The sequence below is a fragment of the Perognathus longimembris genome, chromosome 14, assembly GCF_023159225.1.
Source record: "Perognathus longimembris pacificus isolate PPM17 chromosome 14, ASM2315922v1, whole genome shotgun sequence".
Classification (NCBI taxonomy): Eukaryota; Metazoa; Chordata; class Mammalia; order Rodentia; family Heteromyidae; genus Perognathus; species Perognathus longimembris.
The window spans coordinates 16795954-16868042 of NC_063174.1; the positions used below are offsets into that span (position 1 = coordinate 16795954).

A 72089-nucleotide genomic window follows, 5' to 3' on the forward strand; every position below is an offset into this window, starting at 1 on the left:
AGAAACAACAACCCAATTAGTAAATGGCTAAAGACTTAAAGAGAGACTTCTCCAAAGAAGAAATAAGAATGGCCAATATACACATGAAGAGCTGTTCAACATCTCTGGCCATAAAAGAAATGCAAATTAAACCAACATTGAGATTGCACCTCATTCCAGTTAGAATGGCCATATTCAAGAAAACTAACAATACTAGATGTTAATTCACCTGCCCTAGAAAGCACCTTGGAGGCTCCTCAGAAGACTAAACATAGATTTTCTGCATGACCCAGCAATTCCATTCCTGGGCATCTATCCAAATGACAACAACTAGAATACACTAAAGCAACCCACACAACCACATTCATTGCAGTATTGCTTACCATAGCCAAGATATGTAATCAACCCAGATGCCTCTCAGTAGAAAAATTGATAAAGAAAATATCTTTCTTTAAGGTGGTACTCCTTTGGGTAAACACCCAGGGTAGTATAGGGGGGCAATAAGGTAATCATTTCCATAGTGGTTGCACTAGCTTACACTTCCAGCAGTGTGTGAAGGTCATTCCTTATCCCATTCTGCTCTATCCCTCCCCCATCCTTGCCTGCATTTTTTTTGTTTTCTTGTTTTGCTTTTTGCTTTTTTTTTTTTTTTTGCCAATACCTGGGCTTGAACTCTTGCCATTGTTTCACTCACACATGAAAGTTCATCACAGCTCCAGTCCAGCTATTTTTATGATTAATTGGAGATGTAGTCTCAAGTCCTTTTCTTCCAAGACTGACTTTGAACCTGGATCTTCAGATTTCAGCCTGTTAAGTACCTAGGATTACAAAAGTGAGCCATTCATACCCTATTTGTTTGCTTGATCATTGCCATTCTGTCTTAGGTGATATGGAATTTCTGCGTAGTTTTTATTTTAATTTCTTTAAGGCTAGGATTGTTGATCATTTCTTCATGTATTTATCAGTCATTTGTGCTTCTGAGTACTGTCAGGTTCATTTGCCCTTTATTAATTAGCTTGCCTGTTCTTAGATGGTTTCATTTTTCAGCTCTTTATTCTGAACACTAATGTTTTATCTGTTGAATGTGGCAAAGATTTTCTCTCATTCTGTGGTTGTTTCTTAATTCTGGTTGTTTCCTTTGATATGCAGATGCTTTTACTTGAGGCAATTTTATTTGTCAATTCTTGTTCTTGCTTCCTGGGCAACTGAAATCTTATTCAGAAAATCATTACCTATACCTATATCTGTCAGTGTTTTCACTGTTTTTCTATAAAAGGTTGAACATTTCATATCTTAATTTAAGGTAATTAATTTTTGTAACAGATGAGAAATAGGGCTCTAATTTCCACTTTCTTCATGTAGATAACAAGGTTTCCCAGCACCATTTGTTGAAGCGGCTTCTTTCATCTGATGGATGGAGAAAATGGTTGGATATCCTTTGCTGTGTCTAAATAGATTCTAAACTATTAAAGTAAGACATTTTAATTGAAAAGTAAAACACTTCATTTCAGTCAAATTTAAATATGCTTTCCAAAACATAATTTTCTATTATATTCAGAAATCTAAAGAAATTAAACTTGTCCCCAGTGTGAATTCCATAGAAACCACCTTTACAGTATTTACAAAACAATTAATTCAGCTATTATTTTTCCTCACTATTATCAAATAATAATAATGTAACACCTATGCAAAAAAACTTTAGCAAGAGAGTGTTTTAAACTGCCTTTTATAATGTAGAAAGTAACAAAAGCAAAGCTCATGTTTGAAAAAGAAAAGTTTTCTAGGACAAGGGTTTGACAGGGTGTTGAGACACCTATGGGGGCTAGAAAAATGAAAGGAAAGGAAAAGAATTCTTAAATTTTTATGAACATTTGAAGACTACCAGCTAAAAGAAGCTAAGAATTTGTCACTTTAGTTATTTTTATACCAGTAAGAAGAATGTGGAAAATATCTGCACATTTCACCTTAACTTATCGCTACCCTACTGAGAAAAATCCTTAGACACCCTTCTCCAATGCCATACATCTTCCTTTTCTGGTCTTAACACACACATCAATATTCTAGTAAGATTGCATATCTCAATTTATAATAATTATCACTTTTAAGTTTCTCAAATATCAAATTTTAAAACTATTATAATAATAGTTCTCAATATTAAAATACATAGAGCAATCTGAACTTATTGAATATAAAGTCTAGCACTAGGTCATTACCACAACCATCACCAAAGATTCTTCATCAAAAGGTAGTTTTTAAGAAATATATAACTTGCTCAACATTTGAATTACAGTTTAAAAAGAAACATTGATCTAATTTGAAGATCCACAGCAAGATATGAAAAAGCTGTTGACATGAAAAATCCTAAAGAAGTGGGAGATAATGAGGGATGGAGTAACAATGGTTAAAAACATACATACTTGTTACATTACTAATGTAACTGTAACCCCCCCCCCACTCATCACCTTTTCAATAAAAACAAAATTTAAAAAAAATCCTAAGGAAGCTGATTAAAGGGGCTAGGAATATAGCCTAGTTGTAGAGTGTTTGCCTCATATACTTGAAGCCCTGGGTTCAATTCCTTAGCACCACATATAAAGAAAAGGCCAGAAGTGGCTCTGTGGCTCACAGGGTAGAGTGCTAGCCTTGAGCAAAGAAGCCAGGGACAGTGGTCAGGCCCTGAGTTCAAGCCTCAGGATGGACAAAAAGAAAAAAAAAGTTGATTAAAATATCAAACAGAGAAATAGATGATAGAGATAGACAGACAGACAGACAGACAGACAGACAGACAGACAGACAGACAGACAGACAGACAGATAGATAGATAGATAGATAGATAGATAGATAGATAGATAGATAGATAGATAGATAGATAGATAGATCCAGTAGGAAAATGGAGTGAAGATGATGTGATGAAATGCATTTATTAAAAAACTGATAGGTAAGATTAAGTCTACATAATGTGAAACCACTTAATTTTTACACTAAAGTCACTAACTGTGCCATAATGGAAACACACTGCCTTTCCTTATTCAGCACCAGAGCAGTACTTTGGGCTCTGTCTCCTTTTCATTTTCTTCCCCCTGCATCAATCCTAATCTCTCTCCCCAGATTATTTATTTTCTTTTTTTATTTCTTTTTTGTTGTTGTCAAGATGATGTACAGAGGGGTTACAGTTAGTAATTATGGGAGTGTTTTGAACACACATTTTTATTACAAGAACAGAAAATTAAGCTGAAAATATTGAGAAGGAGATAAAAGATTATACACACATATGTGTACGTATCTATATAGAGAGATACATATACAACTATATCTACATAGATATATAGATATATAATGCTGTATTATGTGTAATGAAACACAAAATTCTACTTGAAAGGGAATGGATAGGGACTATGGTGAAGAGAGCAAATTTTTCAGAGTGCTTGGTATACATGTATAGAAATATCACAGATTCCCATTTATGTTACAAATTCATGTTAACTCAAGAATTTTTAAATGAAAATATTCAAGTATTTCCTAGATTTTAAATTCAAATAAATTGAAGAACAAAATGAAGGGAATAGCAATCCATTCTTGAACTTCTTTCCTACTTTATTTACAAAAACAAGGTTAAGGAGTGTCTCAATATTATAGTGTTAAATGATAGCACATACATATGCACAGAAAGAAAGACAGAGAGAGATGCTCAGTAAATTAGAAGTAACAAAACCTCCTCACTCTTCTGAAAATGTCCCATAACCTGCCTAAACAATCCTTTCTAACAGCCTATTAATTGTGTTTTTTTTAACAAATAAAGCCAAGATCACAGTTGGCAAAGCCTTACAAAAAAATCTTCATGAAGTACTTTAAAATTTTCTCTTTATTGTTCCCATAGTGCAGGTAAGCATTTAATCATAATTATTTACCACATGTCCACAGGCTGCATGTAAAGACCAAGGCTAACCCTCTGCTTGTTTAGCGATTGTTTACTCTTTGATCATTTAATGCAAACCTTCTGGCAGAGGTCCTGCTAAGATTTTTATTGCTTTCCCTTTCTTACTCACAACCATCATTATTAATTAAGTTCATTTTCACATAGTACTTACATTGTTCAGAGACTTCTTCATCATTTTAAAAATGGTTTTAATACTCAACAACAAGGAATAACTCTTTAGTATAACTGGAAAAGGAAAATGATTAAAGTTTGAATTAATTAGGCAATCCATGAATGCTTTATTGATTTAGCTAAAGTCTTGTGGGTTTTTCTATTTTATTTCTCATTATGATTTATTCCCCATTTTCATTTACTATGTAAAAACATTCTCATTTTCAAATAGATTCATTATAGTTAATTTTATCTTGTGGAATAATTCTTTATTCCCTACTGTTTCACAATATTTTATAAAATTTCAAACTAAAGTGTTCTAACCTCAAGCATCCTATCAGTATCTTCTTTAAAACATACATATTAAGTTCTTTTTCTTTAGTAGTAATTCTAAACACTTACCTGACATATAGAAAAATTATGAAGATTGATAAGGACATGAATAAAACACTTTAATGGCTTCCTTGTTGTCTAAAGAAGATAAAATACCACAAATAGAAGATAATACTATTGAATTTGTTTTACTTGACATTCAACAACTCCTTAAAGACTCTCTTTTCTCCATCTTTGTAAAAAGGAAAAAGAAAACTGGGAGAAAACATGAACTTGATAAAACACAGATCCCATTTAATAAGAACTCTATTTGAATTCTACTTGCTACAGAAAATAGGTTCGTCATTGTCCATCCAAATAACAGCTAAATGGGGCATGACAACACCAATTGATTTGAAATGAAGATACAGTAGTTTCATGGTATTTGTCAGCAGTTGTTTTTTTCATTTCTTTTCATAACTAGCCCATCAACCAATGGAAGCAATACTTTTTCCTTGAAATAAAAGACTGACACTCTCTTGATAGGAAATTAGAGGTTTTCAGATCAAATTTTTCTTCTTCCTGCTGATTATACTCTCATAATCAATGGGTTTGAACAGTTATTTATCTCTCATATGTCATGTGTGGCATAATAAGACTAAGCTTGAATCAGGAAGCAGGATTTTAGGACCTTTGCCATCATATTTCATATTAAATAACTTTGAGAAATTAATTCTAAGTCTAAATTGTTTGTATTATTAACTCATAAAATTTTTGAGATGATAGAATTAGAAAATATATATATAAACCAACCCAGGCTAAGAGAGTCCATGAGATTCTTTTATTTTTTTTTATTTATTGTCAAAGTGATGTATAGAGAGGTTACAGTTTCATACATAAGGCCTTGAGTACATTTCTTGTACTGTTTGTTACCTCCTCCCTTATTCCCCCCTCCCCCTTCCCTCTTTCCCCCTCCCCCTATGAGTTGTTAGGTTGGTTTACACCAAATGGTTTTGCAAGTATTGCTTTTAGAGTCGTTTGTCTTTATCCTTTGTCTCTTGATTTTGATATTCCCTTTCACTTCCCTAGTTCTAATACCAGTATATACAGTTTCCAGTGTACTCGGATGAGATACAGTGATAGTGCAGGTACAACCACAGGAAGGGGATACAAGAGGATCATCAACAATAGAAGCTACGGTTTCACATGCCATGTTGAAAGTAATTGTAACAATGATATAACAGTCCTTTCCATAATATGGAGTTCATTTCACTTAGCAACATCTTATGCATTCATAAGGGCATAGCTATTAGGCTCTTGTGATCCTCTGCTGTGACTAGCCTAAACCTGTGCTAATTATTCCCTAGGAGGGAGACCATAGAGTCCATGTTGCTTTGGGTCTGGCTCACTTCACTTAGTATAATTTTTTTTCAAGTCCTTCCATTTCCTTATGAATGGGGCAATGTCATTATTTCTGATAGAGGCATAAAATTCCATGAGATTCTTGTCTCCAATTAATCACCAAAAAACTAGGAACGATGCAGTTGCTCAAAGTAGTATAATACTATCCTTGAGCATAAAGGCTCTTGGACAGTGTCCAGGCCTTGAGTTCAAGCCCCAAACCAGCATGCGCAGGCACATGCACACACACAACAAACACACACAAACACACCATAAATTTAATAATGTTTTTCTTATACCACATGTTTTTGCATCAAATTATTCCTCCCTCAAGACTTCTACCAATGTCTCAAAGAAAGAAATGTTCTCTTACTCACTGCTGTCAATTAGTGGCCAATAGAGGAACTCAGACACAAAATTTACTGTACAAAGCTCTGTTATGTTTCCACTTATTTCATAGGACACTCCTGAGTTAGCATTGTCTTTTTTACCATTTGTAATAAGAAAAAAAACAATATGTAAGGATATAAACACCACTTATTAATCTAATTTGAATACTTTTGTTCTAAACTTAAGATTTTGCATCCACCCCCTCCATATATGACTTATTCCAGTATCTCTCCTTCTCAGCATTCCAAAAGTGTTTTAAATTTCCATCTCTAAGGTCCCATTTCTATTGCATCTTGTATCATATTATTATCAATCATTTCAAGATCTAGCATAAAAGTGAGCTCTTCCAAAAGACCTCGGCGAATTAAACATCTCATACAGTTCTTTTATAGACCCTCAGCTCTGAGAGATGAGGAGTGTATCTTTATGAAATGGAGAATACAGGAGTCCATACTAAAAATACATTATGATATACAGCCTAAAAGCAAAATTGCCCTAAGGCAATTTATCAGTACCCTTCAGGTTTTGTTTCTGTAGCATGAAACTAACAACTGTAGAAAGTAATTTTTAACAGTGTATATGTATGCAAATGTTTTCATCCTTACATTTTTGTGTATAAGAATAGAATTTCTTAAAAGCAGGACTATCTCATTATGTTCATTTTTAGAAAACTAGAACATGAGTGATTCATATTTATTTACCATAATATTGCTCAAAACACAGTTGATGAATTGGATTGACACACAGTGAGTCATAATTGCTCGTTGAAAGACTAGGTAGTGCTCCAGTACTGAACCCTGACAATCCAGCACCAAATAAATCACAGATATGCCAAAACCTTTTAAGACACAGTAAGAAATTTAAAGTTCTTTAATAAAACAATTGTTTCATACAACATAGTAACAAAAATGCAATGCTTGTTCTATACTTTCATTCCATTTTAGCTGACTTTAATGATAAATGTTTTAATTACAATGTCATGCTTAACAATATTTTATATTATAATGATCAAGGTGATTAGCATAGAATTGTTTCTCTGAGGTGATAACATTAGAAATCTCCTAAAGTAAAGAAGAGCTGAATATGATCAAATTACATTAGGTTCATGTATACAAGTGTCACAGCAAGCACAGAGAATTTTCTCTGGCTAATAGACACTAAAAAGATAAAAGAAAAAAATCTACTTATTTTTGTAAAATGCAATCTATTATTATTTGCAATTGTTGCCATACTGTGTAGTAGAACACTGGAAAGTCCTCTGAAATAACACCACTAAGAACTCTACATGATAGAAAACTGGACTCTGAAACAAAAGGAATAAAGGCCACTTTCCCATTAGAAGCAACAGCACTCAGAGAGTTAGCTGCAGAAGCTCAGGGGAAATGCGTACTCGAGTGTGTTTAGATATAGGAGCTATGTGTAGGAACACTAGAGGCAAAGGTAGGGTATGACTGGGACCTACCACTGACACTCTTCAGTGCAAATAGCTTCAGCCTCATAGCATCTCCTCTTTGTTCCTCAAGCCAGCTTCACAAAAGGTACCAGAATTGAGGAGCTACCATAATTGGCATTAACCCTACCCCAGGGGTGCATAAACCTGAAGCACCAGAGTAAATTAATGCAGGAGTGGGAAAAAGATTTGTATCCTGCTGTAGCTTTTACTAGTGATCAGGCAGTTGAAAGGTGTTAGAACAGCCTTGTTCAAAAACCACTCCTGATAGTTGCCTGGAAAGCAACACAAAGGAAAGAAGAGAGAGGAAAATAGTTTGAGGATTCAGCCTAAGATGGTATGGCAAGAAGATCTAAACAGAAGAAGCTGCAAATACACACTCTGTAGACAAGCAACTTCTTTAGTGGACAGAATAATCTGACTTTTTATATTAAGGTTTTTTTGAGGAAGACCGTGGTACTGACTTGTTTTGTATAGATGTATTTTTGTTGTTTTTCCTTTGTTCTTTGATTTTTATTTTTTTTACAAGGTGAGTCTTTTTTTTTGCTGTATTTCCTGAATTAATTTTTTAAATTGTTCTTATAAAGTTGATGTACAGAGAGGTTACAGTTACATCAGTCAAGCAATGAGTACATTTCTTTTTGGACAATGCTACTCCTGCCCTAACTCTCTCACTTTCTTCTCTTTTTGTAATATTTAAGTTTCTTAATTTTTACTTTTTTATGTACTGTACAGAGGGGTTACAGTAACATACAGAAGGCAATGAGTACATTTCTTATCAAATTTTTTACCTCCTCCTTCATTTTTCTCTGACCTTCACCCTCCCTGGGTCTCTCCCTCCCCTCCCCCACGTTGTCTTGTAGGTATTGTTGTTGCATTGGTTCACATTTTACCCTTTGTCTCTCCATTTTGGTGTCCCCCTTCCCTGGTTCTGATAAATGTATTTAGAACACCCAGAGTACCAAAGTTAGTTACAGTGACAACAGGGGTAAAAGCATGGGGAAGACAGACAAAAAAGGCATTGTTTCATAGGCTACATTAGAAATAACAATAACAAAGATAAACCACTTATTTCCAAATCTTGTAGTTCATTTCTCTTAGGATTATCTTATGTGCTCATACATACATAACTATTGAGCTATTATGCTCCTCTGCTAGGACTATCCTAAACAAGTACTAATTGTTTCCAATGAGTGAAACAGTAGAGTTTATGTTACTTTGCATTTGGCTCGTGTCTCTTAGTATGATTTTTTTCCAAGTCTTTCCACTTCATGAATGGGGCTAAGTTATTCCTTCTAACAGATGCATAGAATTCCATGTATATATATAGCACATTTTCTTGATCCACTCATCTACTGAGGGGCATCTGTGTTGGTTCCATATTTTAGCAATGGTAAATTGTGCTGCAATGAATATAGTTGTGCTGGTGGTTTTAATGTGGTCTTGCTTATAATCTTTTGGGTAAAGGCCCAAAAGTGGGGTTACTGGGTCATAGGCAAGCTCTATGTTTATCCACACTGCTTTTCAGAGTTGATGAACAAGTTTACACTCCCACCAACAGTGTAGTAAGGTTCCCTTGTCTGCTACATCCCCAGCAGCATCTGTTGTTGTTAGTTTTCTTGATAATGGACATTCTTACTAGGGTGAGGTGGAGTTAGTTTATTTCCTGCATTCCTTTTTTCAATCTTTACATTTCTCTAACTGTATTTCTGTCTTTTTACTTTCATTTTCATTTCCCCACATTTTTTAACCTGGATTATTTACTTTTTTCCTCTATTCCATAGTATTTTTACCCTTCTCTATTTTATTATTGCTGATGCAGTGGTTGCTATTACTTTGTTGTCTTACTATATCTAGTTGTATTTATGTTGTGTTTACTACTGCTGTTTCTTTTTCTTGCTTTTTTTCTTCATTGTTGTTTCAGATATGCCCCCAGAAACATTATATCTATGAATCACAACTTTACTAGCAAATAGATTACACACACACACACACACACACACACACACACACACACCCAGTGTAGTGGGCCAAACCTATTAACCTACCTGATAGGATAATGGTTAGAAGCCAACTAGGCAAAAAAGACTCTGTCTAAACCAATGGCTGAGTGCAATGGTACATACTTGTTATCCCAGCCACAGAGGAAGTATAATGTTTGGGTACAAGTGCTATGAGCCTCTCACCCACAAGGACACAGAGAAGCACAAGTAGGGAGATGAAAGCCAAGCTGACCAGGAAAGAAAGCAAGACCCTACTTAAGAAATAACCCATGGATGTGCTGGTGGCTTTGGTGTGGTCTTGATTATAATCTTTTGGGTAGATGACCAAAAGTGGGGCTGCTGGGTCATAGGAGAGCTCTATGTTCAGCCTTTTGAGGAACCTCCATATTGCTTTCCACAGTGCTTGAAGGAGCTTACAATTCCATCAACAGTGTAGTAAGGTTCCTTTTAGGCCACATCCCCTCCAGCATGTTATTATTACTTTTCTTGATAATGGACATTGGGGTGAGGTGGAATTTCAGTGTTGTTCTGATTTGCATTTCTTTTACGGCCAATGATGTAGAGCACATCTTCATGTGTCTCTTGGTCATTCTCATTTCCTCTTCAGAGAAGTTCTTTTTAAGTCTTTAGCCCATTTGTTGATGGGGTAATTGATTCTCTAAGTATTTGTTTTGGAGGAATTTAATTTTTTGAGTTCTACATATATTTTTGAGTTCTACATATATTTGTCTGTTATATGGCCAGAAAAGAGCTTCTCCCAATCCAAGGGTTTACTATCTATCTCTCAAGCTATGTCCTTTGCCATGCAGAAACTCTGCAATTTGATGTAATCCCATTTGCACAACCTTTCTTTGATTTGTTGTGTTTCTGGGCCTTTATTAAGAAAGTTCAGTGCAGAACAATTTGTCATTGACCCAGATGCCCCTCAGTAGATGAGTGGATCCAAAAATGTGGTACATATACACAATGGAATTCTATGCCTCTATTAGAAAGAATGGCACTTCCTCATTCATAAGGAAATGGAAGGACTTGGAAGAAATCATACTAAGTGAAGTGAGCCAGATCTAAAGAAACATAGACTCTATGGTTTCCCTCATTGGGAATAATTATTACATATCTAAGATAATCCTAGTAGAAGATCACATAGTTCAATAGCTATGTACACATGAACACATAAGATGATGTTAACAAAATGAACTCCAAGTTATGAAAACAAGTGGTTTCTCATTGTTGTTGTTATTTTCAACATACTAGGTAAAATTATGCCCTTTGTCTTTTGTCTTTCTTTCCCATGGTTTCACCTCTGATGTCACTGTAACTGATTTTGGTACCCTGGATATTGTATATACATATTGGAATTAGGGAAGGGAAGGGGAATATCAAAATCGAGAGACAGGGCTGGGGATATGGCCTAGTGGCAAGAGTGCCTGCCTCATATACATGAGGCCCTGGGTTCAATTCCCCAGCACCACATATACAGAAAATGGCCAGAAGTGGCACTGTGGCTCAAGTGGCAGAGTGCTAGCCTTGAGCAAAAAAGAAGCCAGGGACAGTGCTCAGGCCCCGAGTCCAAGCCCCAGGACTGGCCAAAAAAAAAAAAAATCGAGAGACAGAGGATAAAAAGACAAACCAATGCAACAGTAATACTTACAAAACTATATCTGTAAACCAACTGTACAACTCAGAGGGGGAGGATGGAAGGGCAAGGGGGGGGGTGATAAAGGGAAGGTAACAAGTTAGATAAGAAATGTACACACTGCCTTACATATAAAACTGTAACCCCTCTGTACATCACTTTAGCAATAAAGAAATAAATAAATTTTAAAAAATAACTGGTGGAAAATGGGGCTGCAGATTTGGCTAACATGGGAAATCACTTGCCAAGCAAACACAGGCCCTGAGTTCAATTCCCAGGGTCAAAAAGGAATCTGAGTACAATTATACAACACTTCAAATAGACCTGCTAGAAACTGACAGAATATTCCATCAACCAGCTGCACAATACACATTCCTTTATTTTATCAACTCATAGAATATTTTCCAAAAATAGATTATATTTTAGACCGTAAAGCAAAAGTTATCAAGGGAAAATATAATCTAATTTCTCTCCTCTTACTAGATCATAAAAGAAAGAAACTAGAATGTGGTTGCTGGTGGCTTATACCTGTAAAACTAGCTACTCAGGAGGCTGACATCTGAGGATAATGGTTCAAAGCCAACCTGGACAGGAAAGTCTGTGAGACTCGTCTCTAATTAACCACCAAAAAACTGAAAGTGGTACTGTGGATCAAAGTAGGAAAGAGCTAGACTTGAACAAAAAGAGCTCAGGACAGTACCCAGGCCCCAAATTTGAGCCCCATGATACAACAAAAGAGAAGAAAGAAACTAGAAATCAATATAAAGAAATACTATATAAATACATGGAAACTGAAAAACACACTTCTGAACAATGAATCTCTGAAGTCTTCAGGGGGATAATTTAAAAATTCTTAGACTCAAATAAATCAAATAAAAAATGGAAACACATCATGCTAGAATCTGTGGGGTACAGTGAAAACTGTACCGAAAGAAGTTTATAGCTATGACTGCTTCTATTAGAAATCATAGCAATATCAAATAAATAGCCTACAGGTTTTAGATAGACAAAAAGCAGCCAACCCTCAAATCAGTAAAATGAAAGAAATAATGCAGACCAAAGCATAAATAAACGAAATAGAGCTGGGCACAGTGGCTCAAGCCAGTCATTCTACTTGGCAGAGATTGGGTGATAGGTATGAGGCCAGGCCTGACTTAAAAATTGTGAGACTCAATTTCAACCAATGGCTGGTTCAGTGGCACACCTATCATCCACACTGATCTGAGGAAACACAGTAGAAGCTACAGGCATAATATGAAAGCCTATCTCAAAAGTAACTAACTCAAATACTACCTGAAAGCATATCAAAAGTGGTAGAATGTCTGCCGAGCAAGCACTAACCAATGTAACCCATCCTACTTCGCTCCTGTTCACATTTACAGTTTTCTAGTAAATATGCCTCATTCTGTCAACCTCAACAATCTGTTGAAAAGGGAATTACTGACTCCATCTTAATTTCAGCCCCCATCTCTGAAGGGAACACAGCAGTGGTCAGTTTCATGGTTTTGAACTTCAGTGACAGCAGTGGTGCTTGAGAGTCAGGCATTTGGATTTCATTGCAGTGTCATGTAGAAGGAATGCAGAAACCAAATAAGGCTGGTGCTGAGAAAAGTAGTTGGCCCTTGCAAGGTGTTTCTCGCAAGGCACTGGCAGTCCAATGTACAATACATAATGTGTGGGGCAAAGGCAGCTGTGCATTTAGCCATCAGTGGGAAGTCATTATAATCACACTGGTACAGGTCCAGCAGCAGGAAGTGTCCAGGTTGCATACATTACTGATTTAGGCAATCTGTTCACTCAAGGCTGAACTCCAGCAAGCTGCCTGATAAGAATGCTAACAACTTGATGGCAGTGATGGTACAAAGACACCTAAGGGTGTCTGAATGAAAAGAACCTGTCATTCATCCCTGATGTAATTTCCGATGGACATATTTGCTAAGAATTGACTTAGGAATTAGGATTAGATGTCCTGGACATCTAGAAGAGGTTTATTGGAAGCTATCCATGCATAAGTGGGAAACAGAAATTAATTATATGATGACAATATTTTCCTTTGTTACCAGTATATGCTATTTCCCCAATAGCTTAAAAAACAAATACTAATGATATTCCTCAAAATAATTTCACTGGGTTCTAAGGGGAAGCAAAATTATGTAAAAGATACATTACAAGGAAAATAATCAAGAATAATACAAGTTGGGCACAGGTATCTCATACCTGTAATTCTAACTACTTGGAAGGATTATAGTTGAAGACCAGTGTAAGCAAAGGGCAAAATCCCATCTGTTTTCATCTCAGCTATGGAAGAAAGAGAAAATAAGAAGAGTGTAGGTCAGGCCAGCCCTGACAGCAAGCAAAAGTAACTATATCTAAAAGGGTTGTAAGGGTACTTAATTGGTGGCACACTTGCTTAGCATAGTGTGAAGTCTCAGGTTCAAATCCAGGTACTGATAAATGAGGAATGAAAAGAAACACTAAGGGAAATAGCACTGAAAGAAGAGTAACTAGAGAGATATTATGAAATTCTCAGTGGCTAAAAGTGTAACACCAAATCAATTCTGAATTCCCTAGTGATCCCAAAGCAAAGAGAAAATTAGGGTAAGTTGTAAGATTCATATATTCCACACTAGATTGAGGAGAGGCCCTGGCTGTTTCCAATTTGCAGTTATGAAAATTTGAACTTAGAATTCACATAACTCACCTTCATTTATACACAACTAGGTAGAGTTATGTCACACTCTGTGCCTAGACTAATTTTTTATCAACAGAATATACTGGTACATACTCATGAAATGCAGTGTTTATTCTTGTATATATTGCATATGATCAATTCAGGCAATTAGCATACTTTCACCTTTTATTTCTTATAGTAAACCCATTTAAAATAATCTCTTGTAACTCCTTTGGAAGAGAAAAATCACTGGTTTTGACTATATTCATCTTCTGTGCCTTAGAATGTCTGCAGTTTTTCTTCCCATGACTGTAATGTTGTTCCTATTGATTAAATTCTACCCTTCCCACCTCTTTCCCTTTCACCTCTCCCCTCCTCCACTTGATTCTGGTCATCACTGTTTTGCTCTATACCTCTATTAAATCAACTTATTTCCAGCACACATGTTGGAGATCCCGTAGTGTTTCTTACTTCTACCTGACATGTTTTACCTGACGTAACATTCTCCAGATCTCCCCATGTTGTCACAAATGACAGAATGTCTTCATTTTTTTAATAGCTGAATAGAATTCCTCTGTGTATATTGTACCACGTTGTACATTTATCTCTATTCTGTATCCTGGCCCTGAGGAACAGTGCTCCAGTAAACAGGAGAAGACAATTGTCTTTTTGGCACACTTACTTCATTAACTTTGGGAATAAACCCAGTAGTAAAATATCTGGATTGCACAATTCTATTTTAAGGTATTGAGCATCCTTGATGATGGCTATCCTAATTTATATTCTGACTAGTAGTATTAAAGTCTCTTTCCTAGGAATCATTGCCAGTATGTCATTTTGTTGTTGTTGTTTTATAGTTTTTAGGTTAAAGATACTATAAAATTTAGTGGTTATGTAGAAAACTAGATGTCACTGTGATTTTTTTATATATGCATGTGTTGTGCTTTGATGAATCCACCCTCTTTTGTCCTCCCCCTTTTCCTCTTGACCTTAGTACCTCTTTCATACTAGTATTATTTCTAGCTTTAACTCATGTTTGTTTTTTTATTATTTTAGTTTCCATATATGAGAAAAAGTATCTGGTCTTTATCTTTCTGATCTGACTTAATGTGCTTAACATGATGACTTTCTGTTCCATTCATCTTTCCACAAGTGACAAATTTTTCTTCATTTTTTCAATGGTCAAATGATATTTTGTGTGTGTGCATAGTAATGTCTATTTATTTGCCTGATATTACACATCTTGTCTGATTTCACAATTTGGATATTGTGAACAGTGCTGCAATAAACATGGATGTAAAGATCTCTTTTGTATGCTGACTTATATTCCCATCTGGTGTTTAGCTGGAAAAGAGCTGCTACAGTTTTGTAGTTTGTCTTTTCAGTCTGCTAACTATGTCCCTTGCCAGGCAGAAATATCTTAGTTTGATACAATCCCATTTGTGAATTCTCTCTTTGATTTGCTGAGCTACTGGAACTTTACTCAGAAAGTTTGTCTATGCCAAGAAGTTATAATGGTTCTCTTACTTTTGATCCATTTTGACTTCAGGTTAACACAGGGTAAGACAGGGATCGACTTTGTTTTCTGCATCTTGATATCCAGTTTTCACAACATCATTTGTTTAAAAGGCTATCTTTTTTTTACATCCTACGTTTTTGGCTCCCTTGACAAATATTAGACCGTTATAGGTTGGTAGGTTTATTACTGGGTCTTCTACTCTGTTCCATTGGTCTTTGAGCCAATTGATCATCTAAGTGTGGTTTTGGTTTTCTTTTTCTCCTCTTTTCAAAGATTAATATTTAGTATTCTCGATGAACTCTGACTGGTTATAATTTGCCTGATTATAATTTCCTCTTTGAGCTGAATTTCCCTTCTAAAGCTTCTGTTGATTAGAGGGAGCTCTGACATGTTCCTGTCATTAGTCTGCCATCTTCCCAGAATCCTCTTAGATATTGTATTGAAGATTTTGGCATCAATGTTTACCAAGGAAATTGATCACTATTATGTTTTTACTATCTTATTCTTAGTTGGGTTTTATATCACGTGATTTTGATACTCTTGGCTTCATGTGATGAGTTTGGTAGTGTTCCTTCCCTTTGTATTAGATGGAAGAGTTTGAGGAATATCACTACTAATTATCACTACTAATTCTTTGTCTGAAGCCTGGTAAGATTCAACACTGCATCCATCCAGTCCTGGGATATGCTTTGCTGGAAGACTACTACTTTAGTCTCAATGTTTATTTTTATGCCTCTAAATTTTTTCATGTTCTCTTTTTTTCAGTTTTAGTGTGTCATTTGTCTAGAAATGAATAAATGTTTTCTAGATGGCATGATTAGGGACAGGATTTTATTGATCCAGAAAACATACTTAGAACAGGTTAACCATGGAATTTAACCAATCAGGTTCCAGGTATTAGTAGTAATATACCAGAAAGGACCATAAGCTGGAACTCATTGTATCCTTTAAGATAGTACTTAAGTGTAGTCTACAGGCCACCTATGCAAGTTGTCTAGGAACTATGCTTATAGTAAATCCACTCAGACTTCTAGAATTAGAATTGGGGGTAGGAAGGACTCTAGAATCATACTGTTAAGTGCATACAAGTATGAGAAACCCAGTCTGGCATCAGTGTAATCATGCCAGTAATCCTGGCTATTGAAGAGGCTGAGATATGAAAAAGTCTTTTCAAAACCAGTCCAGCAGGAAAGTGTATGAGCCTCATCTCCAATAGGCTATTCCCCAAAAAGCCAGAAGTAGAGCTGTGGCTCAAATGGTAGAGCACTAACCTTGAGAGAGAAAAAAAATGCTCAGGGACAGTACTCCGGCCTGAGATCACACCATAGGCCTGACACACACACACACACACACACACACACACACACACACACACACACACACACAAAGTTTGAGAATCTCATCCCAAGGAGAATTCAGGCCAGAAAGACAGATGTGTGGGTAGGTACCTGTGACATACAGCTCACTGCATGTGAGCAGGCAGTTGATAAAACAAAATTACCAAAAAAATGCAAAAAGGGTTGAAGTTTTCCTATGTAGAACACATAGATTTAAATCAGTGGCTTAGTTTCTGCATTTATAAAATAAGAAAACTAATAATCTAATTCACAATGTGATTGTGAGCAGTAAACAATGTAACACATGTAAAGCAGCCATTTGCGAAAGTATCAAGGAAATGATCAGACCCTTAATTATGAATGCTACACTGCAAAGTAAGCAAGCACCATTAGGCATGTCCTGGGCTGTTTAAAGACAAAATCTGGGGGCTAATTTAATGGTTTACCTCTTCCCTTTCCTTTTAGAAATCTTCCTTACTTGGTGGAAGGTCAGACCTTATTTATATACTCTTTGTATTCTCCCTTGACCAAAATGGAGCTCCAAATTTACCCCACTAGCAAGTACGTGCTCTCTCACACATCCTCTCAAGACCTAGTGCTTCCAAAAATGAATCTAAAACAATGGAGTCATGTTTTAGAAAGACTGCTAGCAGGTACACACAGCTCATTGACAGGGGGTGGGAGGGGCTAATACTTGCCCCCATCATTTTCTTAATGCTCTAGAAAGCATCCTAGTGAAAAGTACTGGATGATGAAAAAGGTCTTTTTCAGGGCAGGCAAATCTCTTAGCAACCATTCATGGGCTTTACTATTCCATTGCTTTTGGAAATAGCACTATACTCAGAGCAGAGTCAGTTTTTTTCAGCTACATTTTACCATAAGAAATTTACCTTTCATTAGCTCCTAGTTCCATTCAACTGGAGATTAGCCATAATTTTCCTTTCCACCTGAATTTCACTCCTTCATTCTGAGTACATGAGACTGAGTCCACAGTAAAATGTCTGTCATCTCCATGGTGGGCCACCTGATGCTGCTGTGCAACCCCTGGTTACTTTTTCCTGTGAGTCTTCCTCCTTGTAAAAGTCGATGCCTCTACCTGGACTCTGAGTCCTGTACTCTTTCATCTAAGCTGAAGATTTTATTTTTCCTTTTGTAATCCATTGACTTCCAATGCTTACTGTCTGTATGCCTTGGTATCTATGAGAGTGTATATGATTCGTTTCAATTATGAAACAATTGAATCCATGTTGTACTCTTTATACTAACTCTATTGTCCAAGATAAAGCACTTATCCTCTCTCTCTATCTCTCTCAGTGTCTTTAACCATAAAACAACAATGACTGTAACAATATTCTTCTTAGAACACATCAAAATGTTATTGAGAGATGTAAAAACATAACAGATGTAAAGCAATGTGATGAGAAATCTTGCAAGCCATTTTAATTGATTTATTTGTCAAAGTGATGTACAGAGGGGTTACAGTTTCATACATAAGGCAGTGAGTATATTTCTTATCAAGCTTGTTACCTTCTCCCTCATTTTTCTCCCATCTCCCCCTCCTACACGCCCCTCCCCAAGTTATACAGTGGCTTACTGCATATAGTTTTGTAAGTATTGCTGTTGCATTGGTTCACCTTTTACCCTATGTCTCTCCATTTTGATGTTCCCCTTCCCTTCCTTACTTCCAATAAACATACATACAATACCCAGGGTATCAAAATCAGTTACAGTGACATCAGGGGTAAAACCATGGGGAAGAAAAACAAAATAAAGTGGCAGAATTTTACATGGTACATTTAACCTAACAACAACAATGATAAACCACTTGATTACGTAACTTGGAGTTCATTTTGCTTAGCATCATCTTATGTGTTCATATGTACATAACAATTGAGCTAGTGTGATCATCTGATAGGACTATCCTAGATGTGAACTAAATGAGGCTAACATTTTTATCAGTAGACTTTTAGTAAAAGCAGACTTCTGTCCATGCTGTAGAGAAAAATGATTTTTAAAAAATCTCCCTGCCTCTGCCAAGTAAAAATGCCACAGACTTGAGCTGAGACACCAGCCCTCCCCCTGGATCTCAAGTGTTACCACCCATAGATTTCAGAATTGCCAGTCTCCATGGTCCAGAGACTGACAACTAAGTCCTTAAAATATCTTCCTCTCCTTTTCTCCCTGTCCCTCTCTCCATAAACACACACACACACACACACACACACACACACACACACACACACGCACGCACACAGTTGGTTCTATTTCTCTGGGGGGGAAAAAAAACAAATAGAAGCAGCCCACTATCTGGCAGCACTTTTTAAAGAACACAAGGTCTTAAGTGTTACAGGTCAGCTTCTGACTTACTACTGCTACCTCTCCTCAAGAAACTCGGCAGTCAGGAAGCTATGCTTCAGCTTCGGCTTCTAATGATACCAGAAGGGCACTCATGGAATCAGAATGAGTGGCATAAATAGGATTCTCTTACTAGTGGCAATATGAAATCCTTGTAGATGTGTGCTGACTTGTTCAGAGCCAGAAAGAAAAAGAATCTGAAAGTGAAAGGACCAGTTTTGATGCCTGAAGCCAGAACCACTGCAAGAAAAACAGCTTGTGAATGTTTTCAGGCATGGGGTGATTTCCAGGTGAAAAACTACTAACAACTCTCACTTGCAGTGCCCAGACATTGTTAATCAGATTATTTCGGTCTGTAGTGAGGTAGAGTGAGGTTAACGTTACCATTGCAAATGCCTGTCAACTATTCTAATATTCTGATTGTCAGTTGTTTCAAAATAATCTGGCACGTGGCTAATAAATGTGATTTTTATTAGTAGTACTTAAAGGAATAAATAATGCCCAAAACATGTAGTACATTGGCACACAATAGTCAGTAAATTTTATATAATATTAAGTAGTATTAATATTTCCAGGACCAAACATAATAGCTCATGTAATGAATGCTTATCAGAATCAATGGGTACATAGATGGAGGTAAAAATATAATAGGCAATATAAAGGAGTCATATTTTTAAAGTATATGGTATTTTCATGTTAAGCATATGGTATTTGGTGTTACACACTAAAAGTATTGCTTTGAATGCCACAATGTGGAGTATGAGGAACAGAGAGAAGGGAAGAGGTTGAAAAGAGGCCACATCAATTGTGTTTGGGAAAAAAAGAAATACAGAATATTTTAAGGGCAAACAAAGTGAGAAAGGAAGGACATGGATAAAAACATTACTAACAAACCAACATCCATTAGTCAGTTCTTCAGAGTCGCAACATGTCAAAGGAGATTCAAGATGGCAATTAGAAGGTTGAGTTTTGTGGCTACAACTCTGTCCCCAGAAAACAACAACAACAAAAAATCCATCTCCAATTCTTCCCTCTTTATTTCCTCCACTACTATGCTTCTTGAAAGAAAAATCTACCCTAAGTTCCTCTGTCAAAGAAAAATTATACAGGCAATGATGACTATTCAAGACTATTGCGATAGAGGTGAAAAATATTGCAAAAGGGGAAAGGACTGAACTCAAATAAAACACACAGTGGGAGGTGTCTTAAGCACTGAGATGAGCTATGGAAAAGCAGTGGAAAATTCTGTGGCAGGGATGTTAATTCCTGTGAGCGGGCCCCCAGTGTCTGCTAGATTTGTAATGGTGAAGGGCAGGTTCATACTCTCCCACCACACTGAGAGACAGGAGCCTGTCTTCCTTGATTAAATTTCAAAGGAATTGTCCAGCGATCCCTAGAAAAGACATTTCTAAGATATAAAAGTGGTGAGAGACTGGGACAAGATTTCCACCTCAAAGGGACAGGAAAAGGGTTTGCAAATGCTTTTGTAAATGTTCTCAGAAAAGAGAGGTCAAAGGAACAAATCTATCTAAAATTTAACCAAGCTGAGGGAACTATTTAAGGTCATCTTGGTCATTTCTTCACTACTTACATTTTCTCTTTCCCTCCAAGCCATTTCATATATTTCCAAAATATGTTTTCCTACAATCTCACGAGCTAAATCTTATGGGGCTAATACTCAACTTTTATTATTAGTTTGTTTTTCTATACACTAGTATTCAATACTAGATTTATATTTCCTGGATATGTTCTACCCTACCCTTTTAGATTCGATATTACAATATGGTCTCCTAGTTTCTCCATCTCCTCTGAAGTTCGGAGCACTTGGAAGTTTCCAGTAGCCTGCTGGCTGGTCTGTTTGCTTGCTTGTTAGTTTTTAACTCATATTCATGGCTGCTTCTCTCACCTTCTGTCTCTTTTTTGTTCCACCAGTCACTTCTTTCACCATCCACAGTGAGTGAACACAACTGTGGAGGTGAAGCTGTTTTGTATTCATAGCAATTCTTTAAGTAACAAAGTCTGTGACTACAGCAGAATCAGTTACTCCATTTGTCCTGTGACACTAAGGTTTACAGCTATTCATCATGGTAAAAACTAACAGAGAAGATAACTAATACCCTTCTGATAAAACCTTCACTTGCTTAGGTCTCTGTCAACACAACTACCGTCACCATTCTAGTTACACTGTGCATCCACTGCCCAAACGATGGGAGCAGCAGCTAGTGCCAGAGACATTTGAATGTCTTAAGCATTTCAAATGCAACAAGCTTCCAACTCAGTTTATAATGTCACCTCACATCTGTTAGTCCTACTGTGATCTTATCTTAGAAATGATACTTCTATCCACACAGTCCTCATAGACTCTTGTGACACCTCCTAGTGAGTCCATCCCCAAGTCCACTTTTTCTTCTCCCTAACAGCCAGTCATTCTTTCACGTCTTTATCCCTACTGTCAGTGCTTTACCTCCATCTTTATCATTTCTTATCTGGATTATTTCAGTAGCCACTCAACAAATATTCCTGCATCTCATATCCTGACAAAAATATATTATTCATGCTGCTACTGAATTTATTCTAAGTTGTCCATCTCATCACTGTTGGCTTTGAATCTTTTAGTGTCTATCAAGTATCTTCATGACAAAAATCCAAACTCTTTGCAATGGTGATGAAGGCCCTTCACAGCTCCACCTGTCTTTCCAAAAAGTGGAACCTCTCACTACTCTTACCCCCAACATCCATGTCCCAGCCACCTGAAATATCCATCGATGCAGAAATAGGACATTGTCCCTTAGTATGCTTTCCTCTAATGGCACTTTTGTCTGGAAAGTCAGAAGCACATTAGCACCATTTTATTTGCTCAAATACTCCTTTGACTAAGACTCATTACATCCTGTGCTGATCCTAGACTGACCAAACAACCTCCCTCTATGAGCTCACAGCGTATCTGTGCATCCTTCTTTCATGGATCCCATCATACTGAGTGGTAATATTTATTTCTTCTCTGTAGATAGACAGTGATGTCACCTCTTTCCCCATTACAAGGTGAGTTAGTGTAGCCAAACATATGGAATCCAGGTAAAAATTTGGAGCTATGAGAATCAAATTTGATCATGGATATACATGTACAGTAAAGAACAAAGCTGGGTTGCATGATGACAAAGAGACATTGTCAAATATTTTAGTGTGATCCCCCACTTGGTAACCTGAAGGAACAGAATCTATTGGGAAGCCTAGAATTAGGCTCATGTAAAGAGACTTCTCAGGTGGTCTGGCAGTGTTTCTAAAATTAAAACCACCTTAATTTTCCTGAGGTACTATCTTTGGCTCTTGTATATTTGCAACAAATGCTCAGCATCATTACAGTGAATCTGATTCCTGAATAGATTCAGTGGAATCTTTTCAGATTCAGTGGCTTCCTTAGAAGCCACCCTTGGGAAATTGAGAAATGTCCAGAGCCTTTGTTAAAATACAAATAGTTAAACCTACCCTACAGCTAAGGAATCAGAAGACAGAGAACTTGTGTTTCTAGCAAGTCCCTTCATGACTCTTATTATAAGCTATGTTTGAGAAACATTGGCACATTGGCTCTCTCTCTCTCTCTCTCTCTCTCTCTCTCTATATATATATATATATATATATATTCAGATCTTTTCTTCTGGCTTACATCAAAAACACAATGCTTTCATGAAGATGGAGTGACTGAGAAAGAAAAAAAATATCATAAGCCAAATTTAGCCCTTCAGTCCTCAGAGGAGATGAGACCATTCATGTTTCTTGTTCCAAAACACTGGACCCAACAGGGTACCTACCATAGAACAAAGTGCTTGACCTTTATTCTCTGAGAACTAATCCTCTTTCTGTCATGAATTTAGTTTGTGAATAAATGTCATCCAAAACTTTCCTTTTCTATGAATACAGAAGAGAGAATTTTCTCAGCCAGTGCTTTGGATTCTATGCCCAGAATTGTGAACATTTACATAATAGGTAATAAATGCTGTGAAGAAAGGCAGACAAGAACCTATGGCATACTCAACCCTTTACCAGTTTCCCAGGTAACCCTATTATACATGAGTGGAAGAACTCATCCCTGAAGTACACTCCTGGTAATATTTCTGACTCAAGCACTTCAGAGCCAGCTCAGTGCTGATGAGCATCCAGACAGCTCGCCTGTGTCAGGCTCCCTGCCATCTGATTAAAGTAGCATAAGTGAGTCATATTTCACAAGCAATGGGAAGGCCAAGTGTTGGGTAGCCATGGAAAATAAACTAATCATTCAGAGGCCAGCTGTTTCATAAATCCACAAGGAATGAAGGAGGATGGTGATTATTGAAAGCGATCACTTCCATTCTTTTGTTTGCTGTCAATGGTAGGTGCACATAATCTCAGCATGGAAAGCATGTGACCTATTATCTAACTGGGCATTCAAATATTCACCATATTAGCCAGCTCAGTGATCTCAAATCTGGCCACATGACATTATCCTGGAACTGTCTGTGTTTTATTTTGTTGTCAAAACACACACTCTTGGACCTCAGCTCAGCTCTGTGACACTAAAATCTGTAGTAGTAGTAGTAGTAGTAGTAGTAGTTTTAAAAGTCTAGATCAAAGCTGTACTTTCCATCTTTAAGAAGCTTTTTAAACTGTCTCATTGTATTGTCATAAAGTAGTCCACATCACTTCCAATCACAGGTTCTAGTTCAAAGATCTTTTTTATTTGCTCTCAGCTAGATGGAACCAACCTTTACACTGCTGAGCACTTAACATACTACTGAGACATGTTCCTCACTTGGCTTGACCCTCCACAAATGCTTTATGGTTAAGATTAGCACAAACCAGAAGAAATGCAATGTTCCAGTGCAGAGTAGAGTTCTCCCTCACAAGCCACAGCATCGGTTCCTAGTAGAGTTCCCTAATATTCGGACCTTAACCGAACTAGATGGAATGCCTCTTTGCATCATTTTGCATCTCCCTGCAGATTTCTCTCCTATTCACCCACACTTTGTCCAAAGTCTTTTCTTAATAAATCTTGATAGAGCAGTTAATATGTTCTTACCTACCAGAATCTTCTCTGTACCATATAAATATATTTATTTTCTCCTCTAAAAAAAGTCCTTAATAAATTACCATCCCAGAGTTATCTTCAACATTTTTAGCTGCTTCCTGAATACTTCCATCTGTGTGTCCTATAAGTGATTGAAACTCAAAATAACCCAAACTAAAATTATCCTCACCAACTTCTATTAGCCAGCATGTTTTCATGCCTTTTCCCCAATTTGAGTGAGCAGAACACAGAGGTACCTAGATGTCTCAACTGAAAACTCACGCAAAATATTCCTTTTGTCCCACTCAAAATGGCACCCACTCAGTCAGCAAGTATTATTTATAGCTGTTCTCATCCAAATCCATTTCTTCCACCACCCATCATAAAATTGCATGCATTGGCCACTTATTTACCACATGCACTCACTCACTCAATATTTGCATGAAACCAGACGTTTCTTCTTGTTTTCTGGTTATCATAAGAAATCTCAACAAATCCTGAAATCTCAACAAATGCCTGAAATCAAACACATGTTTCTGATGTGTTGGTTGAGAACCTCGTTAGTGAAGGAAATGAAGTAGTGTGACAATGTGATTTGTTGTGTGACATACCTGAACCCAGCATGACTTTTCACTTGTGTTTTGCTGCTGTTGTGTTACCTCTCCTTTTTTGTGTCTATGTCAATTTTTCCCTGCAGTCAGAGAATCTTTCTGATCCTCAGTTCCCGTGGTGACATTTTCAAACAGCCCCGTCAACAAGTGGGCTAAAGACGTAAAAAGAGATTTCTCTGATGAAGAAATGAGAATGGCCAAGGGACACATAAAGAAGTGTTCTACATCACTGGCCATAAAAGAAATGCAAATCAAAACAACATTGAGATTCCACCTCACCCCAGTAAGAATGTCCTTTAGCAAGAAAACTAACAATAATAAATGTTGGAGGGGATGTGGCCAAAAGGGAACCCTACTACATTGTTGGTGGGAATGTAAACTGGTTCAGCCACTCTGGCAAGCAGTATGGAGATTCCTCAGAAGGTTGAATATGACCCAGCAGCCCCACTTTTGGGAATAACCAAAAGTCCACAAACAAGAACACACTAAAGCCACCAGCACAAAAATTTTCACCGCAGCACAATTTGTCATAGCTAAAATATGGAATCAACCCAGATGCCCCTCAAGTAGACGGATAGATCAGGAAAATGTGGTACATATACACAATGGAATTTTATGCCTCTGTCAGAAATAAAGACATTACCTCATTCATATGGGAATGAAAGGACTTGGAAAAAATTATACTAAGTGAAATGAGCCAGACCCAAAGAAACATGGACTCTATGGTCTCCCTCCTAAGTAATAATTTCCACAGGTTTAGGCAAGTCACAGCAGAGGATCACCCTTATAGCTATACCCTTATGTATGCATAAGCTAATGCTAAGTGAAATGAACTCCATGTTATAGAAACTACTGTTATATCATTGTTGTAATTTCTTTTAACATGCCATGTGAATCGAATTCAGGGAACCTATTTTAAAAGGAGCTTTAAAGAAGCTACCTATGCTTATAAAGGGAAAACATTTAAAATATTATATGTACATATACTTCAAAATAGTTACTTTGCAATCTATAAGTCTGGGTGAAAAATGACACCAGTAATTTTAAACTGCTACATTTTACTGGTTGTTTTCAAATCCAGTTTTGATGTTCCCTTTATCATCATTTTTGGGACCGTCTTCCAGATGCCTTCCTTTGACAGGATGATCTCCAGAACCATCCAGGCTCTGTTGCTAGCTTGGAACGACTTCACTACAGCTGGGAGGAAGGTTCTTTGAGTTGATCTGGAGTGACGCTTTCTGCTTCCACAGTGGGGCCGTGCTTGCCCTTCGCATCAGGAACATCGCAGGGAAGGCACGAACTCTGAGCTTCGCATTACTTCTGGAGATGGAACTTTAAGACTCGGGATCTGCTGGAGCCTCTTCTGCAGGGGTTTCTTCAGATGGTGGAGGCTGCTCTTCAGCGGGGGCCTCCTCTGTCTCAGCCTCCTCAGATGGTGGAGGTTGCTCTTCAGCGGGAGCCTCCTCTGTCTCAGCCTCCTCAGATGGTGGAGGCTGCTCTTCAGCGGGGGCCTCCTCTGTCTCAGCCTCCTCAGACGGTGGAGGCTGCTCTTCAGCGGGGGCCTCCTCTGTCTCAGCCTCCTCAGATGGTGGAGGCTGCTCTTCAGCGGGGCCCTCCTCTGTCTCAGGCTCCTCAGATGGTGGAGGCTGCTCTTCAGCGGGGGCCTCCTCTGTCTCAGGCTCCTCAGATGGTGAAGGCTGCTCTTCAGCGGGGGCCTCCTCTGTCTCAGCCTCCTCAGATGGTGGAGGCTGCTCTTCAGCGGGGGCCTCCTCTGTCTCAGCCTCCTCAGATGGTGGAGGCTGCTCTTCAGCGGGGGCCTCCTCTGTCTCAGCCTCCTCAGATGGTGGAGGCTGCTCTTCAGCGGGGGCCTCCTCTGTCTCAGCCTCCTCAGATGGTGGAGGCTGCTCTTCAGCGGGGGCCTCCTCTGTCTCAGGCTCCTCAGATGGTGGAGGCTGCTCTTCAGCGGGGGCCTCCTCTGTCTCAGCCTCTGGCTGCTCTTCACCGGGAACCTCCTGTGTCTCAGCCTCCTCAGGTGGTGGAGGCTGATCTTCAGCAGGGGCCTCTTCTGTCTCAGCCTCCGGCTGGGCTTCAGCAGGAATATCCTCTACTGCTGCCTCCTCAGATGGTGGAGGCTCGACCTCAGCAGGGGCCTCCTCGACGGCTGCCTCCTCAGACGGTGGAGCCTCGACCTCAGCAGGGGCCTCCTCGACAGCTGCCTCCTCAGACGGTGGAGCCTCGACCTCAGCAGGGGCCTCCTCGACGGCTGCCTCCTCAGATGGTGGAGCCTCGACCTCAGCAGGGGCCTCCTCGACAGCTGCCTCCTCAGACGGTGGAGCCTCGACCTCAGCAGGGGCCTCCTCGACGGCTGCCTCCTCAGATGGTGGAGCCTCGACCTCAGCAGGGGCCTCCTCTACTGCTGCCTCCTCGGACGGTGGAGCCTCGACCTCAGCAGGGGCCTCCTCGACGGCTGCCTCCTCGGATGGTGGAGCCTCGACCTCAGCAGGGGCCTCCTCGACGGCTGCCTCCTCGGATGGTGGAGGCTGAACCTCAGCAGGGGCTTCCTCTTCTGCTGCCTCTTTGGATGGTAGAGCCTCGACCTCAGCAGGGGCCTCCTGGACAGCTGCCTCTTCAGATGGTGGAGCTTCGACCTCAGCAGGGGTCTCCTCTACTGCTGCCTCTTCAGATGGCGGTGGCTGGACTTCAGCAGGGGTCTCCTCTACTGCTGCCTCCTCGGATGGTGGAGGCTGGACTTCAGCAGGGGTCTCCTCTACTGCTGCCTCCTCGGATGGTGGAGGCTGGACTTCAGCAGGGGCCTCCTCTACTGCTGCCTCCTCGGATGGCAGTGGCTGGACCTCAGCAGGGGCCTCCTCTTCTGCTGCCTTCTCAGATGGTGGAGCCTCGACCTCAGCAGGGGCCTCCTCTATGGCTGCCTTCTCAGATGGTGGAGCCTCGACCTCAGCAGGGGCCTCCTCTACTGCTGCCTTCTCTGATGGTGGAGGCTGGCTCTCTTCTACTACAACCCCCCCAGATGGTGGAGGCCGAACTTCAGCTGAGGCTGCCTCTATTGCTGACTCCTCAGATGGTGGAGGCTGTGGCTCCTCTGTTGCTGCCTTCTCAGATGATGGAGGCTGAACTTCAGAACCAAGTTTTTCTCTTGATAGGGACTTTGTCTCAGCTGTAGCTCTTTCTTTAGGAATAGAACTACGGTCCACAGTAGTCACTTGCTTAGCAGCATCTTCTGAAAGCACATGGGAGCCTTTGTCAGTTTCTTGAGTAAGTGGAACCCCACTGATACTTTTCCGCTGAGTTTCATCACCGCTACTGGTTGCAGGTTGAAATTCAGTATGTTCACTAACAGCAATCTCTCCTGAGGGTTTGTGTTTCTGCACACCTTCCTTTGACTTTGTAAGAGAACTACCTACTATGGAAAAATATGTTATTTCTAACTCACTGAAGTAGGTCTGCTGTTCCTTGTCCACTTTTTCTTTGAAGGGAATATTCATCATGCTCCAGTCTCCAGTACAGCTGGTTTGCTGAGATCTGTCTATTAGTTTTCTTTTTGCTGACATTTCTACCTCCTCTCTCTCTTGCAAGTCAAGGGATGCTTCACCATCGGCTGGCTTTTCTTCAGGTTCCATGGTTGCACACACTGACTTGCTTCCCTTTTTCCTGTCTACACCAGTTTCTGTCTGCAGAGATTTATCAGTCATTTCCATCCCATGCTTTCTCTTCACCCAAGTTTGCTGAAGCTGACAAGATACTCTTAGAGACTCATATTCTTTAGCACAGTAGTTCTCTTTGCTTCCAGGAATATTTCCAAAACTGAGGGTAGCTTTGGGGCCAGGTAACTGTGGCCCAGCCATGTGTTTCTTCTTCTCTGTCACTTCTGTCTGCTGGCATTTATCTACCATTGGCAGGCTGGGTCGTCTTCTCTTCCGAATTTCTTGCCTCCCTGCTGAGATAGACTGATCAGATCCATGACTTTCTTCCATTTCTAAGACTGATGAATTTCAAATTGATTAATCTTCAAGTAATTAATCATCAAGCATCATAAATGCACCATGTAATTAAGCCTTTGCTTTCTTTCCCTCATTGAGGAGTTGTTCTTGTGAGCTCTTTAATTCACCAGTTATTTCATTCTATATTTCATTCTCGTTGGATCCCACCTAAATCACTCACATCTTTGTGGTTCAGTCTTTGCTGTAAACTTCCTCTCGCTTTTAGAAGTTTCAGGGGTCTATGACATCACAACCACCTCTGCTGCAAAAGTTCTTAATGTTATGTTCTCAGTACTTTTTATCTTTCTATATAACAGTGGGCTATGCTGACAAAGACAAGTACTTTCCTTCCTTCCTTCCTTCCTTCCTTCCTTCCTTCCTTCCTTTCTTCTTTTCCTTCTTTCTTCTTCTTCGTCTTCTTTTTTTTTTTTTTTTTTGGTGAGTCGTAGGGCTTACACTCAATGCCTAGGCACTGTGCCTGAGCTTTTGGGGGGGGGGGGTTGTTTTTCCTCAAGTCTAGTAATTTAATGCTTAAATCCACAGCTCCACTTTCAGTTTCTAGGTGCTTAATTGGAGAGAAGAGTCTCACAGAGGATTTCTGGGGCTGGCTTTAAACCACAACGCGCAGATCTCAGCCCCCTGAATAGCCAGGATTACAAGTGTGAGTCACCAGCACCTAGCAATGCCACTTTCTGATTGACAAATTGAACTGGGAGTTGAACTGGGAGTTCAACTCTTCCATCTTCCTATAAATGACAGTGATAAGAACCCAATACATTGCAGTCTGCTTTTAATTATGAGAAAACAATTGATAATGTGTAGGAAGATTCTCTGAACATATGTTTATATGACTTGAAACAAAGTTTCCACACTATGGAAAATTAGGATTCTGAAGTCCATGTCCATGTGAGCCCTTCTCCTACATCTTCAACCTCCAATGCTCACAAAAGCCTACTGTCAAAATATATTCTCCTGCTCAAACCATATCAGGTACTCTTATTTTTTCACTCTTTCACAAGGTAATCCTACCCAATGTTATCGAAATTTTATAAAAAGAACTGGCACAGCAAACAGCAATAACAACAAAAGTAAGCTAAGGCCCAAGACCATGAAAAGGAGGGCAAGGAAGAGTTCTAGGAAAGTGTTATAGACATAAGAATATCATCAAAGTACATTGCACGTAAGCGTGGAAATGTCATGATGAACCCCATTACTATCAACAATGAATATAGGTCAATAAAAATGAAGAAAAGTATAGGTTTCAATCTGAACCGCAGTCATTGAAAACTGGATTATCCTCTTTGAGTTTGCTGCTTTTCTCAATTATTATACCTGTCAAATACTGAACGTGTGTTTTGTATCAGATTGCTGACATTTGATATAATATCTTCGAAGTATATTTTGGGATCAACTGGTAATGAGAAATAAATCTCAACATTTCATGAATTGAATTACATGTATCAGATTAATTTTGCTTCCTCTAAATAAGATTTTACTCAATTTCTTGCAACACATCCTGTCAATTTCAGTTAAATTAAACTCTCATTTTGTGATCCTCAAATACATAATTTTTTCATCTAAACAATAATGAACTTTAGTGGTTATCAGAGCTTGGAAAAGGCATAAAGGAGGGAGGATCTGAAGATTATGGTTAATGAGGAGAGTAGTGCAACTGGCTAAGAGGCAGAGTTTCTAATTTTCAATATCCAGTAGCACCATTAATAGGATAACTATGACTGACAACAATTTATTGAATATTTCAAAACCACCAGTGGAGGGATTTTTAAATATTCTCAGCAACAAAGAAATGATAAATGCTTGTGGTGATAGACCACTTACATTGAATACATTGCACACATGTATTGAAATGACACTTTCAACCCATTGTATGCACAATTAGTAAGTGCCAATTAAAAATAAAAATGTATTTCATACATAAGAATTTGTTCTTCTCAGTCATGACTAACATGGAAAATTACTTTTGGCTACTAGTATTCTCTTTGAAAAAAAAATCTACTTAAGCCAGGCACTGGTGGCTCATGCCAGTAATCCTAGCTACTCTGGAAGCTGAGATCTGAGGATCATGGTTTGAAGCCAGCTCAGATAGAAAGTCCTCCATGAGATCCATATATCCAACTAACCACCAGAAAACCAGAAGTGGAGTTATGGATCAAAGTGGTAAAGCACTATCCTTGAGCAAAATAGCTCAGGGACAGCACCCAGGCCCTGAATTCAAGCCACATGACTAACAATAAAAGTCTATTTCAGATTCTAAATAAAATTTAAAGAAATTTCATAGAGCACTTACTCATCCTATTTCTTCAGACCCACAGACGCCATTTTTGTCAGGATGGTCTGCTTGACCTCACAAATCACTTCCCAATCTTTTCAAGTTAGAGCTTTGGAGTTACACTTTTTCTGATAAAATGTCTAGCCTTCCTTTGATTGACATCTGTAAGGGGACAAATTGTATCCCTGGGAATAATATGCTCAGGTCTAGGACCTTATTTACAACTACGGCCTTGTCAAAGACAGTCAAATAAAGGTAGTGATTTGAGGCAGCAAAACTTTCCCCTTCAGACACCATATATGAGAGGAGTCAGAGTAAAGAAGAAGAGATTATGTTCAGAGGAACAAATAAGAGGAAATGACTGAGAACCATAAAAGAGAAAGAGGAGAGAAAAAAAAAAGGACTTGAGAGCGGACCCCCACTCTGAGTCTGCCCACCGGCAGCTGCAGAAGACTCCACTGCTGGCAGCCATGTACAGAAGGGCCCACGCCTCCCAGCCCAAGCATAAGGGCTGCCACGGGGCTCCACACCACAGAACGAGCCTACAGGGGCCTCTCGCCAGCCACCACTCACACTGCTGCCTGTGTGACCACCACCACGACCTTCGCCACTGCCAGGGCTGTTCCTGGCCCCAAAGACACCAGCTCAACACATCAACCCAGGCCATTCCGCCTGCCACTGGCTTTGCAGCCACAGAGAGCCACCAGAACTGGCACAGGGATATGCCCGCTATTGAGTGGGTCCCCAAGGAGCCACTATGCCTGCAACCACTCACCCCATTCTGAGTGACTGACATCACTACCACCACCATTATAGTTGCTGGCACCAAAGCAATTGGTGGGGGCTGGCAAGCCTGTGGGCGGGTGTGCCAGGGCCACTGTGCCTGCCAACACCCTCGCTGCAAAGCGCAGTCACCCCCAGAGGCTGCTGACACAGCCAACATCCGCACTGAAAGCAAGACTGCTCACCACTGCCTCCAAGCACAAGGGCCCCTGTCCCGCCAGCGCACCTGCCTCTGGCACCACCCACGACTGCCATCCTCACAGAGAGGCGGTCCTCAACCACAGACGCGGCCCACTGGGCAACAGCAACTGAGGGCAATCCAGTGGCTGTGAGCTGCAGCCCCCTGACCCCACCATTGCCACAGCCCAGACCTCAGAGAAGAACTGAACCTACCGTACTGAGGCTTCACACAAGGGCCACTTCTGCCATGGTCCCTACCGCCGCTTTCTCCACTGACTTGTTGGCATTCGCGAACTCTTTTTTCCTAATTTTATTTTTTTTCTATTTTTTAATTATTTTTTATTTTCTCCTTTCCCCCCATATTTTTTGTATTTTTATCTGTTTTTTGTTTTCTTTTTCTTTTCTTTATTTTTAATTTTTCTTCCTTTTCAAACTCCTCCCTAGATACATAGACAACAACCTTTAACAGGACTCTTCCTTCTCTGTGCAGCAATAATGATACCTTTTTTCCAGCCTTTCACATTCAGAAAAAATCAGGAGCAAGACAAGGATGTCCGCTCTCTCAACTCCTCTTCAACATAGTACTAGAATTCCTAGCTAGAGCAATAAAGTTAGAGGAAAATATGAAGTGGATCCAAATAGGGAAAGATGAAGTTAAACTCTCTTTTTGCAGATTAAATGATCCTGTATTGAAAGAAGCCCATAGACTCTATTCCCAAGTTACTTGAGTTAATCCAAAACTTGTGCAAATTATAAAATAAATATAAATATAAAATAAATATAAATAAATAAAATATAAGATAAATAAATAATAAATATAAATATAAAATAAATCCTCAAAAATCAATGGATTTTCTCTATGCCAGCAATGCAAACAGCAAGACTGAAACCAGGAGAGCAACTCATTTTGCATTAGCCAAAACAAAAAAAAAAAAACTCTTAGAAATAACCTTAACTGCTGGGACTGTGGCCTACTGGTGCTTGCCTAGCATGCATGAGGCCCTGAGTTTGATTTCTCAGCACCACATATACATAAAAAGCCACAAGTGGTGCTGTGGCTCAAGTGGTAGAGTGCTAGCCTTGAGAAAAAATAAGCCAGAGACAAAGCTCAAGCCCTGGATTGGTGAGGGAGGGGAAGGGGGAGGGGGAGGGGAGGGGGTGGAGAGGAGGGGGAAGGGAGGGGGGGAAGGGAGGGCGGGAGGAGGAGGAGGAGGAGGAAGAGGAGGAGGAGGGGGAGGAGGGGGAAGAGGGGGAGGAGGGGGAGGAGGGGGAGGAGGAGGGGGAGGAGGGGAGGAGGAGGAGGAGGAGGAGGAGGAGGAGGAGGAGGAGGAGGAGGAGGAGGAGGAGGAGGAGGAGGAGGAGGAGGAGGAGGAGGAGGAGGAGGAGGAGGAGGAGGAGGAGGAGGAGGAGGAGGAGGAGGAGGAGGAGGAGGAGGAGGAGGAGGAGGAGGAGGAGGAGGAGGAGGAGGAGACCTTAACCAAAAGAAGTAAAAGATCTCCATGATGAAAGCTTTAAAAACTGGATAAATGAAATTAGAGAGGAACTAAGGAAATGGAGAAACCTCCTGTGCCCCTGGAATGGGAGGATTAACATCGTGAAAATGCTGATACTGCTAAAGGCCATCTAAAAATTCAATGCAATACCCATCAATATCCCAACACCATTCTTTAATGAACTATAGGAAGTAATTCCCAGTTCATGTGGAATAATAAAAGACCCCAAATAGCAAAAACAATCATAAGCAGGAAGAATAATGCTGGAGGAATTTCAATACCAACTTCAAACTCTATTACAAAGCTATAGTAATAAAAAATAAAATCTTATTATTGGCACAAGAACAGGCCTGAGGACCAATAGATTAGAACTGAAGACCCAAAAATGAATCTGCAGATCTATGGTCACTTAATCTTTGAAAAAGGAGCTTAAAACATAGTATGGAAGAAAGAGCCTCTTCAACAAATGGCACAGGAAAAATTGGTTAAACAGCTGTAAAAAAAATAAAAATAAAAAAACATGGGCATAGATCTTTATATATTACCCTGTTCCAGAGTCAATTCCAATGGATCAAAGACCTCGAGGTAAAAGAACATTGCAGGAAGAAATAGGAAAAATACTTAGGCTCCTTGGCATGGGTCAAAACTTTCTTAATAAAGGCCCAGAAATACAAATCAAAGAAAGTTTGGACAAATAGGATTTCATCAAACTGCAGAGCTTCTGCACAGCAAAGGACATGACTAGCAAGATAAATAGAAAACCCTCAGATTGGGAGAAGTTCTTCACTGGCCATATAACAGACAAGGGCCTCATATCTAAAATATACATAGAACTCAAAAACTTAAATTTCCCCAAAACAAATCCTCAAAGAAACAGCTGCCCCCTTAATAAATGGTCTAAAGACTTAAAGAAAGACTTATCTAAAGAAAGGGGTAGCAGGGAGGGGGGAATAAAGGAGGAGGCAACAAACTACAAGAAATGTATATAATGCCTAATGTATGAAACCTCTTTGTACATCAGTTTGACAATAAAAATTTAATTAAAAAAAAAAGAAATGAAAATGGCCAAGAGGCACATGAAGAAATGCTCAATATCATTGGTCATAAAAGCAAAACAAAACAACATTGAGATTCCACCTCAACCCAGTAAGAATGTCCATTATCAAGAAAACCAATAACAACAGATGCTGGCAAGGATATTGCCAAAAGGGAACCCTACTACATTGTTGGTGGGAGTGCAAACTTATTCAACCACTCTAGAAAGCAGTGTGGAGGTTCCTCAAAAGGCTAAACATAGAGCAGCCGTATGATCCAGCAACCCTGCTTTAGGGCATTTACCCAAAGGATTACAAGCAAGACCAAAGTAAAGCTACCATCATAACTATGTTTATCACAGCACAATTTACCATTGCTAAAATATGGAACCAACCCAGATGTCCCTCAGTAGATGAATGGATCAAGAAACTGTGGTACATGTACACAGTAGAATTCTATGCTTCCATCAGAAACAAAAAATGACATTGCTCCTTTCATAAGTAAAATCATACCAAGTGAAGTCACACAGACTCAAAGAAACATAGGCTCTAGGGTTTCCCTCATTGGTAACAATTAGTACATGCCTAGGATAGTCCTAGTAGCCGATCACAATAGCTCAATAGCTAGTACATATGAACATGTAAGATGATGCTAAGCAAAATGAACTCCAAGTTTAGTGAAGTGGTTTATCATTCTTCTTGTTATTTTCAACATCCCATGTGTAATTATGCTTTTTTTCTCTTGTTTTTCTTCCTCATGGTTTACCCCTGATGTTACTGTAACTGATGTTGGCACCCTGAGTATTGTATATATGTTTATTGGAGCTAGGGAAGGGTAGGGGAACATCTAAATCAAGAGACAAAGGGTAAAAGGCAAACCAGTGCAACAGCAATACTTATGAGATAAAATGCTGTAAACCAACTGTACAACTCGTGGAGGGAGGAGGATTTAGGGGAGGGGGATGGGAGAAAAGTGAGGGAGGAGGAAACAAGTTTGATAAGAAATGTACTCACTGTCTTACATATGATACTGTAACCCCTCTGTACATCACTTCGACAATAAATTAATTAATTTTAAAAAGAATTTGAAGCCAGGCACCAGTGGGTCACACCTTTAATTCTAGCTACTCAGGAAAACGAGGTCTGATGATCCTAATTTGAAGCCAGCCTGTGTAAGAAAGTATATGAGACTTGTATCTCCAATTAACTGCCAGAAGCAGCAGCAGTGGTGCTGTAGCTCAAGGGGTAGAGCACTGACATCGAGTGAAAAAGCTCAGGAACAGCACTCAGTTCCAGAGTTCAAGCCCCACAACCATTTTAAAAAAAAAACTTTAAATGGAAAGATAGAATAAACTAAGAAATGATTTTCCAGTACCTGCTCCCTCTTGGGAAAAAGAATAATGTAAGCCTCCAGAATAGTGCAAGCCAGGTGGTCTCTAGGATAGACTCCATGATACACTAGCTGCCCAATCTATAATGTAAGTGTTCAATGTAATGTAAGTGGTAGGATAATGGCTCCCTAGGCCAGAATCCACTGGAGAAGACTGTTTTCCTTCATGTATCTCTGCCTAGGCCACCTACCATCTTCTGAGAGAGCTTCAGGATCCCATCTTGGGAGAGAGCCCGTAGTTCCAGACTGAAATATGTAGGAGTCTTGAAGACAAGAAGCAATAGCAGCTCGACAGCTTAGTGCGTACTGACACAGCAGGCACAAGTGCTCAAGTTAGTTGGGAATGCAAGTATCAGCCTGCTCTGCTCAGTGAAGGTGGTTTTTATCCCTGAGGGCCATTTCACAAAGGAGGCAACCATGCAGCAAGCCTGGATTGGGTGGAGCAAGGTAAGGAGAGTTTGCAGGGAAGAAGAGCTCCTTGGGTCAGTGATCCTACTCTTCTTGGCTAGAGCAAGTCTCCATGTTCAAGGTTGAAAGGGAATACCAAAATTGAGAGACACAGGGTAAAAAAAGACAAACAACTACAAAAGCAATACTTGCAAAACTGTTTGGTGTAAGTGAACTGAACAACTCAGTGGCTGGCAGTGTTCAGCACCCAGGAGTTATCTGCTCCCTGGAAGGGCTGAGAACTCTCAGCACAGAACAGGGGGCTGATTATTCATGGATGTTAAGGTTAATGGAAGGAATGAAGTACTCATAGGTTGAGACCATTAACATTGTAAGATATTGGTGGTTTAGGAACAAGAATTTTCCATTAAGAAGGGGAAGAAAAAAAAAAAAACCTCTTCAGTTAAAACAAAGACCTAGGTGTAAGTAGGCAATATATTGACAATACATGAACGTTTCTCGTGGATAAGTAAAGACACACAAAGTAAAAAGCCTGAACTTGATGGTATGAATGAAAGGTTAGACTTCAGATGTATATGCGACTAGATCAAAACAGCCTTAATGGTAGCCCCCAGTTTGTGTAACCTTTGACCGGCTTCTTCCTGACTAAGCCCCTGACCTGTGTTCCCTCATAATAACATCTATTTTAGGTCACCTTCATTGTAACATTTATTCTCTGACCTTCTGAGACATAAATCTTTCTAAAAGTGTTTTTCCAGTTTCATAACCCAGGGCTGCAAGACCTGGAAGCTATTCTTTTGAAATACAATCATCTAGAAGACCCCCCCCCCACTCACTTCCCAGACTCTGAAACAGTTGGAGCCTGGTTTCAATGGGTACTTTGCTTCAAGTTGTGAAACAATCTCCTGACACAAAGATATTACAAATTTTACTTTTCCTGTCAGTAAGGCCAATTAGAAGACTTAGATAGTCTAAGATTCACTCTATACCAGCGCTCAAAACCTACTCTGCCCCTGTTTCCATTGAGTTCAGAAGGTCTCTTTTTTGCAGTAGCCTTAAACAAAGTCCTCCTGACACATTTAACTTGTTTGGTGCAATTTTCCCTTTGACAGAGTAAAGGAATAGAATTTCAGGGAAAGTTCACTCTGTATAGTGGCCAAAAGTAATAAGGATGTGAAACATTTAGAGACAGTGAGGGCTCAATGATTCAAAAATATCTCAGATTACAATATGTTCCACTATAGATTCTGATAGCAATGCTTTTTTTTTCCGGAAAAACCATTTTAACCAGGATTTAGGGAACTATTTTTTATCTCACTCTTCTGGCTTTTGTTTTTTCACCTGGATATAGTAATATTACTAGCCTCAAGTTACCTCTATGATATACCTTATGATTTCTAACCACTCTTCCCAGACTTTGTCATCTGTCCCCTTATTACACAAATTGAATATTTCCCTTCAAAGCCCAGGAATGACACATAGACCATATAAATTTAGGGATTTGGGAAATTTATTGTTACATAAATGCTGCAATTGTCTTGTGGTATATGTTTTAAATTGATAAGAATGTGCAGTTATTAAAACCCACTTCTCTAAATGTTTTAAACACATGGTACTTTTTAAAGATTATACATGAATTTAGTCAAGAGAAGTAAAGGAGTATTCATAAGGAAATGGAAGGACTTGGAAAAAAATAATACTAAGTGAAGTGAGCCAAACCCAAAGAAACATGGACTGTATGGTCTCCCTCATAGGAAATAATCTACACATCTAGGATATTCCTAGGATCATGATAGCTCAAGAGCTATGCTCCTTTGAACACATGAGATGATGCTAAGTGAAATGAACTCCAAGTTATAGAAATAAGTGGTATATCACTGTTGTAGTTGCTTTCAACATGCCATGTGAAACCGTACCCTTCTATTTTGTTTTTGTGTTCCCTCCTGTGGTTTTACCCCTGATATCATTGTATCTGATTTTAGTACCTTGAATATGTGTGTGTGTGTGTGTGTGTGTGTTTGTGTGTGTGTGTATTTGAACTAGGGAAGGGAAAAGGAATACCAAAAATGAGAAACAAAGGATAAAAAGACAAACCAATGCAACAGCAATACTTACAAAGCTACACAGTGTAAACCAACTGTACAACTCATGGAGGGAGAGGGAAATGGGTAGGAGGGAGGCTGGAGAAAAGTGAGAGAGGAGGTAACAAGTTAGATAAGAAATGTACTCACTGGGGGCTGGGAATATGGCCTAGTGGCAAGAGTGCTTGCCTCATATACATGAAGCCCTGGGTTCAATTCCCCAGCACCACATATACAGAAACAGCCAGAAGTGGCGCTGTGGCTCAAGTGGCAGAGTGCTAGCCTTGAGCAAAAAGAAGCCAGGGACAGTGCTCAGGCCCTGAATACAAGCCCCAGGACTGGCAAAAAAAAAAAAAGAAAAGAAATGTACTTACTGCCGCCTAATGTATGAAACTGTAACCCTTCTGTACATCACTTTGACAATAAAAAAAATGAAAAAAAAGTAAAGGAGTTATAAAAGGAGTATAGTATGAATTCTTTTAAGTATGTCCATGTAGGAAAATTAAATATTCATGATATATCAGGCTCTTAAAAGGCCATGCTCAGGACATCTGTCGTAAGGGGTTTAATGATAGAAGCCCTTTCCCCTTTCTCCTGTCCTCATTCTTTCACTGACACAGGAATCCTCCTTCAAGATAGATGGAGCTTAGCCATGGAAACAACAGTAATGATTCCTGTTAAGCCATGGTGTAGTGGCTCACAGACTCCCAGTTGTTCTCTTTTGCAAAGAATATGAGCTATGTGAAGAAGAAAAAAAGCTGGAGGCACAACCTACATAGACCTGATCGATTTCCAGAACTTGCCTCCATATAGAACAAGTTCTTTGCCAGAAATGTATTCTGCTTTCATTCCTAGAGCCCAAAAATTTAGTCCATAAGAATATTCGCTACTCAAATGCATTATATTTTATTTGGGGGGGGGAATCTAATTGAAAGCACTAACACATTCCCATGAGCACTGACTCCTAACCAGTCTAAGATCTAAATTCCTTTTCCTACCTAAGGACTTACAATCCCTTGATACACTTAACATATTTCCTTTTGCCTTCCCTTGGGAAAATTAGCTAAAAAATAATTTAACAAAATCCCAGGTAGATTTAAAACTGCATAACAAATGGAAATATAATAAAAGTTAAATGGTACTTCCAGATTATCATCTCTAAATATAAAAGATAACTTCTCCCAATCTGGAGACTATAGGAGTTAAATGCTGTTAATTAAAATAGTCATGTCTGGTTGGTAACTTGCTAGGCTTCTTTTAACTAATTTCAGTTTTTCTTGACACAGTGATAAATGAGCCTTTTAAATCAATTGTTCCATCTCTAGCAAATGGAATGAATTCCTTCAATGAAAATTTTAGTCCGTCACTATTTTCAAAAGTTTTTACTTGGCATGATATAGTTAAAAATAGGGCATGACAAAAATATGAAAAACATGTAAGCTCTTCTTTGATATTTTTCTAGTTATGTAGAGGCAGAAATGCTCATACAGTAAAGAAATTATTCAAAATGCAGATTCAGCTATTTGGAAGTCTATTAAAAATTCTCTAATATAAAAGAGAAGACCAAGGTTTTTAAACATGCCAAGAAAAGAAATCTTTCAAAAAAAATTCTCCAAGGACAAATTATCAACTTGCTGAGAAAGAACTTTAAAAGGGTGTAAGCACCCCTTCTATGCATTCTAACTTTAGATCATAGATGACTTGCAGATCATTTCCATTACACATAACCAGAACTTTCTTTGAGGAGGATCAGACTTAAATTCTACTTGCAAAAATTGGCTTCCCTGTCCTTGATAAACCTACTGTTCCCAAGAGAAAATAGCCTAACAGATTCCTATCAAAAGTAGCATCTCAGCTACTGAGAAAAATATTCTACAAAATGAAGACATGTGAAATAATCTTTTGTTTAATGGATTTAATGTATAAAGAATTCAAGTTCTAACTCAGCTGAACTATGTTAAGTCCTTTCATTGGACATGCTCAGCTCTTGCTTGGAAGGTCAATGCTTTCTGTGGACAATAGAGGCTGCTTCATGCACAAATGGAGCATAGCACATGACTCTAGAGACGGGTTCTAAAAGTATGACTTGTCAACTCTAGCATTAACCGTGCACTAAAGCCAAACACTGTTCTCTGATGATAACATTGTTCCCAACTTCTTGGCACCGGAATCGCACTGAAAACCACTAACAGCAATAAAGACCAGATGGAGAAAATGGGGTTCCCCCTCTCCTGAATTTTGAAATGAATTATATTGTTTTCAGTGCATGGCTAGATCTTTGTAACTACAGATCTTTGTAACTAACCATGAAGCTTATGGAGCTTGAAAGAAAAATTTGATGATGCGCTTAGAGAAACTGGAAGCCATCTTTAACTGAAGTTTTCTGTTGCAATCATGCAAAGAAGCAGCTACATTACCACCCTTCTGTTTGGCATTATTTTTGTTTTAAAAGTGCTATGTAAAATAATTCTTTCCATTGCCAGCTTCAGAGCAAATACTAAATCAATTAACCAGGTCAAATCAAAACAGGCTCAACCTGCAGTGAAAATAACAAGTAATCACTAATGGAAATCAAGCATATTCATAAACAACACTTGTATTGTGTCGAGTGAAACAAGTAGGAATTTCTAAATTTCTAATAATGTGATTGCATCCAAACTGTCAAAATATATAGATCTGGGTGGTAGACTAGATCCATACATCAAAATAAAAGCCAGCTCCTGATTCTGAGGATGAAAGTTTTATTAATAACAAAGACATTCCAAAGGGTACACAGTCTAACAAATAAATATCTTTCAGAGAAGACAGACACTGATTTTAATTTTCTAGTAAGCCGATATTAGTTTTTTTGTGATTTTTTTTTCCTTTTTTCAGAACAGATTTGATGGGGACAAGAACAAAGAAAATATATGGGCCATTACTATTTTACTATTTGTAAAAAAAAAAAGGTTACCAGGTTAAAAAAAATAAAGATTCTAAAAATAAACAGGGTCTAGTTAACAAACAGTCAAGGTTTGACTTCACCACAGAAAAATCTACTCCCCTGTGTTTGAATGTATAGTTTAAAATATTAAACCAAAATATGAGTTTCTAGTATATAACAGTAAAAACACAGATAGCACAGAGGGAAATATCCCAGACCAGTGTATGCTTTTATTGAGAGGGAGCAATTTTACAATTAAGCAGATAAACTAGTCCCACGGATATATTGACCTGGGGAATTAAGTTAATTGTCAATTTTTATGAGATTATGAACGGTTATGAAATTAATGCTTAATGTTTATATCCTACCAGGCAAACATTAGTGATGTTAGATACGGGGTAGAATTTTGAAGACTACCAACATATTTAATGATTGACAAAAGGAAGGCATATAAGAAAGGAGCATGGGTCATATATGACCTGGAGAAGCAGAGAAAGCAAGCTGTGTCACAATAGGTCTTCTCATCTATATCTTAGCTGCCATTTGCCTAAGTTCTCCAGACTGTGTTCTATTAAAGATACATTTTAATAATTTTAGATAATGTTAAAATAGCATCCTTATTAATGGTCTATTATGTGATTGGTTCAATGGTGAGCACTTCAGATGAAATATTTGCTTAATAAACAGTTACTGATTGTCCCAGTCAGAATAAGATGTCTATGTCCTCACATCCATAACCTGTGAACATGTTTGAAAACTTGGCAAAGGAGAATTAAATTTGCCTAAATAATTCTGATTGCTAATCAGCTGGCCATGAAGTGAAAGGGTTAAAGTACACTATCCAGGTGAGGTGATTGTAATCACAATGGTCTTAGATGTAGGAAGGGAAGCAGAAGAACAGATTTGAAGGTGTGATGCCTGCTGCTAGCACTGAAGGTAGAGAAAGAAGCTCTGAATCTCTAGGAGCAAGAAAAGACAAGCACATAAGTTATCCCAAACAGCCTGGAAAAGCTACACCACCCTGTTGACCTTGAGCTTAGCCCAGAAAGATTCATTTCAGAGTTCTGAGTTCTGGGACTTATCAGGAAGCACACTCTATTGTTCTAATACCTAAATTTGCCGTCATTTATTGGGGTTGCAATAGGAAACAAACACACTGAGTGTTCCATTTTGTTATAAACAAAACTCTAGAAATTATTATTATTGCTGTTTTATTGATAAAGCACTAGCTGGGTGCCTGTGGCTCACACCTATAATACTTGCTACTTTAGAGTCTAAGCTCTGAGGATCCTGGTTGGAAACCATCTCAAGCAGAAAAGTCCCTGTGAGACTCTTATCTTCAGTTAACCACTCAAAAACTGGAAGTGTGACTATGACTCAAAGCAGTAGAGCTATATAGCCTTGAGCACTCCTGAGTGCTCAAGTGCCCAGGAACAGTGCCCAGTCCTTGAGTTCAAGCCTCACAACTAACAGAGACTCTGGGTAATTGTGCCCAAATTTACCTGGTATGAGTGTGTGTTTATGTGTGTGTGTGTTTGTCTGTCTGCCTGTCTGTCTGTATTTGTGTGTTTATGTATGTATATGTATGTGTATGCTTATATATACAATACATACCCAAATATACATACATATATATACCATATGTATACACATATATACACACACACGTGTGTGTGTGTGTACACACACATATATACACACACACATCTGAAAGATGAAATTTTATATCATTTGCAGGAAAATGGACAGATCTGGAAAAATTCATACTGAATGAAGTATGCCAGCCCCAGAAAGATGAAGGGCACATTTTTTCTTTCATATATGTATTCAACCCAAAATATAATCTTTCATGTAAACACACACAGGCTCATATGCAAATATGCACAACCAAGCATGGTATACTCTGGAGTGAAACTCCATCTCCCTTTAAGCAATAAACAATTTGACAAAATGAATATTATGAAAGTACTGTATGATTTTGAATGGAAAGAGGCACAGTAAAGGAGGGGTGAGCACATGGAAAAGGGAACAGGGGACAACTATAGTCACAATACTCAGTATAGGTGTGTGGGGAAAGGAAGTGGGAAATGATGCGAGTGGTGGGAGAGCAGACAGGAGGGAGGGGAGAAGGATGGAAAGTAGGACTGATCAAAATGCATTGTACATATAAAGGAACATGGTGAATTTGTACAATCATTTGAAATTAACATATATATGTTGAATTAAAACCCTAGTACACCAGAAAAATAATAAAAATTTGAAAATATTTTAAAAGCAAATTAAACATTAAAAGATATATAAAATTTAAAATGAATTTCCAAAAGGTGACCTGATAGGATCATATTCCGTGTGTGTTCATAGGCAGCTGGGACCAAGTATGGCCCTTTGCACCAGGAATAAATGAGTATAATAGGACAAGGATGAAAAGCAGAAGCAAGACTAGGAGTTTTATCCATGTAGTTGTGAGCAATGAAGCAAGGATGCATTTTGACAACTACTGATGATGAGCAGCTTGGCTGCTGTGGCACATCACACTCCATAAATGACAACACAGCTCTCAGTAATGGTTCCTACCAGGACTGCTGACACTGTTTGTCAGTGTTGACAGACTTAAAACAAACACTCTCATTTTAGTGACTTGCTGAGCAGAGGCAACATGACATGTGGACTGACACCTACTAGGCAAACATTCCTCTACTATAGAACATTAATGCATACTGCACTTTAGTACTAATCATTTAAACTGTGATTTGTTTCCTTTCGACTTTTGGTGGTTTGCATGGATAGTGGCACTGAATGATACCTCAAGATGCATTATGAGTCCTCTAGATGCTTCTCACTTCAAGTCTTAAGGTTTTACTCTTCCTAAAGCAATTTTCTTCCACCTAAGGGACTCAGTGAGATTGCAACTTACGTTGTATTTCTGTTATCTGCACAATTAAATTTTGTGCCTGATTGTCAGTAAGTTTTGAGGAAGTGGGGATTCTTTTAAGAAGCCCCATGGTTACTGATAATAACTTTGGTTGTGAGCCTAAAGGCCTGAGTTTGGATCTCTTTTGTGTGTGCTCCTATGTGATTAACAGAAGCCATGATACATTATAGTGCTTGCAGTCATAGCCAACAGCTACCATTCCATTTGATTATTAGGCTTATCAAGGCAAAAGAAGATGAAAATATGACAAATCCTCAGAACATAGTATGCACATTATGGATTGCTAACATCTCTTCCTCATTTGCACAGAATTTAGCACTGCATTCAAGCTCCAAGCTCACAATTAGGCCAGTCTTTGAGGGATCAATAAACTCACATTTTTACATTTTTGCTCATAATAGAGTTTGAATACTGAACATGTCTGAGACTACAGTCCTTCTATCTCCTTCCCCAAAGTAGTTAGAATTACATGTGTTGAATGAGGAAGGAGGTAACAAACAGTACAAGAAATGTACCCAAGGCCTAACGAATGAAACGAACGTCTCTGTACATCACTTTGATAATAAGTAAGTATAAAAAAAGAAATGTACCCAAAGCCTAACTATGAAATTGTAACCTCTCTGTACATCACTTTGCCAATAAATAAGTATAAAAAAAAGAATTACAAGTGTGTACCGCCATACTCAGCTAATCTATCATCTATAAAGATCTAATTTCCTGAGACTATGACTGGTGTCTTTATTTACTATTAGTTGGGAAACAGAAGACAACTATAGCAAGGCGTTGAACTGAAGAGTCTACTATAAAGATTGTTAGCCATGTATTGGAACACCGAAAAAGAAGGTAATCCGAATTACAGAGTTGTCATCACAAGCAGTCGCTATACTCATAGCAGCTGAGGACACAAAAGGAGGAAATGGTATTGATTAAAATTTAAGTAGAGGAGGGACCCATGGATGTTAATGATGCTGAGGTCCATGGGCCATGATGTTGAAAGGGGGTTCTGAGCAGCTGGGTACTCGGAGTGGCCATGCTAATTCTGCAATGGTTAGGAAAATTGTGGTGTCAATCATAATACAGAAAGGACCTTCCAAGAAGAAACTGCTGCAGCTGCTGCAATAAGGAAGTTTTTGCTAGGCAAATGCCCAATAAAGCAGGCAAAAGAAGTCTGGCCTCCCACCCCCTAAACTTATGGATTTCCAGTACTTGCTATGTCTGACACCAATAGGGAGCCAGCCTGCCTTGAGCACAAAGGAAACTTGCAGTGTCCCAGAGTTAGCTTAAGAGGCAGTTGCTAAATATCTAGCACATGGTATAATGAATGTTCATTTATTTATTCCTTTACTTGTTCACCAAAGTAGATGTGTAGTATATTCTGGGAACTTATATGCACTAAACAAATGAACAAAGTCTCTGCTTTCATAGAGCTGACATTCTGGTAGGGTGAGATGATATAAACAGATATTTAATATAATACTTTGAAGACCAATAAATCAGGGCATAAGAATGGAGAGAAGCAACACAGAGGCAACAAGACCTGGGCAGAGCAGCTGCAGCCCCAGGCCTTAAGTCCTAACTCTGCTTCTTCTTTTTTAAAAAAAAATACGTTTTATTATTATCGTAGAGGTGATGTACAGAGGTGTTATAGTTACATGAGTCAGATAATGAGTACATTCATTTTTGAATCATGACACACTTTCCCTTGCTCTCTCACAGTTTCTCCCTCCCGTCCCCACCAAGTTGTATAGTTCATTTTCCACATAGTGTCTAGTGAGTTCCACTATTGTATTTGTTTACCCTTTATCTCACCTTTATTGTGCCCTCTCTTTGCCCTCCCAAAGACAAATAAACTAACAAATAAGACAAAAGGAAAAAGAAACAACAAAAACAGCAGCAACAAGAAAAATCTTTTGTTTCTATTTCTTGGAATTCATTTCATCAAACAGTATTTTTTATGGTCATGCGCACATAGCTATTGAGCCTTTGTGATCCGCTCCTATGAATATCCTCCTTTGGTCTCACAGTGTAATTGTCTGGAGACTTATCGCATTCAACAACAACAGCAACAAAAAGCCCCACTTCTTACTAACTCTATGATCTTAAACAAGTTCCTTAACCCACTGTGCCTCAGTTGCATTGTGTCCGAGATAATGATGACAATAAAAACCTCAACCTCATGGACAATGGGACTACATCAAACTGCAGAGCTTCTGCATGGCAAAGGACATAGCTCGCAAGATAAACAGAAAGCCTACACACTGGGAGAAGATCTTTACCGGCCATTCAACGAACAAAGGCCTCATATCTAAAATATATGCAGAACTAAAAAAATTACCTTCCTCCAAAACAAAACCACAAAGAACCAATAGCCCCCTCATCAAGTGGGCTAAGGACTTACAAAGAGACTTCTCTGATGAGGAAATGAGAATGGCCAAGAGACATATGAAAAAGTGCTCTACAACACTGGCCATAAAAGAAATACAAATCAAAACAAAATTGAGATTCCATCTCATCCCAGTAAGAATGTCATATATCAAGAAAACTAACAATAACAATTGTTGGAGGGGATGTGGCCAAAAAGGAACCCTACTTCATTGTTGGTGGGAAAGTAAACTGGTTCAGCCACTCTGGCAAGCAGTATGGAGATTCCTCAGAAGGCTAAATATAGAACTCCCCTGAGACCCAGCAGCCCCACTTTTGGGCATCTACCCAAAAGACCATAAACAAAATCACAGTAAAGCCACCAGCACAACAATGTTCATCACAGCGCAATTTGTCACAGCTAGAATCTGGAACCAACCCAGATGCCCCTCAGTAGACGAATGGATCAGGAAAATGTGGTACATATACACAATAGAATTTTATGCCTCTATCAGAAAGAATGGCATTGCCCCATTTGTAAGGAAATGGAAGGACTTGGAAAAAATTATACTAAGTGAAGTGAGCCAGACCCAAAGAACCATGGACTCTATGGTCTCCCTTATTGAGAATAATTAGTACAGGTTTAGGCAAGTCATAGCAGAGGATCACAAGATCCCAATAGCTATACCCTTATGAACACATAAGATGATGCTTAGTGAAATGAACTCCATGTTATGGAAACGATTGTTATATCACAGTTGTAACTACTTTCAACGTCCCATGTGTATCTGTAGCTTCTATTATTGATGATGTTCTTGTATCACCTTCCTGTGGTTGAACCTACACTATCTCTGTAATGTTATCTGATTATATTGGAAACCGTGTATACTTGTATTAGAACTAGGAAATTGAAAGGAAATACCAAAATCTAGAGACACAGGGTAAAAAAAGACAAACAACTACAAAAGCAATACTTGCAAAACTGTTTGGTGTAAGTGAACTGAACACCCCATGGGGGGAAAAGGAAAGGGGGAGGAGGGAGGGAGGTATGAGGGACAAGGTAACAAACAGTACAAGAAATGTATCCAATGCCTAACGTATGAAACTGTAACCTCTCTGTACATAAGTTTAATAAAAATTTGAAAAAAAAAAAACCTCAACCTCATGGAATTACTGTGATAAGTAAGTTGATGTCTATAAAGTGCTTAGAACAATATATGGCACAGAGTAAGTCCCATATTGTTAAAGTATGACATAGTATAATTACAAAGCTACAAGGAAGCAAAGCAGAGTGGTTATGCAATTAGATGTAAGAGGTGCAGAAATAGTAATGAGAAACAAAAAGGAAACTCCTTCTACAGGACAATGGTATAAGATTTTAGAAGAAAAAAATGCTATCCTTGAATGATTTTCAAAGAAAGCCTATTCATCAAGAGAAAGCAGGCTTCATCAGATCTAAAATATGAAAGCCCCATTAGGAAAGAGGCTGAGTATTCTGTGCTATCGATGGTGATGGGGTCAACTTGGAGAATGCTGGCAAAGGTGTGGGAAAGACATTTGTCACTTACTACCTCACTTTTACCTAAAAGGACACTTTTAATACATGCATGAGATATATCAGCCTCTCAATGAAGTTTACCATTTTTAAAATTCAAATATAGTTTGTGTATTTCTCAAATGATATCACTTAAGAGAATTGGATTTCCACAGACTTTCTTATACCTACAGTCGCTACACTCAACTCATATTTGTACAATTGCTTGAAAAGAGTGATTTTATCTCCCAAGTCTTGATACTACCTTAAATCCAAAATTGGAAACACTAACAGTTATTCAATGCCTGCTTCCTGTATAACTGATTGTAGTACTTGCCATTGTTCATTGTTGAATATGCAATCATTTTTAATTTTTTTTCTTAGTGTAGCAAAGCAATGTGCAGTTTCTCCAAAGCAACCTGCTAAGGTTTACATTTTCCTACTCAATTACAACTCTAAAGATTAAGCTAATTTTTTAGAAAACATTTGTTTATTTCCCCAGTCTTTTAGCAAAAAAATTTAAAATAAAATAAAAATTAGGGTTTTGATAAATATGAACCACATTTGAAGTTATAATGCTTTATTTAATGACAGGCTTACATCAAACAAAGGTTTTCTACATAAAATGCCACCTAGAAATTTAAGACTTGAAAAGCAAGAAAAAGGAGGGATTTTGTGCAAAGAACTACATACAAATGGACCACTTCCAGTTTCTATGGTAACCAACATAAATGAATACCTTTTGTGAAAATGAACTAGCAAAGTCAGTGAGATGTAAATCTATGGACACAAAGATCCAAAGATCCAATCCAATTCTAAGGTATATTCCCTTAAGTGGAATTGAATATATTTTTTAAATCCATTTGACTAACAGGACTAGTTAGAGGATATTTTTGATTCACTATTCTATCTTCTAGATATTTTTCTCCTACACAAACTATAAGTACACACACTTTCTTATTGTTTACTGAATTATTGTAATTCTGACGAAGAAGCCAATGAGACCAAAACATAATTGTTTCGCAATCCCTTCTCCCCAACAGGATGTGGTAAGCGGACTCCAGAGAAGAGGATCCCTTTAAAATAATTAAAATTTATCATTTTAATTAAAATATCATTTAATTAAAATATATGTAATTAAAATGGATTTAAGAAATTTCACAAAATTAATTATTTGAAGCAAGATGACTTTGTAAAATAATGAATCCAACCAAAAGCAAAGATGTATGCATCTTTTGTCTACCATTTCTCTTATCCAGAGAGGAAAGATTATATTAAATTATGTTTATAGTTTATAGGTGTTAAAAAAGAGTAGACACTATATTAAATTATTTTCAAGGAGAGAATAAAAGCAAGTACTTACATTCCCTATTGCTCTTATAAGTAAGATATGCTTAACTTACTCAATATAATTGCAAAAGGTTATGGATTAGACAGTGTATACCAATTTAAGCATATGTGATTTTATTCTAATTGATAAAATAAGATATTTATCCAAAGAATTCTCTCCTTCTCTCCAGGAGTTATAATGATGAAGAGAAATAATGATTTCAACATTTTACATAAAATTGGTAAAAGTTAGAAAAACTATCACAGTATACATTGGGAGATGCTTTCACTTGATACTGGTATCATTAACATAGAATTGCCTAGAAGTCAGTCCCTTCTTTGAGCATACTTAGTTTGCACTTCCATATGTCATTCCTCTTATTCTAGGTACCGATTCCATTGTTTCAACAGGGTGGAATTAGATCTAAGTGTGGTAAAAAAAAAAAAAATGCCTGACTTCCATGATCGACAATTTTATTTTGGAAAGAATAGCTATTTCTAGGAGGCACCCAAAACCTTCTCCATACTGAGCACCTAAAATTAAGCATTCTCCCTCTCTACAACACTAACCATAAGATCAAAAAACACTAGCATCTTTCTGCTGTGTCCTCCAGACAAACCAATTTGCCCAACTGTATCTCAACCACCTATATCAAAAACATCTTGTCTAACATTGAATATAATAAAATGTTTAAAGTGCTTTTCCAATATTCTGTATACTTGAGCAGAATAATAAAAATACACAACAAGCAAATTTTAAGCAGGTCATTCTGTTTTTAATTGTACAAAACTGAGATTTCAACTTTTCTAAAAACTTGCTCAATTCTAAGCCCCTATTATCATTCCTCTCCTCCCATAAGCACTGACAGTATTAGAAGACTTTGTGACATTGAACCTGGTTTGGAAATCATAGCCACTTTGTCACTATACCATGTTTGTTTTCCTTCTTTGTACTCAGAATAGCCCTATAGACTGCATTTAAGAACAACTCTGCTATATTTACCTACCTGTTTATAATTTCTTATATGCTCCATTCCTCTCTATAGATCTACATTTCCAGCAGATATCACTGTACTTCTGCCTTCAACACTGCTTCTAATACTCATAATTAAATGGGCTCTTTTAGCTTTTGATAAAAACCTGGAAATTTCCTCAAGACAGCATATGAGTTGCTTATGGAGTTCATCACACTTGTTTCCTTTTTCTCAGATATCTTTGTTCTGTATTGCCTGTTGCCCATTGCCTAAAATCATTGTTAGGTACTTTGTGTTTGTGTTGTGGTTGGTTAAGGAAAAGGGGCACCTACAGTTCCTGTTACTACATCATATCCAGGAACAGAAGCCTTACTCTCTTGCAGAACTTAAGTGCTACTCTCCTAGAAAGTTGAAAGTAAAACAAACCAATAAGAGGGACAAGGTAACAAACAGTACAAGAAATGTATCCAATGCCTAACGTATGAAACTGTAACCTCTCTGTACATCAGTTTGATAATAAAAATTTGGAAAAAAAACAAACCAATAAACATGCAGTGCTGTATACTTCATGATAATATTACTAGTAGCACTTACTGGGCTTTATTTTGTATATCTAGAACTTACATATCTTAGAACTGAAAGTTTGTTCAATATATAGCAAAGGAATAAGGTACCATATTGTGAAAGCATGGCATAATCTAATAACAAGACTACAAAGAGCTGAGGCTGAGTGGCTATGGAAAGCAAGATATAAAAGGTGTGGAAACAGCAAGGAGGGAAAAGGAGACACACCTTTTACAGGCCAGTGTTCTGAGGATTTGAAATCACACTTAACAGGTCATCAAAGATAGCCTATTTATCAAGGGAAAGCAAGGTTTAAAATATGAAAGCTCCTTTAAGAAAGGGGGCTGAGGATGCTGCACTATGTGTGGATAGTGATTGGGGTCAAGTTAGGGAATGCTAACATAGGTGTGGGAAAGACATGGGCCACTTGCTCCTTCACTATCACATAAATAACCAGGTTAGAATGACATCAGATTCCTGCTGGCAAGAACACCAATCGCTATGTGAAGTAATTAATATTCCTTTAATATGCTCCAGTTGGCAAAATATTTTTAAGCTAATGTAGCTAACTTTTAATGAAACCTATGTTATGAAATATATTGATTATATTTATTTTTGTGCATAGATCCTTAGCGCTTTAGCAAGTAGGAAAATAAGTGTAACAAGAGATTTAGAAAATGACAGTCAGCAAGGGAACATACAATACACATGCCAAAGGACATAATAGAAAACACACATAATTCACAAAGAATTTCATTTCTCATACCCTTTACTTTTTTAGGAGGGTGACAGTACTGAAGTTTGAACTCAGAGCCTGGTGATCTATGTTGGCTTACTTGCTCACTAGCTGGTGCTCTACCTCTTGAGCCACATCTCCACTTCCAGCTTTTTGCATTTTCATCAGGAGTACAAGTCTAGTGGATTTGTCTGATCCAATCCTAATGACATGACTTCCAAATCTCAGTGAGTCGAGTAATTGGGATTAGAGACATGAGCTAACTGACCTATATTATACCCCCTCACACTTACATTGAGGATATGGAAGACTCAATTGGAAGATTTTGTGAAAAGCACTTTTCTAAAGAGGACTGAAACTATCTTGTAAATTCTATCTACTGCAAGGGAAAAGGATTTTCCATATGTACATATATATACACACACGTATAGATATACGTATGTGTATATATGTATATATACATGTATGTATACACACAGACACTATAATTGAAGGACCCAGTGGCCTGGTGTTCACTCATAATTGTGTGATTGAGAGTGTGCTTCACTCTGGTTAGCTGTTTCTGTGGCAGAATAAAAGAGGAATTCCTGAGCTGCACATGGTTTGCATACCCAGAGAATGCATGACTACTACTATAGAAAAACAAGAAGAGCCGGTCTTCCATACTTCAGAGCTTTCCCAAAACACCACCAAATAGGCAAAATAGATGTCAGAAAATCTGACAAAGAAGAGTACAGGCAGTTATAAAAATCAAATGTGTGGTCTTCTGAAAGAAAATTGATTTTAAATGAAATAGTTTTAGTACCTATAAGAAATATTCACCTTTAAGTACAGAAGAGAGAATAGTTAACTTTTTCTATGTCTTTCCTCAATTCTCCTTCCTTGAAGGGATACAGATATAGCTTGTAAAATGAGGAAAGAGAAAATGAAATGCTACGAAAAACCTTCACTTTGAAGCAAGTTTGGATATTCAATTATTTTATTGGCATGCTAATGTTTTATTTGTGACATTTGGTGATGGAGTCTGTGAATTTTCCATCCTGAGTGAGGGAAGAACTGACTCCATAATTTCAACTTAAATGATAGTGAAGATGAGGGGAACAGACCATAATAACTAGAAACATACCATAATAATTGGAAATATACAATAATAATTACAAACCTACTGTAGAACTAGAAACATGCCATAATAATTAGAGGAAGAATAAAATGTATTTACAAATTTCTATTAGTGTATAGAATAACTATGATTTTATTCAAAAGAGTAATTGCAAAGAAAATAAGAAAAAAGCCTATTAAGAGCTCTTCACAATGACCTTTTAAGTTGTTATTGAATTTTAACCACTCTATTCCTTTCAGTGAAAACATTTTAATTCTAGCAGCTAAATTTGATTTTCAAAATATTTATGTTCATTACACATAAAAATATACTACAAAGATCTAAGGAATGGACAAATTATGTATTACAAGCATTTATTTGTGGAAATGGGGCATGAAATAAACTGTCTAGTTCATTAGCTCAAGTAGGAGAGTACTGTTCAAGCATGTTGTCCATTTATCATTGGTAACCAATATTTAGAACACATACATGCATGACTGCCAATATGAATCAGTAATGGAGAAATCTCTTTATAAAAATCAGAGTACACGCACCTTTCATGTGTGATTTATCAAAATACCTTTAGCAGAGCCCACATGAAGCGGTTGAAAGAAAAATTAAATAGTGAAATTTTATAAGAAAGCAGATTTTGAAAATGTAAAACAATCTCAAATCCCTCACTACCTCTTTTTTCTCTTCAAATTTTATTTGAAATTTGGCAATGCCTCTGTTAAAACTCTGGTGCCTCTTTGAAACCATGGTCCACTCCTCCTAGTGAGATGCTGAAATAAATAATGTTGATATTTTATCAAAAAGAATGTACTGCCTGGGGCGTGCGGTCCCAGCTCCCGAGTCTGGGCTGAGGCCCCGGCTGGCCAGCCTGCCTTTTTATGGCTGCGGTCCCAACTCACTTTATTTTTACTTCCCCAATAAATCCATCTTTTTACATGAAAAACAAAAGAATGTACTTTGGGATAATGAACTAAAGAGAGTCTTCTTGAACTAAAAATGGCCAATAGAGACATGCTGAAATGCTCAACACCTCTAGCCATAAAGAAAATGCAAATATAAACAATACTGAGTTAGAATGGCAAAAACAATAACAGATGAGGATGTAGCCAAAAGAGATCCCTAATACATTGTTGGTGGGAATGTAAGCTTATTCAACCACTCTGGAAAGCAGTGTGGTAGTTGCTCAAAAAATTAGACATAGAACTACCCTATGATCCAGTAATTACACTCCAGGAAATTCATCCAAATGATTACAAACCAGGATATAGTAAAGCTACCAGCACAACCACATTTATTGCAGCACTATTCACCATAGTCAAGGTGTGGAATCAGCCCAGATGTTCCTCAATGGATGAATTGATCAAGAAAATGTGGTGTGGGCTGGGGATATGGCCTAGGCAAGAGTGCCTGCCTCATATACATGAGGCCCTGGGTTCGATTCCCCAGCACCACATATACAGAAAACGGCCAGAAGTGGCGCTGTGGCTCAAGTGGCAGAGTGCTAGCCTTGAGCAAAAAGAAGCCAGGGACAGTGCTCAGGCCCTGAGTACAAGCCCCAGGACTGGCCAAAAAAAAAAAAAAAAGAAAAGAAAATGTGGTGGGTGTATGTATGTATGTGTACACACACACACACACACACACACACACACACACACACACACAGAAATTCACTTATCCAATAAAAAGAGTGAACAAAAAGTCCAATAAAAAGTCCTGGAAAAAAAACTTAAAAAAAAAAAGTCCTGGAAAAAATGTCGAATGGAGTTAGTTGGGCCCAGAGAGACAAAAGATCCAAGGATTTTTCTTATATAAGTTGGGTGGTTTGCAAGTGTATACAAATGTATTACCTGAAATACAATAGATTTAAGGGAGATCTCAAATAGTGTAATTCCTTAGAAAGGCAAACCAAAGTTCAGCAAAATAAAATACCAATAAGCTGGTACTCAAGCGGGGTGGGGGTAGGGTCAGGGGAAAGGACTAGACAGATGAAGAAGAGAAGTGGAAGGAAATGCAGAAAAGAATTCAGTATATATCCTTCAAAATCAAGAAGACTGAGGAAAGCGATAAAGGGACAGGTAGGGGAGGGAGGGATGAAAATTTTGAAAGGGGAGACATTGATCAAGATGTATTCATAAGCTGCTTTGTTAAATGGCCATTCTTTCATACAAATACTTAAAATAATTTAAAAAATAAAGAATCTTGTTCTGTTAAACACAGTGTCCAGGCTTTATTCAAATTATTATTTCCAATGGAATTAAACTACTAAAGGTAGATCGCCTACACTTTAAATGTGGAACAATGGATAATCTTTATTCTCTGGGTTTACAAATAAAACAATTTACATTATTAATTCTGCCACTTCCTAAAGATACTAATGAGATATTCCTAAATATCCCATTTTCAATACCGAAGCTTTAAATGCTGCTATAAAAAATAACAATATTTGGAATAATGATAACATGAAAATATTGAAGTTCTGGACAGCTGACTAGTAAATTGGTATAGACACCTTAAAGATTCCCAGAGCAATGAAGATGAATATTGGGCAACTCAATAATCCATAAAAATCTTATCAGCACATTAAACATGAGAAACAAAATCCTCAAGAGTTTATTTCATGTTCTTACACTTATATAAAGGTTGTTTATTTTTACAGAAACCACAGCAAAACTAAGCTCTATAATTAGAAGTAAGGAAGTGCCAGCAATGGAGGATAATTAGTAACTAGAAAAGGAATTGAGAGAGCTTCAATAGTGCTATAATAACTTGCATCATGAACTAGATGTTGGTTCCATTGATAGGTGGACTTTGTAGGAACCCAATAAGTTCTTATGATACATTCTGTTTTCTATCTCAATAAAATGTTTTTAATAAACCAGTCCTGCAGATGCAGGATGAAATATATATATATATATATATATATATATATATATATATATATATATATATATAGCTTTCTCTATTAGTAATCACAGAATCTGGGTAATGAAGGTCTGGCAATGAAGAACTGAAATGCCCTACAACAGAGCACAATGATGAAAGTGGACCTATATATATATATAGCTTTCTCTATTAGTAATCACAGAATCTGGGTAATGAAGGTCTGGCAATGAAGAACTGAAATGCCCTACAACAGAGCACAATGATGAAAGTGGACCCATGAGATAAGAACAGCAAGTAGCACAGAAGGAAGGCAGATCTGGCGCCAGAGAAACATTCAGTCACCTGAAAATGATGCAACAGGTTATTGTTATTAAAGGAATTAAATAGTGATTTCTATTTTGTATTAACTTATTCTTTCTGAAAAGTAAGATTGCAACTGAAGAGAGTGCTGGTGTTTGGGGAAGGTGTATTTCTCGGGATTAATAAAAGAGTTATAGCCATAAGAAATGTAACAGCCAAAGAAGGTCATCTGTCACGTCCATCAGTGGCCAGAAAGGCTTGAAGGATGAGATATCCAAAAGGGAGAAGGCAGACGCCTGTTTTCTGATGCATCACTGAGTACTGTTATTTTTCGTCACCATAAAAGTATTTGAGGACACACTGAGGTAGTAAAGCCAAGTAAAGGGAAGAGATAGTGCACAGCCTAGACCTGGGTGAGGGCATATCTGATAACAGGTGCACTGAGAACTTTATAATTCAGGAGTATTTATGTTGAGACTTGAATCAAATTTACCTTAGGATAAGTGCTCCTCTGTTTTCACACCACTATTTTCATTCCACTGTCCTTGCTGTTACACTGTTTCATCAACTGACCTCAAAGACCTCAAGATTGGCCTGCTAACGTTGGGTCACTGATGTAGTTGAGATTTTCTCCAAAGTTGAGTTGTTGATGCCTGTACTTCTCACCAGACAATGGATGCACGGATTCTGACACACATGGCTTTCAAGACACATCTCCATCTTTGAGAAAAAATGTTTTTCTCAGTAAAGACTCTTTGAGCCCAAAGGAGTGATCTTCACACAATACAATATGACTCTCTCTCTCTCTCTCTCTTTCTCTGTCTTTCAGTTTCAGAGCATGGTAATAATCTAGACATACAGGCAAAGTCAAAGGGAGAGGGCAGCTCTTTGTTTCTTTCTTTCTCTTTATACTACATATTGCACCTACTAGGTAATGCAAGGCTTAAGAGAAAAAATAGTATTTCTAGTCTTTCGCTCAGGTATTCACTGATGTGGTATATGTCTACTGTTCCCTATGCCTCATTTTCCCTGATCTATCCTGACTCATTTGGGATTCCCGTAACCCAGACTATTATTTCTGTTGTCAGCATCCAGGTAACTTTGCAGAATCTTCCCTTTCATAATCTATTTAAATATACCTCTCCTGCACTCAGTTTGCCCTATGAATGTGTAAAAATTACACCCCCAGGATCTAGTAATGAGGCAATTTAGATATTTGCCTCAAATTTGCCAGCTCACTTTCTCTTACCTGGTCTTCCTTTAATCCTAATTCAATCCTATACATCAGCTCATACTAAAATGTCAGTGAGAAGTTGTCAGGAATAATTTTAAGAATAATAACACTAATTGGCATTGAATTTAGCCTTTATTATATGCTAGGGCTTGGCCCAATGCTGCTATACAAATTATCTAATTCACAATTTTTTACCCTGACATAATTTTAGTTAGGCTTCCCTGTGTCCTCTTCATTCGATCCTGACATGGCAATATCTGCTCAAATATATAACTGATCAATAACTAATCAAATTTGCCATCTTCCAATATCTGCATTATTGGCCTGTCCTTACCAAGAATTCTGTTCGACTAGTTTAACAATAACCCCCTGAATTCAAATGAAAAATTCAAGCACTCACACTGAGAGCCAGGATTTGAAGCTGGGCCTGGAGACTTCAGAGGCTGAGCTCTTAGCCATTGCTCTCTACAGGAAAATGCTATTCAGCTTCGAAATACGTTTTAGTCACAGAAAGAGTTCAATCGGGGTGATGTTAGACTAGGCTTTTATGGCTTATGAAGATGTAGGTTAGAAGTAGAAAAACAGACTAAGTTAATCTTTCTCAGCCAACCTTTTTAAAGGGAACAACACAACATGAACTTCAATGGAAACAATATTTAGTGCCACAAAAACTTAGCAAGCAAGAATTAAATAGAGGAAATAGTTATTTTAACAATGTCCAGGGATAGTAAAAGCTTTGTGTTCACTGGCTTTTTCTGTTGACAAAATGTAGACTGTTGCTGAGAATTTTAATGGAAGAAAATATATTATCTGTAACCCACAGGTCAGAGAGATACACATTAGAGACCTCCTTGTTACATATCCAGATATACTTTTATGAGACAAAATTCAGTTCTTTCGCCCTCTGTGCTAGGCAAGCTAGCAGGTTAAAACAATTTCATGGTTTTGAAGGTCATACTTATGGTTGGAGCAGTAGGTTTAAGAGTTCAGCTACTCACATGAACAATAGGGGGGAAAAAAATCTCATTCCTGCTTAAGCAGCCAGTTTCTACCACACAACCAGAGAATGAGGATGCAGTGGTTGCAGTATCAGTTCTGAAGAAAATGGGCCAATTGATAGAGAGGAATAAGGCTGACAGAGGGGGCTGGGAATATGGCCTAGTGGCAAGAGTGCTTGCCTTGTGTACGTGAAGCCCTGGGTTCGATTCCTCAGCACCACATATATAGAAAAGGGCCAGAAGTGGTGCTGTGGCTCAAGTGACAGGGTGCTAGCTTTGAGCAAAAAGAAGCCAGGGACAGTGCTCAGGCTCTGAGTCTAAGCCCCAGGACTGGCAAAAAAATAAAATTAAATTTTAAAAAAAAGGCTGACAGAGGAAAAGAGGATGGAGAAAATCAATGTTTGTGGCCCATAACTGCTTCTCTGTACACAAGCTAATTCTTGCATTTGAAGATTCCCCACACACACACACCACCACCACCACAAGAACTTACATAGGGTCAGAGCATTTCTCAAGTTCTGAGAGAAATGTTTGAACTTGAAGGGTCACCTCCACATCCCAGGGGACAAGAGAACATGAAAATGCATATCTTCATATATGGACAGAACAAGGCGAAGACCACTCTTTCTCTCATTCTCCTACTAGTAAATGAAGGAAATAAAGAAGAACTGTTAGGCAAATAGGGATAAAGAACAATGGACATAACACAAGGCAGACAACATGAGGCTCATCATGGTGCTTCCTCATCATGGTACCTATAAGTGCCTCAAACTCCTCAAAATGGTACTTCTTCCCATAATGCCCTGGGTCTCTCCAAGTGTCTGTGTCAGTAATATGGTAGTGCCTCTACATGATCAGTATGGCCAATCAGATCAACTTCCATACTCATGCACATCAGATGTGACCAATCAGATTTACTTCTGTACTCTTGCCTTGAGTTGAGGAAACCCAAAAATGGGGAGTCGGGTGGGAATGGAGTTGGAAGGCTAGGGCAACCCATACCCACAACATCAGGAAATCAGAGCAAAGCTCGAACAAGCACAAGATCCCAAAGGAGCCCCTCTACTGTAAAAAAAAAAAAAAAAAACTGCCTTCCAGACAGACCCAACAACAGACTCTTGACTCCAGAAGCCCACTCTACTGAGAGTCTATATTCTACTCCTACTTTCCATAAACTTGATGCTTTCACACTCCTCTGCCTTGTCCATGTGTGGGGTCAATACTAGTACTGGAGCTTGAACTCAAGGCCTGAACATTATCCCTGAGCTTTGGTGCTCAAGGCTAGTGTTCTACCACTTAAGAATACCTCTAACTTCTGGCTTTTTGGTGGTTAATTGAAGATAAGAGTCTCACCGAGTTTCCTTTCCAGACAACCTTCAAACCAAGCTCTCACCCTCCTAGAGTTAAATGGCACCCAGATGCCTCTTAATTATTTACCTGTCAGTGAAATTGATCTGTACTGTCTGATGGCATCAGTTGTATAGTACCTGAGTTCACTGGGAACATGTTCTGCTAGCTACAAGCCATAATTCTCAGGCTTCCTTGCATTCTAAAGTTCTTGTAATGGGATGAAAGGAGAAGAGACAGATACAACCTCTGGACTTGCTCTTAAAGAGGTGGCCATGTTCATCTCACTCTTTTCTCCCCTCCTTCTAAAGTTGGAACATGAGCAGGAAGCAAGCAAACCAGCTTAATCCAAGGGGATATGATCACACAACAGGACAATGTCTTTCAAAGACTGTGTTCTGGATCAGAAGCATAAGTATATACAGGAAAGTTGTTAGAAGTACAGATTCTCGGGACCTATGCTAGACTAGCCCAGACTAGACCAGCATATCTTCTAGGTAGTTCTAGTGAACAGTAATTTGCCAATTAGTGATGAGACCAAGGAAAAGGCAAAGTCTATGAATGACCTCAGGGCACAGACATCCTATCCACCCTCAGTTGCCCACCTATTGCCAGGCTATTAAAGGAGAAACCGTATTTTGTATCCTTTCTTCCAGCAAATAAGTGTGGACACCAGTTAACACTAATCATAAATCAAAGGTTTTAACCCAACCACAAAGTTGTTCCCCAACTCAGGTCAACAAACCAAAGAGATTCTGGGAGTTTTGGCAAGTCAACTTCTTTCCAATCCCAAACAGGGCTCAGTGTCAACTCCAAACAGTTATAAATAATTCTTCATTATCCTTAGAGTGATTCTGGACATTTATTCCAATACAATATCTAACTTACTGCTTCTTAGTTTTCAAAAAAAGTGAGATGGGAATCTTCTGATTAGCTCCAGGAAACTCTCAGTCCCCTTGACCAGAACAAATGTTCTCAGAAAAAGAAAACCACACTTCCTGCCTCTTAATGCCTACAGATTCATAGACAACCAAACCCATAGTCTATAAAAAAAAAAACAGATGCAGCCTTAGCCATGCTATCCCACCCTGTTGCAGAGACCACACTTGAAGTCAATCTCCATTTGACGTAGCAGTGATTTGTTCCTTTCCAGATCTCTCTCATAAAGAAAATGAACATTGCTTGAAGAACAGTCTCACTGCTAACTGTGAGCCATGTCAAAAATTCATTAGGATCTATACTCATTATTCCCCCATCCATCAGATAGCTATAGATGTATACTATATTGCCGTGTTTGATCAATTAAATGCATTTATTAAGGGAGACAAAAGTCAAAGATCCATATCAGATCAGCCACAGGTGAGGTTCTCCTGGTTACATCACAACACTATGAACAACATCACTTAGTGGGAATATGGGGGAGAGAAGAGCCCCTGGCATGACAAGAGTAAGAGAGTAGTGGGGATTGTGATGCCACTGGTTCATGCCTATTATCCTAGCTACTCTGGAGGCTAAGATCTGAGAATGGCATTTAGAGCCAGCCAAGACAGACAAATCTCTGAGATGCTTAGCTTCAACCAACCACAACCCATTATAGATGTGGCTGTAGAGCACCAAGTATGAATGGAGAAGGCTGAGCGAGAATGCCAGGTCCTGAGTTTAAGATCCAGTACCAGTGACAGAAAGAGAAGGAGAGGGTCCAGTTTCACTATAGGTTATAAAAATGTCAACTCTCTGAAAAAAATCATGCATTCCTGTAAGATCTAGCCCACTATGTGAGGCCAGCATTCATCCTACATGAGTTCAACCAGACCTAATCAGCTCCTCCTATGCTTCCCCTTTAAAGATCCCACCACCTTTTTTAAAAATTTATTTTTATTGTTATTATAAAAGTAATGTACAGGGCTGGGGATATAGCCCAGTGGCAAGAGTGCCTGCCTCGGATATACGAGGCCCTAGGTTCGATTCCCCAGCACCACATATACAGAAAAAAAAAAAACAAAAACGGCCAGAAGCGGCGCTGTGGCTCAAGTGGCAGAGTGCTAGCCTTGAGCAGGAAGAAGCCAGGGACAGTGCTCAGGCCCTGAGTCCAAGGCCCAGGACTGGCCAAAAAAAAAAAAAGTAATGTACAGAAGAGTTACAGTTACATAAGTCAGGTAATGAACACATTTCTTTTTGGACATTGTCATCCTTCCGTCATCATATATTTTATTTTTAATGCAAGTGAAGAGGATGGCTGGGCTGCACATAGCCAGTCAGCGAAAATCAACCATTACAAACTGGACAACTGCTGAGGAAGTTTTCAAAAAAGTCAATTAAAAACTTGCCTAGGTGATCTATTTTTCCCTCTACCTCTTAATCATTTAAACTTCCACCTTTTAAACTTTAGCTTGGGGGACAAGCCAAATTCAAATTGTAGTGGTCAGCTATTGTGCTAAGTAGGAGATCTCTTTTTTTCTATTTTAGGGCACTGATATTTGAATTCACACACTAAGTGCTCATACTGAGTACTAAGTAGATAATCTACCACTTGAGCCACTCTAGTGTTCTATGCTAAATAGTAGGAATTGAAGAATGAATGATAGACCATCATCCTCTCAAAAAGTTTGCAAGCTTGTAAGTAAGGCAATCAACTTGCCAAACAAAAAATACTTGTAGTCTAATGCAATAACAGCTGGCATATTTCTTTAGGAACAAAGCATGGGTGAGTGGTGGTGGCAAAACTCAGATCCAAAGATCTGGTTTTTCCAAAACCTACTTTAAAGAAAGCAAAGCTTTTGAAGAAAAGTTAGAAGTCAAAAGAGGGAGGGAATTAAGTCATTTTAATATAAAAAAACAGAGTGAGTAGTTCATAAAACTATAAATGGTTGGTATGACTGACAAGTCATTTGCATGGGAATACAAAAGGAGACAGGATGGGACAGGGAAAGAGACTAGATAGTCATTGTGGACTATGTTATAACATTTTAACTTCATCATGGATTATATGAGTAACATTCAGGATTTTACATAGGAAATTGACATGACCATCCTTAAAGTAAAATTAAAAATAGACTGACAGCAAAATGACTGATAATAGACGCAAAGAATCAAGTGAAGGAGCAGCTACGCTAACTTGAAAGAGTAACAAGGCTTGCCTGAAACACACTTGGCAATGGAAATGGAAGAAAGAGATCAGATTTAAGGAACAGTAAATAGGCAGACTAAAATTTAGTGAACACAGCTCCAGGGATAAGTAATAGCCAAGATGTCACAGCAGCTGACAGGTTACTGGTGTCATTTACTAAGATAGACAATACAGAGAAGCAGGCTTAAGGGACTGTGTGGAAATCTTGGCTAGTTACCACACCAAAGCTGATGAATCTGGCAAAGGAATAGAGCCATATTTTTTTCTTATTTGCAAAAAGTGCCACTGCCCCCAAATTCAGAAAGAGCATCTAGTGCATTCCTTGCACTTGTCAGAGTTCCTCAGGGATATATACGCATAAATAACTGTGTGTGTGTGTGAGAGAGAGAGAGAGAGAGAGAGAGAGAGAGAGAGAGAAACACCAGAGCAGAGCAATGATATAGTCACTATAATAATATAAAACTCTGCTTCTGCATGTGGAAAGACTCCCTTAAATAAGGATCCCAAACCCAGGGTAATAAAAAGAATGGAACCCAAGAGTGCCTGCAACAGAGTTATAGAGAAACATGGAAACTGTCATATTATGGGCCATCCAGTGAAGAAAAAGCAGTAGAAAACTATGGTAAGAGGAGAAAACAGCCACTCACTACTTTCTCCCATACTAGGAAAGGATGTTGAGGTCTCTATTTACCACTGTCCATAAGTGTCTGTAGTTTTCTTCTTTTCCATAAGAAACTGTGTTATGAGTATAATCACTGCCTTTTAAACAAAAAATATGTCCATCCCCAAGCACGAATAATCTGTGATTGATTCTGATTAGTCACTGAGTTGACCAGAATACTCCCTGGTCCATAGTATTTTCCACCACTTAGGAACAATACAATGTTTTTCTGTTTAGTATCACCTATTATTCTTAGTCCCACTTAGAAGTAGAGAATACTCTTCCTGTGTTTAAAGGAATTTAAAGGGGAAAATATAAGTATAGTGTAGCAGCATCAGACAAGACAGACCTCTTTGGAAATGCTGTATGCAACTTTTATAAATACATATATAAGCTCATACAAATAAACACAAATATAAGCATACAAAATACAAGCACAGTTCCCGGATTTAGGTACAGAAATTTAATTCACATTCTTCCTGGATGTCTGCTTTTTCCTGAGCCCTAAAATTATCCTAAGAAGTACCAAAGTATTTTAATAAGAAAGTTAACTCTGGAACTAGATGTTCTAAACTCAAACTCAAGTTTCAATACCTGGGCAAATTCCTTAAATTCTTAGGCCTCAAATCTCCTAGTCTTTAAAAATGTGGTGGGACAGAGGTAAGGGCTTAGAGGTTAAATGAGTTGAATTTTGTAAAACAGAACACAATCAGGTACAGTGAGGGCTGTTTAAATATTAATGGTAGTACACATCTGAAATAGGAGCTACCCACCTTGAAAGCCTTTGGTACCCTGGATATTGTATAAATGCATGTATTGGAACTAGGGAAGGGAAAGGGAATACGAAAATCAATAGACAAAGAATAAAAAGACAAACATACAACAGAGCAATACTTACAAAACTATATGGTGTAAACCAACTGTACAACTAATGGGTGGGGGGAGGAAGTTGGGGAGGGGGAGGGGGGAAATGAGGGAGGAGGTAACAAGTTGGATAAGAAATGTATGTACTGCCTTATGTTTGAAACTGTAACCCCTCTGTACATCACTTTAACAATAAAGAAATTTTAAAAAATCAGAAACACTGCCCCCTTCCCTCCATCCTGAACATTCGCCATGTCATATACTATCTAGCTTCAAGTTGAAGGCTCTTCTCTTAATATGCTAGCCTAAAACCAGCCACTCTTCTGTCAGGAAGCCATGTGCCTTTGGGCCTGTGTAAAATTTTGAATCCTAAACCCCAAAACTTTTGGTACCTCAAGTCTTTACAGAACACAAACTTGCACATAAAATGTGTCTGGTGTGATTAATAAAACAAAAATCAGAAATGGAAACCTAGCTGAAAGGCTAGGTTCAGTTGCCTGCTGAATTCGGAGCTATTGCCAGCCTCTCTCCAAATAAGTACACCTGACAGTTCCCTGAGGTTTGGGGACACAATTTCTTCTCCATGGGCACTGGCATGCCCACAGAAACAACCTCCCATCCGGGACCTCTTGAATAACGTTGCTGTGCATGTGTTCACTCTGAATATCTGCTGCCTCCACAAGCTACATACTTACATGAGTGTGTGGCATCAGGTCTAGCTTTCCTTTTTGGAAAGTTTCCTTTTATCTTTTCTCTCAGTAAAAATAAGTTTATTTATGATTATATTTTTCTACCTCTCAAATACACCCAGTGCACTATGAAACACTGCCTATAGTTCTAACATGAAAGTTTTCTAATCAGTGGGTTTGGGGGATCCCCTCCTCCCCTCCTTCACTGGGGAAACTTTTAAGAAGCACTTCAGTTGGATGAAAGACCCCAGAGTATGATCCAAAACCAAAAATTTTTAAGAAGTTCTCAATGCAAAAGAAGTGGATATCTGATCATTCCGCAGGTGTTTCCATTGCATTTAATCCTGCAAAAGAAGTAATTCAGAAAAAAAAAACCATGAAATTTAAAGGCCTAAAAGTTGTAACCCTTCCATATGCCCCTAATATTTTCTCTCTTCCTTTGGTTTCCCTTGCCAAACCTGACAAGCACACTCTATGTCTGCTTTCCACACAACTGAATAACAGAATATGACAATCCTGTGCCCTACAAACCCTTTGGCATGAGAGACAACTCCAGTACATTACTTGCAGGACAGTACCTGAGTCCAAAGAAGCACATTTCCCAATTAGTGAGGGTACTTCCCCCAGGCCCAGTCAGGCACTACAACCTAAAGATTGCCTACATCACGAAGCAAGGGATTGGTCAGACCCCTAGATGCCAGTGGTTGTCAAACCTAGGATTGAGTCTGCCAGTCCTCAAAATCAGATTGGTACAATTTTGGCTATAGTGAATCAATATAACTCTCTCTCTCCCTCTCTCTCCCTCTCTCTCTCTCTCTCTCTCTCTCTCTCTCTCTCTCTCTCTCTCTCTCTCTCTCTCTCTCTCTCTCTTTCACACACACACACACACACACACGAGAAGGGGAGAGGCAGGATGGGAGGTAAAGTGGAAGAGAGAAAGGGAGGTTTTAATACTTCTCAAACAGATGAATATTTCTCAGCTCTGTTCAGTTGAGAAAAGATACTTTGCCTTTTTTTCTTGTTGTGCCATCACTAAAAGATGCTGCCCTCACCTATAACACTCTCCCCATAACTGCTGTCTACTTTACCAACCCCAGATTCCCTGTCCTCCCATTTCCTGAACTTTAAACCTTCTTGACTTTTGAAGCAAAGCAGAATGAACTAATTAGAACTAACTCAGAAAACATTCCAGGGACACAATTATCATAAAAAAGACAGATTTTTTTTACTGATATAAAGAGACAGGGTAGAGTCATGGTATGAGTCAAGAATTGGACTACATTCATGGATCCAAGTTCCAGCCCTGGCACTTATGAGCAATGTGACCTTTGTAGAAATTATCTCTAACTTCCCCATGGCTAGTTCTGCATCCCTAACATGAGGATATGAATACAACTGATGTCATAGATTCGTTATGAAGGAGGAGGATGAATGTGTGCACACCTGAAGCACTTTCATAAATGTCTTACCTATAGAGAACATACTAGCAGCATTAGCTGTCACTGTTGTTGATAGCCACTGTGTCATGCCTCCTAAGAGAAGACAATGGGCTCTAGAGAAACATTTCAATCTTGACTCCACCTGTCACTGGGTAGGTGACCTATGCCAAGTTACACGATGGTAATCCTGATGACTCTTGCCCTAAGACATTTTTACAATGATTAACAAAAGAAACAACAATAACTGTGCACTCCTTAAAAACTACTAGCGAATATAGTCATTGGAAGCTCTACCAAGGTAAAAAGGGAAAGAGGGCTAAAATAAAACAGGTATATATAAATTTAAACCTTGATGCAGTTTCTAACATTGCAATTACTGTAATGATTAAGGAGTTACACTAAGAAAAAGCAAGCTAGGGTTGAGGGAAAAGAGATAGCAATTAACAAGTTATAATCATATTGTTTACAAAAGCTCAGCTTCCTTGCCCACTACTTGTAAGTAGATTCAAATTTTTCATTTTCTCCAAAATTGGCTGCTTGTCACTGTGCTCGAAATAGAAAAATTGAATCTTAGTACAATGCTCTAATTCTCAAAAATGATTTTTAACATTATGCAATCATTTAACATTTTTATTTGGTAACAAAGTAGGAAATAAAATTATCTAAATCACCTCTTTCATCTTACAATGTGATTGAGAAAGGAGAGGTTAGTAATTGGCCCAACATTACATACCTAATAAATATTAAAATGAAAGCTAAATTCCCCAGATTTCTGATTTCTGATTCTCTGGTCTGTCAACTAGATATGTCTCATGCTTCTTTTTCCTGTGTCTCCTCTTGTTTGATCTTGTACCAGAAAGATGTTTCTCTTCCCTTATTGATTCATTTCTTTGGAATGCACGCATCTCTTTATGCCTGGGAAGGTGAAACCGGCACACACGGAAAGTGGATTAAATGCCGGAGCTCAAGAAGTGGCCATGCTTCATTAGGAGCAAATGGAGCAGGCCTATGTGCAGCAGAGCAACGATTTTGCCAGGGCTATCTGATTTTCCATCTTACAGAAATCTGTATGTTCCTTGCTCATGTCTCATTAAAAAGTTGCTGTTGGTTCACTAGGGTGATTTTAAAAGTTTGAAAGACCTAGGCTAAAGTTATTGCCCTACACATAAGAACTTAATTGCACTTGAGGTTCATTGACCTATTTACTTCCTACAATACATTTTGTTCCTATAGTAAGGAGATCTTAGAATAGATCGTAGTCAGTGGGAAAGACAGCATCATCTGCTTTTCAATTAAATTATCCAGCTCAACAACTTCTTATTTATACCCATGATTCAAACCAGATGAAGGGGAGGACCTATCATACATATAGTTGACACTTTATTTTCTTTTCCACATTCTCAGCCCTTACGATATTTTTTTGCATTCCAATCTGCTAGAGGAAAATTCATTTTCCTATTTGAGAAAGCTACTTTCCTGGTGAGGATACAAGTTTAAAACTCACTAAATGGTATCTCTTTCTAAAAGTTGTTTTGGGAAACAACAACAACAACAAAAAAACCAAAACCTTTCATTTATTTCACAGAACAGCCAAAACGAAAAGGTATCCATGTTATAATCATGAGAAAAAAATGAAATGTAATGCTTTATTTTCAATAGATACAGATTAGAATCACATAGTGCTTCTTCTAACAGAGACAATGCTTTGGGGCAAAAATATAAACCAAATTCTCACATAGTTTTGTCTTTATTGTGCTAATAGTGTGGCGCTTTGGACTTCTCCTTGGGGTGTCATAGAGTTGCCTGGGTCCTAAACTAACCTTCATATCATGACTCAAAAACGAAGATTTACACTAATCAAAGGACTTGTTTTAACTTTATATTCACTTTGACTATGGTTTTACATGTATACAAAAACTTTTGGAGTTGTACTACATATTTATCATTTTCCCTGCTCTCCATCAAATCCTGTTCTACTTTGCACTTTTTTGGGGCATATCTCTAAATTTTATTCATTGCCATATAATTGATTTCTTCTTCCTTTTCATGTAATGTGTCCCAAAAGTTTTACCAAATAAAAGTAAAGATTTTCTGTCAGCTAATACTTCTATCCTTAAAAGAAAAATCAAAGGTAAACTAGATACAGTAGTTCACGCTTTACCCCAGCTACATAGAAAGTAGAAATCAGAGGAATCAGAGTTTGATATCACTCTAGGAAAACAGTCAGTGAGGTTTCATTCCAATAAAAGATTGGAAGGAAGGGAAGAGGAGTAATAGTGCTTATTCACAGAACAGCAATTGAGGAGATCTTTCCTCTCCATTCTCAGGCTGTGTGAGCAGAGCTCACCCCCAGCTCCATGCTTTCATGGGTTTAACTAAGACCCTGCCCATCAGAGCAGCATGCCTGATGCCAAGAATGAGTTCATGTAGGACGCTCAGGTAATGAGCACAAAACACCAGCTAGAAGACAGAAAATCAGTCACACAGTGATTTATTTAATTATTAAAGCATTTCATTTAAGTTTCTGGAAAGTAAAAATGTTTGCCTTAAGAAGGCTGCAGAGCAGAGGAGCACAAAAGAAAATGTGTCTGCATGCCCTGCCTGAAAGAAAGTAGTCACCCTTGAGAACATTATTTGGTTTTTAAGTAATTTCAGCTATCTCCTAATCGAAGACCTTATTTTTCACTTATACGATTGAATACACTCATAATATAAAACAAAAAAATCCACACTAAAACTTTTCTAGCCAAGTACTGGTGGGTTATGCCTAAAATTCTAGCTACTTGAAAGGGTAAGATTGCTGGAATCACTGTTCCAGGCCAGCCCAGCCAGGAAAACTTTCAAAAGACTCCTTTTGAACAAAGTGCTGGCTGGAATGCTGTGTGGCTGTTTCCCTAACCAGGAAGGCTAATAGAGGTGGGTCTCACCCATGTCAACATCAGGGTAAGAAACAAGATGCTATTTGAGAACTAAGGAGCAAGAGTCAGTGCTCTGAAGAATGGCTCAATGCTAAGAATGCCCACTTAGCAAGCAATGAGGTCTAAGCTCAAATTCCAGTTTTGTTCACACACACACACACACACACACACACACACACACACACTTCTAGCTACACTCAAATCAGACATTTCAGGTCAATCCAAAAGCAATGATTTTGAAGAAAATTAACTTTATCAGTGACTCTACAGCAAATGGATACACAGAATATAAATAATTCTAAATAGGGACCATTTCTTTATATTCTCAAGCAAAATAAAAAGAGCAGTAATATGAATATCAGAGAACTGTGGTTTTTTTCATGTCTTTAATTCAGCCGAAAAGGCCTCTTTAAAAACGTATCTGGAAATGTTCAAAAAGCATTAAAATGTTAGGATGTAAAGGCAAAGAATAGCTTCTTTCAATAATGAGGATAGTCTGAATTTCTACCAAAAGTAATACATGAGAAGACTTTACATTAAACAATAGCAATTTCATTCAAAACACGTAAGGTCTGCACAGCTACTGTTTTGTTTCATAGTATAGCAATTCCTACCTTGTTGTCATTCTAAAGGGAATGACAGTCCTCTTCTATTCAGAAAAGGAAAATATTTGCATCTAATCTAATAATTTTCTGTCAAGCTAAGAAAAAGGATCATTGTCATTCCTTGTGTTCTCTTTAAAGCTGGCACTGAATGGGGAACAAATGAAAAAGAAGTGTTTAGAAGAGCTTTTTTTTCATGCACTACAGATTCTAACCTTGTCTCCATGAGCCAAGGTTGATACATCCCATGCCAAATTAAATCTAAGATGTATGCAGTAATGAAAAGGGTAGCATTCCATGAAAAATTCCACTTCTCAGCTAAAGTAGCTAGGGTTTATTAAATATACAAAATTACAATGTCAATGTAACTTTGCAAATTAGGGTTTTCTTTGTAAATGTTTAAGCACTGTACTGTAAAAAAATGAAACAGCTGAAGACTTGCACAGTTTGTTACCTGTACCATTTTCTCAGAAAACCTGCATTAATAAATAAGCCATGCACTTCCCAAAGATAAGGAGTTTCTGTTCATATTCCAGTAAGCAGTTGACTGAATACATTTGAACAAATTGTCTTTGTTCAATGACCCTAACTAATTCTAGGACTCATAAGCATCCTATTTCTAAGCTAAAGGATTCTCTCCAGACAGATTATCATTGGCATGGTGTTTTATACTAAAGTAAAATGCTGGGTTTTTTTAACTGGGATTTACAAAGGCTTCAGAAATTTGATGTCGATGAGATAAAAGATCTGAAATAAGCATGTATCTGAACATAGTAACAGTGGCTTTTCTTTGTAAATAATGTTTAGTTTTTTGATAATAGACTTAATGAAATTTCACAGGGGAGAAATACAGAAAATATACAAAACTATAAAAAATAAAGAGCACTTACAATCCCTACATCTAAATATATTCAAAGGCTAAAAATCTTTAAATTCTTCCAAAAAAAAGTTAAAATCTAGAGCAAAGGGAATCTTTATAGGTTTCTCAATATAGAAATCAATAGATGACAGTTTTCAAAATTAATATCCTATTTTTTTTAAAAAAATTATTAGCATAAACTGTAGAAAGGATATTTACAACATGAATATAATGTTGTTGACCAAATTCATCCCAATTATATTATTGTTCTTAACCTCTCTCCCCTAGCCCTCTCCTTTTGAAAAAGGCTTTTTTGAAAAGGCTTTGAAAAGTGGATTTCATTATGCTATTTTAATATGTACATATACTTTTGTAATATTCAACTCCGGTTAACCTCTCCTTCACTTCCCACACTGCAAAATTGAGATCAAATTCTAATTGTGAAGGGCTGGAGATGTAGCTCAAGTGGTAGAGTGCCAACCAAGCAACCAAGCAGAGTAAGTTAGAGGCTCTGAATTGAAGCCTCTGAGTGGCTAAATAATAAATACATATTTGTATTTGTCTTTGACCTTACATGTATCACAACAGTTCTTCATATCATTAATATAAAGTAACACCATTTATAATAATTTACTGACTCTTTCACTTCAAAGTCCTTTTTTTATTTAATGTTATTGTCAAGGTGATGTAGAGGGGCTACAGTTACATACATAAGGTAGTGAGTACATTTCTTGTCAAACTTGTTACCTCCTCCCTTATTTTTCTCCCACATTCCCTCCTCCCCAATCTGCCACCCCCAGTTGTATCATTAATTCCCAACATATTGCCTTATAAGTATCACTGTTGCATTAGTTCTTTTATCCTTTGTCTCACCGGTTTTTTTGTTTGTTTAGTTTTTTTTTTCAAATTTTTATTATCAAACTGATGTACAGAGAGGTTACAGTTTCATACATTAGGCATTGGATACATTTCTTGTACTGTTTGTTACCTTGTCCCTCATACCCCCTACCCCCTCCCCCTTACCCTTTCCCCCCCCTGAGGTGTTCAGTTCACTTACACCGAACAGTTTTGCAAGTATTGCTTTTGTAGTTGTTTGTCTTTTTTTACCCTGTGTCTCTCAATTTTGGTATTCCCTTTCAATTTCCTAGTTGTCTCACCGTTTTGATGTTCTCTTCCCTTCCCTAATTCAGATAAATGTATTAGAACCTAATGTCTACCCAGTACTAGGCTAAACTCCTCGTCGTCAGTCCTGAGC

The 72089-nt window shown here is 38.2% G+C and overlaps 1 protein-coding gene across 1 annotated transcript; it reads right to left on the reverse strand.

Annotated features, from left to right (window-relative positions):
• Nucleotides 1–26126: 26126 nt before the first annotated feature.
• Nucleotides 26127–28784, reverse strand: Fscb (fibrous sheath CABYR binding protein). Its single transcript, XM_048361988.1, has one exon. It carries the CDS (start codon nucleotides 28782–28784, stop codon nucleotides 26127–26129), a length of 2658 nt encoding a protein of 885 aa, XP_048217945.1.
• Between the last annotated feature and the right edge of the window lie 43305 nt (nucleotides 28785–72089).

Excerpts from the sequence above, each read along its gene's own strand:
- Fscb (XM_048361988.1), bottom strand. The coding sequence starts at position 28,784 with ATGGAAGAAAGTCATGGATCTGATCAGTCTATCTCAGCAGGGAGGCAA.